General features: G+C 38.5%; 2 protein-coding genes and 1 long non-coding RNA gene across 3 annotated transcripts; all 3 read left to right on the top strand.

Moving 5' to 3' along the window:
• Positions 1 to 6,987: 6,987 nt before the first annotated feature.
• LOC115977508 (endochitinase-like) lies at positions 6,988 to 8,758 on the top strand. The gene is made up of 3 exons (XM_031099390.1): positions 6,988 to 7,462; positions 7,865 to 8,012; positions 8,260 to 8,758. The coding sequence occupies exons 1-3, from the start codon at positions 7,027 to 7,029 to the stop codon at positions 8,627 to 8,629; spliced, it is 954 nt and encodes a 317-aa protein (XP_030955250.1). The 5' UTR covers positions 6,988 to 7,026; the 3' UTR covers positions 8,630 to 8,758.
• A 2,584-nt stretch (positions 8,759 to 11,342) lies between these two features.
• LOC115963395 lies at positions 11,343 to 14,999 on the top strand. The gene is made up of 3 exons (XR_004085815.1): positions 11,343 to 11,653; positions 13,175 to 13,269; positions 14,891 to 14,999. It is a non-coding gene; the product is annotated as an uncharacterized LOC115963395 (long non-coding RNA).
• A 32,023-nt stretch (positions 15,000 to 47,022) lies between these two features.
• LOC115974026 lies at positions 47,023 to 60,689 on the top strand. The gene is made up of 10 exons (XM_031094252.1): positions 47,023 to 47,334; positions 47,415 to 47,565; positions 47,775 to 48,142; positions 51,113 to 51,210; positions 51,307 to 51,802; positions 52,386 to 52,667; positions 52,716 to 53,131; positions 59,265 to 59,610; positions 59,812 to 59,962; positions 60,165 to 60,689. The coding sequence occupies exons 1-10, from the start codon at positions 47,064 to 47,066 to the stop codon at positions 60,532 to 60,534; spliced, it is 2,949 nt and encodes a 982-aa protein (XP_030950112.1). The 5' UTR covers positions 47,023 to 47,063; the 3' UTR covers positions 60,535 to 60,689.
• Positions 60,690 to 60,948: the final 259 nt, after the last annotated feature.

Genomic DNA, 60,948 nt, shown 5'->3' on the forward strand with positions numbered 1-60,948 from the left:
AGTGCAATAAGTAAGCTCATCAAAGCTAAACAAGGTACATAAACTTGTTATGTAAAGATAATATGGCCAATCCTTGATTATAAATCCAAGATGTAAAATACAAAACACAAAAATTTTTTTGGTTTTAAAAAATTTATGACCAAAAACAAAAAAACACATATTATGCTAAATGAATAATGCAAATGCAATGCATGACAGTGCTTAACTAAGATATAGAGGGTACACAAACAAGAAATATCAATTTCTTAATTAACCCTTGAGTACATGTACAAACTAGTACATACTCATATAAAATCAAAAATATACTATCCAAGTTTCTCCACAATGTCAAGCATGTTCTAAATCAAGAGAGAGATATCATAATTCATGTAATCCTCAAGAAAAAAAAACAAGACTCAAAATAAAATATTTTTGTCTTTTTGAAAATTTTTCAATGTTTTTGGATTTTTTTTATTAAAAAAAATTCTTAAAGAAACAAAACAACCAAAAACAGAAACAAGGCATGTCCACACACAATTGAAAGAATTAAATTAGGGACAAGTCAGCAACACTCACCTTGGAGAATCTTTTCTCACCCATCTAGCACGAGTCTTCGGCTTTGTAGGTGAAAATCCATGTGAAGCAGAGTGTTTTTGAGAGATTACACCCATCTTCTGAGAAAGACTGAAATCCTGCAAATTCCTTTCACAAGCCAACAAGCTCAAATTTTTCAAAAGAATATGAAACAATTTATATGGACTTATGGCAGGAGAAATATCATCACAAATCCTAGACTGAAACATAGAATGCTTAAATTTCAGTTTATGACAATTAGGACGAATGTGACCGGAGACACCACAAAAGTGACAAATAGGAACAAATTTAGGAACATCAGTATTCCTAACAACAAGTCTAGTCTCAGATTTTGGTTTTTGCTTCAACAAAGAACAATTTGGTCTAATATGACCAACAACACCACAAAGGTGACAAGTAGGCACAAAAACAAATTTATTATGCTCTCTAACAATAGGTTTAGACTTAGGTTTAGAAACTTCAGCGTCAACATCAGAATTTTTACCTTTGTCTAACCTAGCAAAATAAGCCTTTTCTTTATTATTCCTCTTGAAAGGAGGGATATAAACTTTCTCAGTTTTAGGCTTAAGAGAAATAGAAACAATTCTGTTATCAATAGCAGACTTGGTACAAGTCAAATTTTCAATTTTAACTTTAGATTCAACTAACTCTTGTTCCAAGCTTTTCATCTTCTCATCTTGAGAGGAAATTTGATTTCTCAAAAATTCATTCTTTTTATTAGATTCATCTAATCTAACAACCAATTCCTCTTTTTCAAGATTAGCCAATTTTAACTCTTCCTTGAATTTCTTAGCAATTTTCATAGATTTCAATAATTCCTTACGAAGAGTTTCACAGGCATCAATAAAATAAAAAAGAAGCATGAGCAGAAACATGATCAGAAAGACTCTTCAAATTATCCATGACAACAGGGGTCAAGGATCAGCTCTTAGATCAAAAGATCTAAAACAAAAGAGCAACCCGCTCTGATACCACTTGACAGTTTTTAGACCCCTTAAACAATTGATTAAACCTAGTTAATTAGCCAAGTTGTTACTTAGTCAGATTAACAAGTCTAGGTTATCACAATAATAAAGATCAAATCATGCAAAGCAGCGAAAAATAAATAACACACGATATGATCACCCAGGAAACCAAACCGGTAAAAACCTGGGGAGGATTTGACCTAGCTATCCTCAAGGTAAACTTGAATCCACTATCAGAAAGAATCGAAGTTCATACAAAAGGACTTACAAGCACCCCCGCTCGACTTCCTAATGCTACCAACCAGTAGAACTTACTGACATGACCACGTGCAAGCTCCGAATCCACGGACTCCTTCTTTCTTTGGATTCCACTAGCTACAAGCACCCCCGCTTGTGTATTCTTTAAGTTTTAATAGCAGCAACTGTTTTGATCATCAAGGTTTAGAGAATATCTCCTCCTTGAAAACCCTAAGTTTGTGTAAAGGAAAACTCCTCTAGATCTCACAAGAGATTTACACAAACCGCAATATGAGCTACACTAAAATGTGGCTAGGGTTTGCCTTTTATACTTAGGACAAATAAGAAACCCTAAAAACGTTTTAAACACATAGGGCTGAGTTGGACGAATCTGCAGAAAAGCAATCTGCCCGACGTTCGATCGGTCGAGCCTAAGCTTCGATCGATCGAGCCAGGCCGAAAACCACACTGCTTTTTGCTTTACACTCGATTCCAACTTTACATTGACATACAACTTTGAGCTAGTTTTAAACACTTCTAAACACATTGTTTTGATCATGGTTTGCCAACATTACACATTAGAGTTCTAAAATACATAAAATCCTAAACTTTAGAACCTAACACAAACTATCTTTAACCATGGCTAGTTGTAACACACCATTCGGAGCAGAATTACTAAGTGACACTACCAAAGTCTCCCAACTGTCAGTAAGGAACTCAGAAGCAATAAAGCTTGCAACTCATCATCTATTACTAGCTTTATTATAACCATCTAATTAACCAAGTCTTGGAACTCACTAAGGTGCTCGACAATGGACTTACCCTGTTTAAGCTTCAAATTCACAAGCTTTCTAGCAATAAAAGTTTTATTTTGAGTTGTCTTTCTTTCATAAAGACTTCTTAATTTTTCCCAAAGAGCCTCTACATTTGTTTCCTGAGACACGTGGTGAAAAACACTGACATCGATGCATTGTCTAATACACCCGATAGTTTTTTTATTTAATTTCTCTCAGTCTCTATTTGACATATCACTAGGCTTAACACTATTACCCTCAATAGGGTCATGCAAATCCTTGCAATAAAGGATATCCTCCATCATCGGCTTCCATATCGAATAATTCGATGCTGAGAGTTTAACCATAGTATTCATAGTTATATTCTCCATTTAATCCAACACAAGACAATCAAACCCAAGCAACCAAAAGCTCTGATACCACTTATTGGGGAAAAATCCTAATCCCCTCTATGTTTATGTGTGAATTAAAATATATAACTACCAAACAATAGCAATATTATGGAAACAAAAAAATTCCAGCAAGCACCACATAAACACAATCACACAAGAACACCAAATCTTACGTGGAAAACCCTCTAGTGTAGAGGGAAAAACCTCGGGGCAGCTCCGAAAAATATCCACTATGAAATAGAGATTACAACTATCAAGTTTATGCTAAACTTAAGTCCACAGTAAATTGGATATACAACAAATAAATCTCAAGGAGTAAATACAATCTCACCACAAAGCCAGTAGCAAAATCTTCCTTTGAATACTCTAACTCTCCATGGTTATAGCACTCAAAATCTCCATGAGAACTCCACCAATTTATCTTCCTTGTGTGTAACTTGAGCAAAGAAAAATGTCTCATTTTTCTTTTTCACTCTCTCACACTCTCACTGTGTTTCTCTCTATTTTTCGGATTGCACCTCTCAACTGAAGCTCTCTTTGGAACTTACACAAAAATTGGCCGAATTACTCTTTGTTTCTGCTTCAGCTTCCCACAAGGCTGAATGGCCTTTGCTTCTTTATTTTCTGTTCTTCAGCGTTTCCCACATGCCTTGCAACACTTCTCATTAAGAGAAGTCAGACCTCTCCATGCTTTGGCCATTTCTCAATAAATGAAAAAGCTTGCTTTGAAGACTTTTGGAATGAGCTCATAAATGAGCTTTGACAAGGCAAGTGGGCTGGAAGAAAGGGTGTCACGTGCACCCAACATGAATGTGGCCATGGCTCCGATAATAGGGTGGCTGATAGGATTGGGTTCTATAAAAGGTAGTGTCACATACTGCGAGTAAGCTATGGGAACAACTTAGATTGCTATAATCAAAAGCCTTTTGCCTAAATAGCTTTGGTCCAAGGCAAAAATATGTTTAGCCAACTACGATAAGGAGACAATATAAACATATAAATTGGTGATTTTGTTGTTCCATAAGATATCTCTAAGCTTACAAATAAATAAAGAATGAATTATATAAATATGAGTACTTTCTAAATTATTCACTGCTTTGTTGGCTACTTCTGGTACGATGCTCACAAAGTCAACTGGGTATGATGCTCTCTTAATTAAAAAGAGATTGAATCATATTGGGTACCAATCTGCATAGGAGCCCTAGATGTCTACTTCAAAGTGAAACAAAGTATCACTCAAACAATTTTTGAACACTTTTGAATTATGATTATTTTTAACTATCCAAAATACTTCAATTATCCATGGATGACATTAGCCAAACTCTTCAAGATTTTTACATGCTTTCTTCCTTTGTTCCTACTTATATGGACAATCAATACTGTCATGTGTGATTGACAAGTGCCAACTCAATATGAAATCGGATCTTTAAGAAGCAATCTTACTTGAACTTACATTTTAAAGCTTTAATATCAAAAGTACTCTAATATATTTACTACTAGTGGGTAGTTTTTCACCTTTAAAATACAGACAATATTTTCAGACCAAATCACTGCCAATTCAACATACTAGATGATATTCCGTGTGATGTGTGTATACTTTACAATTTTATTTGAAATAATTTTTATATATATTAAAACATATTATAATACTTATTTTGTTGTATAGTATTTATGTTTGTCCACAATATTATTGAATACTTTGAAAATTTATTTATTTTATTTCATATTTATCAAAAAAAATTCCCTGTGATGTGTGTATACTTTACAATTTTATTTGAAATAATTTTTATATATATTAAAACATATTATAATACTTATTTTGTTGTATAGTATTTATGTTTGTCCACAATATTATTGAATACTTTGAAAATTTATTTATTTTATTTCATATTTATCAAAAAAAAATTGTATAACACTATAAGATTATAACATGTTATAATATTTACAGTTAAAATTAGAATTTATTTTTAAATTGATTAAATGATTTTGAAATATATAAATAAGAATTTAAAACATAAAATACTTTTATATCCTAAAATTACATAAATTTAAGAAACCTCCCAAACATTTCTTCAACCTCTCTATTCTCATAACCAAATATGGAGACTTCAATCTCAAACACTCAATTCATTATCTCAATGAAATTAAGGAAATCATTTGTGATTATGAGTATCAATATAAAGAGAACGTGATTAAACAAAGAAAAATCGGCTATGAGCACATCCATTTATCAAAATTTAATTATTTTTAGTTGGGCTTCTGAATCCTTAAAAAAAAAAAAAGGAAAACACTTTGAAATCATCATTAATTTTTATTTTATCACTATAATAGTAAAAAACCTACAAAAAAACCTACACATTATGAGTTCTAAAAAAAAGCTAATTTCATAAATAATCATTTAGAATGTTTCTTTTTCTTTCTCTTTAGTTCTAAAATAAAATACATTTATGACATTCCCAAACCAAAATCTCAAACACCCAATGATTTAAAGTGAATCACAACCTTCATAAAATCCAACGTCCAACTTCAACATCAAAACCATAAGAAACCATCACTGAATAAAAAAAAGCAAGCCCCTTTCCTTGTTTATAGCCTACTCATACGGGTTAGGATCAAATGGTATAACAATGTTGGAGTTATGTAAGTGTCATTGTAAGGTTGAAGACTTGAAGGTAAATGACACCATTTTTGGTTTGAGTGTATTTAAGATGAGATGACATGGAGAGTTGTGAGCATGTGCATATAAATGAGTAGAACTAAAAATGGTGAATGGAAATGCAAATAGTTTTTTGTGTGAGAGAGAGGAAAAGTCTTGAAATATTGAACCAAATGAAACAAATAGTAGTCTTGAAACATTATTGAATAAAATGTAACAAGAAGTAGTATTGAAATATTAAATAAAAATAAATAAATAAATAAATAAAGAGTCCCTATTTTTAAAGTTGTTCTTATCTCTTATATGGTTTAAGAGTATTTCAATTCTTTTTAGAGTGAACCACATGATAGAAACTCATGCTCTTCTGCATAAGGTCTCTGCTTTATTTATATCTATATATATATAAATTTTTTTTTTTTTTGGGGCTGATTATTGCATAGGCAATTGTATGTCCAGTCATTGGAGTGGAAAGTCAAGGCATTAGTAAATCAATTCATTCAGAAGGTGGTCGTAAATGCCCTATTCCCTCATCCACAAGGTTCATTGAATACGGAAGGAAGACTTTAAAATGCAGACACAAATCCTATTGCTATTGCTAATTGGCAGCACCCAAAGAGCAATTCAATCGGCAGATATAATGGCATTAATGGACCACACCTCAGGATGATGACAATTGGGTCCATTTGGTAATATTGTTCTAGTAATGTTGTTTGTATTTTTTTGAAATATGTGTAGGTGAAAAAGTGTGTGGAAATACGTATAATATTGTTTAAAAACTGAAAACATGTGTTTAAACTAACATTTGTATTTGGCTTTGAACTTAGTCAAGCCACCCTTGTCTTCTCTCAAAAATAAAAAAGCAACCCTTGTCGAGCTTCTTTGACATTTTTGAACAAGAGATCAATAATTACCAAACCAAAAATGAGGAATAAGAAAAAAAAAAGGCTGTCATACTCTCTTTGAATTAATTCGTTCACAATCCAAAACATCTTGAAATCAAACATCTTCATACTATAATTATCCTTATCCAATCCTAAACGTGTCTCTATGAAATATTCAACCGATCCTAGCCATGTTTCTAAACAATTCAAATACCATAAGCATGTTACTAGCATATTATTGAAAGCTAGAAACTAATTAAATAAAAAATCAACCAAAACATTATAAAGCCAGGGCTTCTAGGTGATTTTAGGAACGCATGACCAAAGTTACATATGCAAACTCCTTAATCAAGCCGGCATACGAGTGGGCTTTGAGGCAGAAATTCTACATTCTAACTATTCTAGCCTAAACTAGTTCCTATAGTAAAAGAACCTAAAACTAGAATAGCAGTCAAGATAAACCCATAACACTTTCCTATATATATAGGTACATTCTCACCATTGCTTTGCACAAACACTCAAAAAAAAATGAAGCTCTTTTCTTTGCTACTTTTCTTAGCTTTCTTGCTCGGAGCCTCAGCAGAACAATGTGGATCACAGGCTGGGGGTGCTGTATGTCCAAGTGGGCTATGTTGTAGCCGATTTGGATGGTGTGGCAGTACCTCTGATTACTGTGGAAATGGTTGCCAGAGCCAGTGTACTTCTGGTGGTGGTTCCCCTACAACTCCATCTCCTACACCTAGTGGTGGTGGTGGCGATGTTGGCAGCCTTATCAGTGCGTCTCTTTTTGATCAAATGCTTAAATATAGGAATGATCCAAGATGTAAAAGTAATGGATTCTACACTTACAATGCTTTCATTGCTGCTGCTCGATCTTTCAATGGCTTTGGCACAACTGGTGATGTTACCACACGTAAAAGAGAGCTTGCGGCTTTCTTAGGTCAAACCTCTCATGAGACCACAGGTTAGTTCCACTACTAAAGATAAAATATAAAATTGGTATTGGTGGTAAATCCATATGAAGATGATGTTATTTTAATAAAAATTAATTGACTATGTCAAGTGAAAAATACCTTATCACTATCATTATTATTGAACTGTATATCTTCCATATAATAAATAAGTGTACGTTTATTGTAACTATTTTCACTAAAAAAAAAACTGTATAAAATACAACTATACATAAAAATAAATGTGACTTGAAAAAATTATACCGGGCCTGTAGTTTTTGTGGTGGACTAGCTCTAAAATTACATTCCAATCAGGGTTATAGTATAATGGACTTAGACTTGGGTAACAATCAGGCCCGTAGTTTTTGTTTGTTTGACTTAATTTTAATTGCAAAAGGTGGTTATATTTTGTGTAGGAGGGTGGGCAAGTGCACCAGATGGCCCATATGCATGGGGATATTGCTTTGTTACGGAAAATAACAAGCAAACTTATTGTACCTCAACATCTTGGCCATGTGCTCCTGGAAAACAATATTATGGCCGGGGACCTATCCAACTCACTCAGTAAGTTTTTAAAACCATAAATTTGTTACTAAATTAGGGAAAAAATTTATTTTCACAAATATTGATATGATTTATTATAATTGGTGTATAATAAAGTGGTGTGAGTAATGGACTTAAGTGTTATTGATATGATCCAATCACAACAAATCTTGTTAACGTTGTGAAAAATGTTGTGTTCAATGACTTTTGTGACTTTGTTATCAAAGACTTTTGACCCTAATTTTGATGGTTCGTCAACTTTTATCAGCAACTACAACTATGGGCAAGCTGGTAAAGCCATTGGAGCTGATCTCATAAACAATCCAGATCTTGTAGCCACAGACCCCACCTTATCGTTCAAGACAGCTATATGGTTTTGGATGACCCCTCAAGCAAACAAGCCATCTAGCCACGATGTCATCATTGGAAATTGGAGACCCTCTGCTGCTGACACATCAGCTGGTCGAGTTCCGGGCTATGGTGTAATCACCAACATTATCAATGGTGGCCTTGAATGTGGCCATGGCTCCGATAATAGGGTGGCTGATAGGATTGGGTTCTATAAGAGGTATTGTGACATATTTGGAGTAAGTTATGGGAACAACTTAGATTGCTATAATCAAAAGCCTTTTCAATAAATAGCTTTGGTCCAAGGCAACAATATGTTTAGCCAACTACAATAAATAGACAATATAAACATATAAATTGGTGATTTTGTTGTTCCATAAGAGATCTCTAAGCTTAAAAATAAATAAAGAAGAATTATATAAAATTTGAGTACTGGTAATTAATATTGTAGCTAGCTTTACCAAACTGTACGTCCGATTTTATATTACTTTCGAAATTCTAAACTATTCATTGCTTTGTTGGCTACTTTGGGTAAGATGCTCACAAATTCAATTGGGTATGATGCTCTCTTAATTAAAAAGAGATTGAATCATATTGGGTACCAATCTGCATAGCTGCCCTAGATGTCTACTTCCAAGTGAAACGAAGTATCACCCAAAAAATCGTTATGCTTGAAAAGATACGAGCAAATAAGTGATCAAATTAAGCTTATTTTCCAGCAACACCTTTCAAACAATTTTGAACACTTTTGAAATATGATTATTTTTAACTATCCAAAATACTTCAATTATCCACTGATGACATTAGCCAAACTCTTCAAAATTTACATGCCACTGCCATTCCAACTATGGCTAGTTTGAGGATGCTGCCTTGGGCATGCAAGGGCTAATCTCAATCACGCTGCTCAAGCGCTCATAATCACCCGAGTGGCAGGAGCGGCATATTTCATTGTGGCTGACAAGATCGTTTTGGCAACTGCAAGGAGGAACTCCTTTGAGCAAATCTCTAACAATGAAGCATAATATGGAAAGTTATAAATGTTATTGGGCTTTAATACATATAGTTATATATGGAAATTAATCCATTTGAAGCCACACGATATCAATTCTTTTCTTTTTCTTTTTCCTTTTTTTTGGTGCAGGGCACGTTGCCTCTTTCCTCTTTCCTTTTTCTGGGCTGTGGGGTGGGTGTGATAGTTGTTTTGTTTAACTAGACATGATTTAAAAAAATAAATAAATTAGGTGATTGCTTTTTTTTTTTTTTTTTTGGTCACTTTTTTGTATTAATTGACCATCATTTTTTAACAAAAGTGTATGAGTAAATTTATACAAACTCACTTATTTTATCCTTCCACTTTTCCACTCTCAACTAAACAAAAATGAGAGATTAATTTCTATCCTCCCACTTTTTCACCCCTTCAACCAAACGGATCCTAAAAAGGTGCAGATTGCTATATATGCTAAAAGAAGAGAAAAAGTTAGGCACAAAAGAAGTTGAAGATGAAGCAAATACAAGAGAGAACATGATTTGAGTGATGAGATACATGAAAAAGCTGTACATTAATGGAATTTTGAGGAAAGAAACTCATGCGAGTTAGTGAAACTGATTGTAATAGGGAATGAAAGAAAGATAGGAATATAATTTTTTTTTTTTAAATAATGTTATTTCAATTCAACCATGTAATCATGTTCAACTAGTTTATTTATTTATTTATATTTTGCTGAATAAATACTTTATTTATAAAAAGAAACAAAAGATATACAATCTAGGGAGGACCTGTGACCATCTTTATCTAAAGCCTTAGATAGTCATTGGCCCACTCCAATTCAAAAGAGCAGCCCATTGGGTTAGAAGGTGGATAGTAACGTTGCCATCTCTACACATAAAAGAAAATGATACATTATCAAAAAATTTGACTAGAAACAAAATATCCTCTAGAATTGCTTTAATTCTCCCGTGAGAGACAACTGCTTTGTTCTTCAATGACTCAATGACATTTAGTGCATCTCCTTCAAGGATAATTCTCTTGAATCCTTCATCAGCCGCCTTTTTGATAGCTAACCAAGCTGCTTTGGCTTCTCCTAACAAAGGCTCTGTTTGATCCAACTGCTCTATCCATGCTGCAAGTAAATTTCCTCTTTGGTCTCTTGCTACCATTGCCATTGAAGATTTATCTTCCTTAATTGCTGCATCAAAATTCAGTTTTATGCAATTTAAAGGTGGGGGAATCTAGAATGAGTCTTTTGGAGGTTTTGTTGTTTGATTTCTCCATGCATTCTTGTGCTCTTCATATGATTTATTCACCGGCCTCGCCACCTTTTGCGGGCTTGTTTTGATTTCTTCCAATTTAGCTTTGTTTTTTGTCATCCAAATTTGATCACATAAAATTGCTGCATATAATTGGAAGTCTTTAGTTTCTTCTCCCTCTAAACCCAAGCCATGTTTTGGGTTGATTATCATCTTCACCCAATTTGCTATGCATATGGCTCATATTTAACCCTGCAAATCAAATTTGGGCAACCCAATCACATTGCAGAAAAATATGCTCCAAAGACCCATTGGCATTATTGCATAAATAACAATCTATCGAAGATAGAGAGAACCTGGAATTTAGGACTGAGGTTGTAGGTAGAATCTCCCAAGCCATCTTCCACAGCAAATTTTTGAGCCTGGCATGAATTTTTAGCTTCCACAACTCTTTCCAATCTTTACTTTGCAGCAAAGGGTGAGGTGGATAATTGATAACCCTTAAGGCATTATATGCTGTCCTTACAATGAATTCACCTGCGGGGTTAAGGCACCAAAAAACTTGGTCTTGTTGTGCCAATGAGGTAAGGTGGATGGCTAGAATCTTGGTTAATCTTGATTAATCCTGAATGGTTACTTTAATAAAACAAAAGCAATCCATTCACTTTTTGACCTCTACAAAGTCACTTTATCTGCAACAACTTACCCCCACTATGATCATTTCTCAGCATCTTCCGCAGTGTAATGACCTGAAAAGCAAGTCCACATGATTTTTTTCTCATCTATATCCACTTATTATTATGCTACATTAATGATACCTTCACTCGCTTTTATTTTTCTCACTTTCTTCCAAAAGATTAGCATTTAGCAAACAAGGGTTGCTTTGTTTTATTTTCTTGCCTCTGTGTTTTTATTTTTCTTGTATGTTATTATGACTAGCAGCCAATCAGTCCGTGTATCTAAACTTCTCCTCTGATTTATACCCTAAAAAACTTCTCCTCTGATTTCTAAACAGTTGTTGCCTAATTTGTAGATTTGGCTTTCTTTTTGAGAGAGAGAGAGGACTGGTAAGATCTTTGATGTGATTATGCGAATGAAATTGTAATTACTATTATTATTTGGTTTTAGATATTTATATGATTAGATGTCTGTAAATGTATTTTTTTTTAATCTAAGAAATTTATAATTTTTAGGAGGAACTCTAATACATTTTTAATCTCTGTTTATTTTTTGTCTAAATAATTTATTTATTCAAAAGAAAAGGTGGCCTTTCTTTTATATACTGGGTCATTACTTGATTCCCCAACCTGCTTACAATTTTTTTTTTTTTTAAATAACAGAAAAAAAAAAATTGTTCTTTTTGATGGTTGAACATTTTGACACAAAAAAAAAAAAAAAAAAAAGTAGAACCTTTCCATTTATTTTTGAGATGGAGATGAACCATTTTATAATGAATATATATATATATATATATATATATATTTTATGAATCTATAAGAATATGCGATAGTAAGACATTTAAAATTATTTATTATTCGTTATTTGAAGGAAGAAGATTTAATGTCGACTTATGGTACCTTGAACATCTTTAGATTTAGGAAAAATTAAATTTTTACTGTGAAATGAATCATTTCCATTTGAAAGCAAACAGATAGAACCATTTCTTTCTGAGGCAATTTGTTTCTTTTAAAGCCATCTTTCTCTCTTCTATGTGTCTTTCCTTGTATTGGTACTTTTCTCCCCCTTTCATACATTCTCATCTTGGTATGTAAGTTTTATCTACTTCACATTGCACTTAGAAAGACAGCAATGAGCTTTTTGTGCTCTCATCTCATTGCTATGAGTCCACTTTCTGGTTCTTCTATGATATATCATATCAAAATCGTGAATGACAACAATCAAAATCTGAGACTTGTTTGTTTAATTAGCTTCTTTGCATTATATGATCAACTTGGACACATTTTTTGCAGTCAAAGTGTGTTCTTGACAGTTTAAAAGACATATGTCACTGATGTCTTATGGTTAAGGGTAACTGGTCCTCTTGACTTTTATTTCTCTTTCTGAATTATAAACATTGCCTATGCCATTTAATTTAATGCCCACATATGCCATAGCTCTTAGGCCAGTACCAAGGTTTTGACTGCCATGGAGGTGAATGATGTCTAGAAGAAGATATTTAGGACAATTTGGACATAAAAATCAGATTTACCCAGTTGCAAAACGGACCCAAATTTTGAGTAAAGGACGACAGATATATTATAAACAATATTCAGAAAACTATATGAGAGTTTGGGGGCCAGGAGGGTATTCCTCTAACCACACTTTAGGACCCTCATTGACTAGTGTATGCTTAGCTAATTCTGTAGCTGGGCACTGTCACAAGATTTTGCATTGAAATTAAAAGACATAGAAAAAGGTTACCACTTTTGTTTTCCTAAGATTTTTTTCGCATGGCACAGTTGTGTGACTTGTGTCTTGCTTAGACTCCTTACCTATTATTCAGTTTTTGTAACATTTGACACTTCTGCTTTAGATGTTATTGATTCTTTGACTACAAACTTTGCTTTTCTCACATACACATTTTGCAGGACGGTCCATGGCCTCTTATTATCTCTGCTTCAATTAGTGTGTTTCTCCTTTATTGAATCAGAGTCTATCAAGAAGTGTATGCTTTTCAGACCAGGTATATACTTTTTCCTTTGCAGCTGTTATGTTGTAGTTTCGTTTCTTTCATGGAATAAGATCTACGATTCTCATGTTAAACCAAATGTGTATCAAAAATTTCTGCGTGCTCAATTTCATATCAAAGAATTGGGCCTTCTAACATACTTCTTGGGGATAATAGTCCTTTGATCTTCACATGGTATGTTTTTCTGTTAAAGAAAATACATATTGGAAATTCTTTAGGATGGGGGTATGTTAGCAACCAACTCTCCTCTTTTCTTATGGAGCATAATCTCAAATTGATAAATATTGATGGTCAGCTCCTTGAGGATCTAACACTTTATCACAGACTCGTTGGCTACCTAATGTATTTAGCAATTGCTAGATCTGACATAATTTATGCTATCAATATTCTTAGTCAATTCATGGCTAAGCCTCATAAAGCTCATCTTGATACTGCCAGTGACTGCCACTCGTCTTTGTTACCTCAAAGGTTCCCCAGCTCAAGGCATTTTATTGTGGAAATATCATCTCAATGTGACTCAGGTGGGCTAGTTGTCCTACGAGTCACCATTCTACCACCAGTTATGGCATTTATACTACTATTTCTCATTCTTTCTTTAAATCCAAACATAGAGTCATGCCCATGGCTTGTTGTGAGTTGACTTGATTACATTATCTATTCACTAATCTTGGCTTTCCTCATTGTAAGCCTAAAAAACATTACCGTGCAACAACTCTGCAAATTCAGATTGTAGCCAATCTAGATTTTCATGGAAATAACAATCTTGGCTCAAATGCCATCTTCTTTATGAAAAATACAACAAGGTTACATTGGAACCACCTATATCCCCTCTAAACATTGGCGTGCAGATGTTTTCACAAAGGCATTGGGCATAGATCAATTTTAGTTTTCACTTAAAAAGAGCTCTAACTTGAGGGGAAGTGTCGAGAATATTTCTAGAAACAATTCAAATTAATCTTAATTTAATTACAAAATCAAAGCTGTAATTAAAATGTCACCAATAATTTTGATAACAACTCTAATCAATTTAAATTGTGAACAAACTGCAGCACTTATTTGCTCCCTTATAGGAAATCGTTAGAATTAATCGTATAATATTATTATGGAATCTGTACCATACTTCCCTCCTATCAAATTCTCATAGAATTTGACTCCAATTGGTCAAGAGACAAAAAAAGGGGTAGTGAACTTTGGTGGTACATATGGGAGTATGACTTACAATTCCTGGATTTGTTTGTTGCCTTGTTCAAAATCATTAATTTCTAATTTCTCAGTGTCATGGCTTGTTTCTTCCATCCTTATATTTTTCCATGTCAGTTGTTCTTTTTTTTTTTTTTTTTTTTTTTTTTTTTTTTTTTCGGTTCTAAAATTTTACCTTTAAAGAAATGTAATTATAACCATATTACTTATTTGACTGTTAATTTCTCTGTCAAGAATTAAAGAGCTAATAGTAACTACAAAGCAAAATCTGGAGGTATATATTAACTCCATATCAAAAGTTGGGACTAAAATGGATTCATCCCCTTTTTGTTTGTTTGTTTGTAATTCTTCTTTCTCTTTTCCCCCAACACATGGCCAGTATGCCTGATCTATGTCTTGGGTACATATCATGCAGGGTCTTTCCAATGGATATTGGTAAGATTGTTGGAAACATAATTCCTTTAGTAGGCAAATATTGGAGTTATCACAAAAAGGCTGATCAACACGTGAAGAATCTGAAGAGAAAATGGGAATTATTGGAAAGCCGGAAGGATGACATAAAAAAAAAATTGGATTCAGAACTTCGTCAAGGAAAAAAATCAAAGCAAGAAGTTGAAGTTTGGCTTCGAAATGTAGAAACAATTAAGGGTGAGAGAGACATTGGACAAGAACCTGCCAGATTGATGTTCCTCTCACGTATGCAGACGGGAGAATTTGCTTTTAAGAAGACAAAAGAGGTGGAGGAACTTTATCAAGTGGGTTATTTCATTGATGGTTTATTTCTTGATCTACCTAAACGCATTGGTAAAATGATGCCACCATCGACCTTAGTGGGAGAAAGCACTGCTCAAAGCAAAAAGAAAGAGATTTTAGCATGCTTGTTAGATAATGAGGTTGGAAAGATTGGCGTTTATGGCATGGGCGGCACTGGCAAAACGACTGTCTTGAAAGAAGTAAACAATTTCTTATTAAATGACTCAGAAAAATTTGAGTGTAATTTGGGTGACTGTATCAAAGGAATTTGACCTTCTGAAACTACAAAATGAAATTGCCTGCAAGTTGAAATTAGGACTCCCAAAATTTGAGGGTGAAATAACAAGGGCAGTGGAGTTATACACAGCATTGAAAGATAGGAGGTATGTGCTAATCCTAGATGATTTGTGGGAAACATTTGCTCATGAGAAAGTAGGAAATCCAGAGCCTACTTCAGCAAATGAATGCAAAATAGTATTGACAACTTGAGATCTTAAAGTTTGTCTAAAAATGGGTTGTAAGAATATCAAAATGGAGTTACTTTCGGAAAAGGAGGCACGAGAGTTATTTTTGCATGAAATAAAAAAAGATATTTTTAATATAGATTTGAAAGCAATTGCGGAAGAGGTTCTTCAAATATGTGCTCGGTTGCCTCTTGCAATCGTCACAATAGCTAGAAGTTTCAAATGCTTAAATGAAAATCATGAGTGGAGAGATGCATTGGAACAGTTGAGGACATCATTAAAGGGGTTTGATGATGTAGAGAAGCAGGTGCATGAGGTGCTTAAATTTAGTTATGAACGACTGGAAGATGAGAAACTTAAACAGTGTCTCTTGCATTGTGCACTATACCCCGAAGACTTCAAGATTGACCAAAATGAGTTGATAGAACATTTGATTGATGAGAAAATTATTGAAAGAATAAAGAGTAGGCAAGCAGAGTTAGATAGGAGCTATTCTATGTTGAGTAAACTTGAAAACGCTTGCTTATTAGATGCATGATTTGGTAAGAGACATGGTCCTTGAGGTTGCTAGTCCTCAATTTATGGTAGAGGGTCGCAAGGGATTGGAGGATTTTTCGAATGAAGAAAAATGGAGAGAGGATCTTGTAAAGGCTTCTTTGATGTACAAGGGCATATCAACAATTCCTTCTAATTTATCACCAAGGTTTTCTAACTTGTCAACCTTGTTGCTACAAGGTAATGAACATTTAATAAATGTCCCAGATTCTTTGTTTAAGCATTTGCATGGGCTCAAGGTTCTTGATCTATCAAATATTGGCATTGAATCTTTGCCGAATTCAGTCTTTAGCTTGGAGAATCTTATTACATTAAGGCTTAGATGGTGTATGAATTTAAAGCATGTGTCTTCATTAGCAAAGCTTACAACATTGAGGAAGTTAGACCTTTTGTCAACAAAAATTACAGAAGTACCTGATGGTTTAGAAATGTTGGTCAACTTGACATACCTCAATTTGGAAGCATGGAATATAAAAATCATGCCACTTAGGATTTTACGTAAACTTTCTCATCTCCAGTATCTTAGATTTTCTTTTGAAGTAACAGTGAAAGGAGAGGAGATAGAAAGGTTGAAGAAATTGGAGAATGTTTGCGTCCATTTTTATGACTTGTGTTAGGTTCTAAGTACTTAGGAACTAATATATTAGAACTCTAATTTGTATTGTTGGCAAACCATGATCAACACAGGTTTTATAGTCTTGTTTACACTTGCTCAAAGTGTATGCGTTTTATGTAAAGTTGAATCGAGTTGCTGCAAAAGTTATAGTATGATTCTGCCTGGCTTTATCGATCGAGAATTAGACTCGACCGATCGAAATTCGGACATAACATTTTTCAGTAGAATTTTCCAACTCAGCCCTAAGCTCATATGACATGTAGGGTTTTATGTTTTTCCCTAAGTATAAAAGGGAAAACCCTAGCCATGTTTTAGGTTGCTCCTTTTGTTGTGTGTGTGAATCTTTTGTGAGATCTAGAGGTATTTGTCTTCACACATACTTAGGAATATCGAGAAGGAGAATTCGATTCAAGAACTTGATGATCATTCAGTTGTTGCAATAAAAGCTTAAAGATACATAAGCAGGAGTGCTTATACTTGCTGGAGAATCCAAGAAAGAAGGAGTTCGTGGTCTCGGAGCTATCATGCAGTCGTGGTAATAAGTTTTTTACTGGTGGGTAGCAATAGGATGTTAGTGGTCTAAGTCGCTATGGTAAAACTTCGATTCTTTCATAGTGGATTCAAGTTTGCCTTGAGGATAGCTAGGTTAAATCCTCCCCAAGTTTTTATCGGTTTGGTTTCCTAGGTCATCATATCTTTGTGTTTTTTATTATCCACACTTTACATTGATATGATTATATGATTGTGTGTTAACCTAGATCTGAAATTTGGACTAAGTAATTACTTGGCTAATTAACTAGGTTAATCCAATTGTGTTTTAAGGGGTCTAAAAACAAACAACTTGTACGGGTTCTGTACTTTTATAAGATCCTTAGAGAAAACACGACTTGCATGTTACCAAGATCCTTAGAGAAAACACGACTTGCATGTTACCAAATTCAAGTGGGAAAGTCAATGGAAGCCATGGAGGTGGGGTGGGAGGATATTCAAGACCTAGGAAAAGTTGTAATTTTAGAAGATTGCAATTTAAGAAGAGGAGATTAGTCCCTTGTGCTACCGGAAGACTTGCAGTTCCTAAAAATTAAAAGATGTGAGGATTTAAGAAGTCTCTGCGATGTTCCTCCTTTGAAGCACGCAACTAAATCGAAGGAAATACGAATTGAGGACTACAAAGGAATAAAGCACGTGGTTTCTTCTTCTTCTGTTATCGATTCTCTTCAAACTCTTGAGATTTTACAGCTTTTGGGTTTGGGTAACTTACGCAGGTTGTTTAGGAAAGAGAGAGCTGCAACAACACAGGTCCCACCTAACACCTTTTCCTGTCTCAAAGTGATTAACATAGATCTATGTCCGAATATAAAGAAGTTGCTTCCAGCTGGGTTACTACTACACCTACATAACCTGGAAGAGATTTATATCCGTAGGTGTAACTGATTAGAGGAAATAATAGGAGATGCAAGTGATGAATTTGAAGAAGAAGAGGAGGAAGGAATGGACACTACCAAAATCACTCTCCCCAATTTGAGGGTTTTGCATTTGATGGTCTTTATAGAACTGAAAACCATTTGTAGTAGCAGTAGAGTAATAGTTTGTGATTATCTTGAAAAGATTAAGATATATAGCTGTCCGAAGCTGAAGAAACTCCCTCTCTTTCTACAGCTTCTTAATGGACAACTATCTCCTCCCCTTTCTCTTAAAGAGATTAAAGCATATAAAGAATGGTGGGAGTCGTTGGACTGTCAGGACACTAAGAATGTCCTTCAACCCTTTTTCCGTTTACCTCAATTCTAAGCATGGGTATTTCTCTCTCTTCACTCTCACATCTTTCATTTTTCTTTTATTTTATGGGTTTTTTTTTTACTACCATCTAATATATCTTTTTTTTTTAAATTCCCTTTTGGATTGGACCAACCAACTCTTAATCACATCTTCCCAGTAAGTAAGTCCATGGGCATAGATGTATATACGCTTTATACTTGTAAAAAAAAAAATAAAAAAATTCATGAATGGTTTCTTTTCCTATTTTGTCTAATGTAGGATATGTGGCCAATGGTCTGTCCCAAGTTGAAGCTGTTGATATCAAATGTTCCTGTGGTGTGTGCGAGCAAGGATATACTCACTCTTAAATGTGATTTTATTACTTTTGTTCTTATTTGCTAATTTATTACAAACTCTGTTGTGTTATGATTGTGTGTTCCTTTTTCACTAAGTGCCACAATCTTCTTTAATAATGGATCCTTTGCCTAAGTTGTTTTGATACTCACATTTTGTTTCTGTTTTCCACATCCACTGATATCTTCTTCTTCTTTCTCTGCTAGGCTTTATATATATATATATATATAAAATTCTGTGTACATTTTGTTCCAAATAAATCTTTTGCTGCTAAATTTGGTGAAGATGCCTAGTCCAAACAGTAGGATATCTTGTAAAGTTGCTTTTACAGCAATCATAGCTACAATGATCTAATTTGTGAATTTTTATTGTGGAATGCCAAATCTTGGATTTCTCTATCATTGGAAAATTTTGGTATATACCTTGTGAACAATGTATAAAATTGGAGCACATTTTGTCAATTTCCATTGTAACTATGCTTATCTATATGCTTTATATGTGATTTGATAACTTGTGAACAAGTATGCTTATGATGTAAGCATCTTTTGATGATCAATTATGCATACTTTTTTGTTCATGTTTTTTGCTTTTTATTGAGTTAATCAACATGAGAAGTCATGGGTGATCCACCGACTTTTTAGCTTCATGTTTTCGCTTTTCTGAGGTTGACTTTAGAAGTCTTGGATGATCCATGATCTTCCCCTGGCCTCTAAAATCCCTCTATGTTGATAACCAGTATTGCTTTTGGCTGATTAAATGTCATTGAATTTATATTTATTTTCATTCCTTTTCCTTCTTTCTTGTCCCTTCTTGCTATATTCTCAATTCCTCCCTTGAATACAACTTTGTTCATGAATGATATCAAATTTGGTTTCATCACTAGTTAATAGGTGTAAAATCATTCTCAAAACTACCATTGTAATCTAATACAGATGTTTGGCATTTTACAATGTGGATATTTGATTATTGCCATAAATAAATGTCATATGAATTTAGTTCAAGGTTTAAATGAACAATTCATTACTCAACCCAAGAGACAGAACAAATGGATCTTAAATTAATCAAAACACAACTTGACCAGTCTATAATCTGAATCAATACAAGGCAGAAGATGAAGCCCTGTCTAAGATCAGCCACTAACTTGCATATAACACTCCCTCTTTTATTGTCTTGTAACACTGTTACACTTAATTTATTAAATTTTTTAATTACATATAAACTTAACATATGCATATACACATTTGTATGTATGTATGTATCTATCTAGAGTATGTATAATTTTTAAATGGTTAAAAGTATTAGAAGGATTATAAGTATGTTAGATTTTAGGTTGCTGCAATTTATAAATTCTATTGGGAATCATAGGAATTCTAGTTAAGTATTTGTCTAAGCATACTGAAAAGATTGTCCATTCTTTTTCTTTTTTTTAGGTTATAACTTATGAGAAGAATTGTGTTGTATGTTCATTACATTTGAACTCATGTATTGTACATAGATGCTATTTTTCACTAGAGTCACTCTCACTACTAAAATATTAGATTTTTATACTATCAATTTGGAAATGGTGGAATGGTGGTCTGTTTGGTTTGAAATGAAGGGATATATCAGTGTCACCTCATTTGAGACCTCTAGCACCGTTCATTACAATAACATAAGTTGAACTATTTTAAATAATTTATAAATTTTGTAGAAAAGGTGAAAGGGGAAAGGATTAAAAATTGCCTTTAGGTTAGTAAATTTTGTGCTCTACTTGATGTTGCAAGTGTTTTCAGTCCCCATATATTCAGAATTTATGTGGATAATGGGAAGCTTAGAGAGAAAGCAAATAGTGATTGTCTTGATTTGCATAATTTTAATGCAGAAATTTTGCTCTTTAAGTTGATGAGATCATACAACTTATGTTACTAGAACCCATGCTCCATTGTTGTGCACAAGATGAGGCTTTGAAAAATATTTTTCAATTGACAACCAAAATGTGTTAAGTAGGGATAAAACAATCAAATGAAATATTTTCATCATGAAAAACATACTTTGCAATTAAATTATTTTTCCTATTATACGATGTAAGGCATTTCATTACCTTATAACAATGTGAGTATTGAAGAGAAAGATCCTTGGATTGCTAATTTGTTATTCCTACATATGTTTTTCTATTCATTAGTTTTTTTGAGTGGCGGGCTTTTAAGAAAACCTACTTGAATGTCTATAATCTTTCATTACGTATTGAGTATCCTCTTTAGTTTCCTCTAAGTTCAATATCACTGCATGGTTCACATTTCATATTTTATAAAAATGCTTAATCATTCAGGAGGTTTGTTTCTGATTTGAATCAATAGATGCACCCTGCATACCCTAGTATTGTCCTTCATAAACCTGTAACTCTAGAATGCCTAAAAATTTAGAGAGCTCTTGTATGTTTTTGAATCTATTGTATCATTTCTCAACCTGTAACTCTAAGATGCTTAAAAATTTAAAAACTCATGCGTGCTTGTGAACTTATTATATCATTTCTCAACTTGTAACTCTAAGATACTTAAAAATTTAAAGAACTCATGCATGCTTGCAAACTTACTGTATCATTTCTCAACCTGTAACTCTAGACTACTTAAAATTTTAAGTAAATCTTGTATGTTCGTAAACCTGTCATATCGTATCTCAAAGTCCTGGGTTTTGCTTGTGAATTTGTGCGGTCTTCAAAATGTATTAAATGATCAAATCTTTTACCAGAGTTTCTCCTCCGATGTATTACAATTTTTCTCCTGTATTTGTAGATGGAATCCCAGTTTGAAAAATCTTGTGATACTTGCAACGAATAAAAGGTTGTGGGTCTTGAAGTGGAGATAAAGCCAATTCATAACAAGGTAGGAAAACTGGAGGAAGACCAGCAATTGTAGGAAACTAATTGAGTGACCAAAGATACTTAGAAAAATTATTAGGTTTCTAAATAACCAGCAAATTTGAAGTAAAAACACACCCTACTTCAACATGAATGTGGATCAAAAGCCAAAAGACATGATCAGAGTCTTATTTCCAATGAACTTTTGATGTACAGGGAAGAGTCATTTTATTGTGTGGTTGTGTGGTATGGTTCCTTTTTTAGATTTATCGCATTGTTGAATGTAATATTTTGGGAATCATTTGAAACTTGAAACCTTGTGTAGGTGTGTTTTTTTTTTTTTTTCCTTGGTGCAATAGTCAAAAGGTCCAAGAACAACCAATTAGAACAATCACAAATATAATATATATCATTTTTGTCATACCAAAATGAAAACAATATAATTTTTCTCAAGAATTCAAAAGGTAGCAAAAATATTATTATTTTTAATAAAAATTATTGTAGGGATAAGGGCTCAGGATCATATATTAGGCCTTGAGCTTTGTTTGAGGATGTTGAATGGCCCAAGGAGGAATAAATAATTATCAGGAGTTTCAATTTAAAGTTTCATGAGTAAGGAACAAATGGAAAGTGGTCCGAGGAGGAACTCCTCATCGGATATGATAAAGGCAACTCAAGTATGTACTCCAGCAATTAGAGTGACCCTCCAAAAAGCTCCAGCGATAGGGTTGTGCCTCATGAACATATGAGAAGGAAGGAAACCCAAAAATATTTAAGGGAAAGCTGCTACCACCGCATTAAATGCATTGCAGCTACTTTTCTGGCCACATTTATGTGGAGAAGACCTCTGAACAATGCTGTCTTGGCTACCATAACTTACAAAAAACCAAAGAGGGTGTTTGATGAGATAGGTACTCAAGTAAGGACTCAGATGATCAACAAGTGTAGGATCAAGATGGTCCAAAAGGAGCTATATAATGTGAGAAACCTTCCATGAGAAAAAGATCGGAAAAATAGAGAAAGAACACTGTAACAATCTAAATTGTCTTTGTATCAAATTGTGAACAATTTATACAAGTGTGACCTCCTCAGATTGAAAGTCCATTGATATCAGAACCTCTTATTTGTGTTTGATTGTCATTTAATTCAGTACTAGCCATTGTCCAACTCATTAGGGTTTAGTTCTTTGACCCACTCTCTACAAATTTATTGTACTGGGCTTATTGGTCCAAGATCCCATACATCTTGGGCTTAGGTCATAAATTGTGTCCTTACAATTGGCACCATCTGTGGGAAGAACTTGTGTGATAGTGAGTTCGACGTCTAATTATGATAGGATCAGGTCCTTATTGAGAAGAATCAATGGATTCTAGGCGACAGGATGACTTCCTTAACCTTGAACACAAGCGAGATCAAGAAGGTAGTGCACACACCACACATGCTAGTAAAAGTCATTTTCAGCTTGGGAGTCATGTCTCTCAAGAGCAGAATGAAAGAGCCATGCAAAGAGAGATTGATGATTTAAAGAAGAAGTTGGGCGATGCACAATGGAAACAAACCCCTTCCAGTTTTAACGTCTCCTCCAATGATGAAGAGGATGCTAGTTACAGGTAAAGGTCAAGAACTCCACCAAGTGAGTTTTTCTCCTACGATAAAGAGCACCACCACAAGTGAAGATACAAGAGCCCACCTTGTAGAGGCTTGGGGAACAATGCTATGAGCAAGGCATTGAATCAACTCTCCAAATCACCTTTCATGCGTAAGATAGAGAGGGTAAAAATTCCTCTGTGGTTCCATTAGCCCACGTTCACCATTTACAATGGTCAAACGGACCTTGTAAAACATGTGAGCCAGTTCAACCAGAGGATGGCTGTCCACTTTAAGGATGAGACTTTGATGTGTAAAGTATTTCCCTCCAATTTAGGACTTGTGGCGATGAGATGGTTCGATGGTCTGAGGGCCAATTCCATAGACTCCTTTAAGGAGCTCACCTAGGCCTTTCACTCTCGTTTTATCATGTGTAGTAGGGTACCTCGGCCCTTAGACTTACTACTGTCCTTGTCCATGTCAGAGGGGGAGATCTTGAAAACATACTCGGACAGATACTGGTAGATGTACAATGAGATAGATAGTGACTTTGATGACTTGACTATCAGCACTTTTAAGGTCAGCATCCCGGCCGAGTACGATTTAAGGAAGTCTTTGACTAGCAAACCTGTTACTAGTGTGATTCAACTCATGGACCGAATTGATAAGTACAAGAGGGTGGAGGAAGACCAACAACAAGGGAAAGGTAAAGTGAAGGTTATCCCTCAGGAGAAAAGGGATTTTAGGTCAGACCGATTCAATAATAACCGACCTGAGAGAGATTTCGCTGGACAGTCAAGGTCTGCCAACACCTAGATAGTTAATGCAGTATTCTGAGAACTGGTGCATCAGGTTCTGGAGAAGATTAATAACAAGTCATTCTTTCAATTACCAAGCAAGATGGCTGGAAACCCCATGAGGCATAACCAGAGCCTTTATTACCAATACCATTAGGACTAGGGGCATACTATAGAAGATTGCAGGAATTTATGGGACCATCTGGACCAGCTAGTCTAAGAAAGGAAGTTGAAACAGCTGCTGCACCATTCTAGTAGCCAAGTAGAGCAGATAGGTTCGGATCCTCGGAGAGATGCTTTTTCAAGACTTCCTCTAGGAACGATCAATGTCATCTTTGCTGCTTTTGGTAGGACCGATTATCGTCCCTCCAGAGTGATGTTTGTGGCTCGGCTATCCACCAAGGACAACAATTCGGAGCCAAAAAGAGCCAAAATAAAAGTCCCACAGGTTTTAGGCTTCTCGGACGAAGATAAGATTGAAACCATCTAATCCTATAATGATACTCTGGTGGTCACACTCAAGATAAGGGGGTATGGTGTGAAGAGAGTGTTGGTAGACCAGGGCAGTGCTGTTGAGATAATGTACCCCGACCTGTACAAGGGGCTAAATTTGAAATCCGAGGACCTAACGGTATATGATTTCCTTCTAGTTGGTTTCGAGGGGAATACTGTTACTCCAAGAGGTCAGATTAGACTACCCATACAGATCGGTTCGGGCGTGGTGGAAGTGGATTTCATTGTGGTACACGCTTATTCACCCTACACAGCTATTGTGGCTAAACCTTGGCTTCATGCCATATGAGTTGTCTCTTTTACCCTGCATCAGAAGGTGAAATATCTGTCGGATGGCCAAGTTAAAGAGATTGTGGGGAGTCAGTCCATGGCTAGGCAATGCATGGTGGCTGCCATTTTACATTGGCCTAAAGCTGAGTCCTCGTCCTCTGCTGAAATGGGTTTATAACAATCAAAAACTCTAGTATTGCCTGATAATGGATCAACCGAGGAAGCAAAGTGCGAAGATCTAGAAAAGGTTATTGTTGGCGATGATCCGAAGAAGTTCTTTCAGGTCGGTTCCCAGCTACCTCCCCAAAAGAGGGAAGAGCTAATTGATTTCCTTAGGAAAAATGTGGATGTATTCGCATGGAGTGCTTATGAAGCTCCGGGGGTGGACCCAAACTTCATTTGCCACCATTTGAATGTCAATCTATCTGTTATTCCCAAAAAAAAAACCTCATCAGCGCTCATCTAGAGATCATTCTAATGCTATTAAGGATGAGGTGACGAAATTTAAGCAAGTAGGGGCTATCAAGGAAGTTTTCTATTTTGAGTGGCTGGCCAATACTATGGTAGTGAAGAAGAAGAATAGGAAATGGTGAGTATGTGTGGATTTCACGGATTTAAACAAGGCTTGCCCAAAAGATACCTTCCCTATGCCTCGGATAGACCAGCTGGTAGATGCCACTATAGGCCATCCTCGAATGAGCTTTTTAGATGCCTTTCAAGGATACCATCAGATACCACTAGCCCTAGATGATTAAAAGAAGACATTTTTTGTCACTCCCACAGGAAATTACCATTACAAGGTGATGTCCTTTAGCTTGAAAAATGCCGGATCCACCTATCAAAGGATGATGACTAAGATGTTTGAACCCTAATTAGGCAAGAATATTGAGGTTTATATAGATGACATGGTGGTGAAGAGCAAGGTGGTGCTTGAGCATGTGGTGCTTGAGCATGTGGGAGATCTCGAAAACATTTTTGAAATTCTGAGGAAACACAAGCTATGCCTTAATGCTTCCAAGTACTCTTTTGGTGTGGGATCAGGCAAGTTTCTGGGCTATATGGTGACTCAGCGAGGAATCAAGGTTAATCCCGATCAGATTAAGGCAATAAATAGTCTACAACCACCTCAGAATCCCAAAGAAGTTCAGAAGCTAATCGGAATGACTGTTGCCTTGAACCGGTTTATCTCTCGGTCAGTAGATAGATGCAGACCCTTCTTCCTATTGATGAATAAAGGGAACGGATTTGAGTGGACTGAGGAGTGCACTTTGGCCTTCTAGCAACTTAAAGAATATCTATCTCGGCCACCTATCATGTCCAGTCTTGAGGTAGATGAGGTCTTGTTTGCTTATATCGTTGTGGCCCCTCATGTTGTAAGTTTGGTGTTGATATGAGTTGATAGTGGCATACAACGGCTAGTTTACTATGTGAGCAAATCACTACATGAGGCCAAGGTTCGTTATTTACCATTAGAGAAAGCCATTTTGGTGGTGGTGTATGGTACACGAAAGCTCCCCCATTACTTTCAAGCATATACAGTTGTCGTCCTAACTCAGCTTCCACTTAGGGCTATACTTCGCAGTGCTGATTACATGGGGAGGATTGCTAAATGGGGCACGATCCTAGGGGCTTTTGACATCAAGTACATGCCTCGTACCTCTGTCAAGGGCCAGGTCCTCGCCGACCTAGTGGCCGAGTACGCTGAATCCTCATTAGAAGAAGTGACAAAAGCACAACACATGGATGGAAAATCGGTTGGCACACTCTCCCTACAAAAACCCTCATTCTAGAAGGTATATGTTGATGGAGCTGCAAACCAAAGGGGATCTGGAGTGGGGCTAGTTTTGATCTCACCTAAGAAGCTCACCATTGAGAAATTATTAAGATTGGGCTTCTTGGCCACAAATAATGAGGCTGAATATGAAGCTTTGTTAGAAGGAATGTCCATGGTTCAAAGAATGGGAGGAAAGGCAGTAAGGATGTTTTCGAACTCAAGACTAGTTGTCGGCTAAGTGAAGGGTGAACTAGAAGCAAAAGATGAGAGAATGCAAGGGTACTTAAGTCAAGTTAGGTATTTAGAATCAGGATTTGAGTCCTTCAGCCTACTGCACATCCCTAGAAGTGGAAACACACATGCTAATTCCCTAGCCACGCTTACAACCTCCTCGGCATAAAGCTTACCTTGGGTTATCCTTATAGAAGACTTGTGCAAACCCACAGAGGTAAAGGGAAAGATGGTCCATGTTTACCAAGTCAGAGTAAGGCCTAGCTGGATGGATCCCATAGTACTATTCCTGAGAGAGGACATTTTGTCAGAAGACAAATCAGAAGCTAATAAGGTAAGGAGAAAGGCACCTTGTTTCTGGATGTCCGAGGACCAAAAATTGTACAAGCGCTCTTTTTCTAGGCCATATCTACTCTGCATTCACCCTGAGGCGTCAGAGCTACTCCTTGAGGAGTTACATGAAGGGATTTGTGAAAGTCACACAGGAAGCAAATTTTTGTCTCACAGAGCCATCACTTAGGGCTACTAGTGGCCAAATATGCAGAAAGAAGCGCAAGAATATGTGAAGAAGTGTGATCAATGCCAAAGATTTGCACCAAATATACATCATCCAGGAGGAGTCCTTAACCCCCTATCCAGCCCTTGGCCATTTGCTTAATGGGGCTTAGATATAGTTGGCCCTTTCCCCAAGGTAATAGGGAACAAGAGGTATCTACTGGTCGGTATTGACTATTTTACTAAGTGGGTTGAAGCTGAGCCCTTGGCGAACATTAGAGATGTTGACACCAAGAAGTTTGTCTAAAAAAACATTGTTACTTGGTTTGGGGTCCCTCACACCCTCATCTCGGACAATGGCCTTCAGTTTGATAGTAAGTCCTTCAAGAGATACTGCTGTGAATTGAAAATTATGAATATATATTGTACCCTAGCTTATCCCTAGGGGAATGAACAAGCTAAGACTATTAATAAGATCATAGTGAATGGACTTAAGAAGAGGTTGGATGATGCGAAGGGAAAGTGGGTGGAAGAACTACCACATGTCCTATGGACGTATCGAACCACACCTCGCAGATCAACAAAGGAGACTCCCTTTTCAATGACTTATGGAGCCAAGGTTGTTATTCCTTTAGAAACGGGCTTCCCGACGCTAAAGACCAGCTCATTCAGTCCAAGCAGTAACAATGAGTTGCTAGAAAAAAGTTTAGACTTTATTGAAGAAAGAAGAGAAAGTGCAATGGTCCAATTGGCATACTACCAACACAAACTCAAGCAAGGTTATGATGCCAATGTAAAACTGAGACCATTAGTGCCTGGTGACTTGGTATTGAGGAAAGTTCTGGGCATTGCAAAGAACCCAACATGGGGAAAGTTAAGGCCCAATTGGGAAGGACCATAGCGCATCCTCAGTGGCTAGTATAGGGGTATATTTTCTAGATGACTTAGATGAGCATGTAATATCACGCCCTTGGAATGTAAACAACCTGAAAATGTATTATTATTTATGAAAGTTTCCTTTGTGAATATGTTCATTTGTTATATAAATGCATTATACTTCCCATTGTTCAATCCTTATAAGTGTTAAATAGATCCTAAGTTATGTCAGGTTTGTCGGACCACATGCTTGTGTGAAATTAACACTCAATGACATCTTTATAAGTGTTAAACAGATCCCAAGTTATGTTATGTCTCTCGGATCACATGTTTGGGTGAAATTAATACTCAATGGCATCTTTATAAGCGTTAAACAGATCCTAAAGCATGTCAGGTCTCTCGAACCATATACTTGGATAAAATTAACATTCAATATCTGATCCTCCAGACCACATACTTAAGGGAAATCATTATTTGATGGTATATTGCTAAGTATTAACACTAGGGTACTAATTGGTGAAACAGGTCTAGGATTACACCCAAACTCCTCGAATTGTTACTTTTAAATAGGCTAAAACTCCTCATTTGTTTGTCTAAGGGACCGCATCCAGAATCTCTTGAATATCATCTGGGGGAAGAAGATATTCTCAACTCTTCTCAGCTTGGAGTCTGCAGGGACTTTCACCCAGTCCATTGCTACCCCCAGGACTCGGTGCACTAGTCCCTGCACACTATAGCCACCTCCTCGACTAGCCAAGTCTCCATGTCCTACACCCCACGCTTGTAGGATGCCTTCACCGCAACCTTAACGGCTTCCTTGGCCACTCGAGCTACATCCTTATTTTTCTATAGCTCTGCCTTAAGGTCTAGAAAAATTTGTTTTTTGGTGGCCAGATTTATCTCAATTATGTGCAATTTCTGGCATTGATCCTCGAACTGCCTCTCCATGGTTTTCAAGCCCACCTCGGGGCTTAGGTAAGCCTTTTCTGCCTCCTTCAGCTTTTCGGAAAGCTAGGCATGCTCTTCTTTAAGGGCTCTAAGAGCCTTCTCAACTTCAAAACGGGAGTGGGCCTCAGCTTTAACCTTATCATGAGCATTCCTGACCCACTCCTTAGCCACATAAACTTGTTGAGTGAGCTGCATGATAATAGCAAAGTGATCAAACATATGCACATGAATGAATATGAATCTTGGAGTTAAACTCAGAAGAGTATTGACTAACTTACCATGGCAAGGTCCCTTTTCAATGACATGGAGAGGTTAGGTTGCCTAGTACGCCTGAGGCCCTCCATGTCCCTGGGAGAAGAAGGGGTTGCTCTAGGGCCTCAGCGAGGACGGTGGCGTACCCCCTTTGGGACTCCCAGATTGTGGCATCTCAGGGAATGGGAGCACCCTCCACCTCTAGCCGAGGGGCCCAAGAGCACTGCCTTTGGCGTGCTTCGGCTTCATCCTGACTCTCCACTAATTTGGCTCTTTTATCTTTGGGATCCTTAGCCTTCTTTTGTTGCTTAGCCCTTTTTTGGAGTGCCACTTCGCCTTCCTCAAGATCCTCAACTGGCCTTTTCCTCCTTAAGTTCGGATTGGCCTTCAGTCCGAGGTCAGTAGGGGTAGGGGAGCAGGAATAGGGAGACTGGGAGGAACTTGGGTCTTGGGAACTTCTTTTAAAGTTAACCCCTTGTTCCTATTCGCTAGTAAACCCTTTAAGCCGGTCCTTGGCTTCAGGTCCATGCCTTCTTCCTCGACTTCTGAACTAGTATCGATCTATGCAACAACCAGCTTCGGAGACTGAGTTGTAGAAAGTCTGTCGGACTCGTGTTCTGAATCCAGAGCTTCACAGGCTTTTCTAGCGCTCTTTCTACCTCTTCGAAGTGAAATTGATCGATCTCGGCATCAAGGGAGTGACGAGAAGAAGCTGACTCCTCTCTCAAGGTAGCTACTTGTTGAGGAACTCGTTGAAGAGGCAACTCAACAGGAGGAAGATCTCTCCGAGCCAAAAAACCAGCCTTTGAGACGTCTATCTGAGCTAACTTAGAGTCACTAGCCTTTATTTCTTGACCAGTGTCTTGGTATATGCGTGAGATAGGCTCGTACTCTAATATCAAATTAGCAGCTCGGAGTTGCCCATCTTCGCTTACAAATATTTTAGAGCGCAGCAGTTTGTTGAGGCTCGACGCGTTGACAAAACTGAGCCTAAGAGCGGTATGATTTTTATCTGCAAAAACATCTTAGAAGAAAATGTTGGTTAGATCAGTAAAAGCCACTATTCGAGGAGAGGAACTGCTAAGCATGAGTATAAGGAAAACTTAAAAGACTAAAGTCCCTGCCAAGGGACCTAATCCTATGGTACCCCACCTGGTGTTCTCGTCTGAACTAAGCAGTGAAGACTGTCGTGCCACTCCCCGAAGACGACCAGATAATTATCCTTTAAGCCCTTGTTAGACATAGGAAGACAGGATATCAGTCTAACCACTTCAGATCGGGACTTGAGGTAATATCCTGTGCTAGCAAGGGAATGACACTCGTACATATGAACGACATCGTGCCACGTGAGTCCTAACTTCATCTGGTCGTTCAGAGCATCTACGCTCCCTAATACTCTAAACATATTGGGGGCGCACTGATGGAGGCACAGCCAATGATTAAGCAGGTAGTCTCTGGTTATCCTACCCATGGGGAGTGTCATTCCTCCTTCTATAAAGGTGATCATTGGAATGAAAACTTCACCCTCCTCTCTATTGGTAAGTATCCAGTCTAGGGGATAATATTGTAACCTCACTTCCTGTAGGATATGGTATTTGGCCCTAAAGCCCTCCATGCTGGCTAGAGAGTCAACTAGATGTTTAAACCTACCCATCTAAACAAACTAAGAAGACGCGAAAGAAATTTTTTGGAAAGGAAGAAGGCCGAGGTGTTGGCCGAGGAGAAGAGAAAGAATTTAAAGAAATAGAAACTTACGGGAGTGAGTACTGGTGTTGGTACTTGAAATCTTTAAAAGATTTTTTTCAAAAATCTCTCGAAGAAAAAAGGGAAGTGAAGTTTGGAAGCTTGGAAAGCGTTGTGAGTTTAAGTGTTTGGAACCTCTGAAAGCTTAAAGACTTGTGAAATAAGAAGGAAATGATTTCCCCCAAAACTTTATATAGGGGATGAATATGAGTGGGAGTTATCCTGCTCAAAATTCTAGGAAAAACATCAGCCATTGGATTGGCGCTTCACCGTTGGATGCGGGGAACATAACACCGCCTGGAGCAATTAATGACACCTCATGGGCTACGAAGTGTCAGTAGCAATTATGAGGCATGTAAAACCGCACTCCTACAAGTGAATCAAAAAATCAGTTGGTCTTATCTCTTAAAAATCAAAACCCCACTTTTTCTCCTCGAATGAGAGGGAAAAACCAGAGTTTTGAGGGGCTATTGTAGGGATAAGGGCTCAGGATTATATATTGGGCCTTGGGCTTTATCCGAGGACATTGAATGGTCCGAGGAGGAATAAATAGTTATCAAGAATTCCAATTTAAAGTCTCATGAGTAAGGAACGAATGGAAAGTGGTCCGAAGAGGAACTCCTCCTCGAATATGATAAAGGCAACTCAAGTATGTATTCCAACAATTAGAGCGACCCTCCAAGAAGCTCCAGCAATAGGGATGTGCCTCACGAACATATGAGAATGAAGGAAACCTAAAAATATCTAAGGGAAAGCTGCTATCACCACATTAAATGCATTGTAGCTACTTTTCTGACCGTATTTATGTGGAGAAGACCTCTATATAGTGCTGCCTTGGCTAACGCAACTCACAGAAAGCCAAAGAGGGTGTCCGATGGGACAGATACTCAAGTAAGGACTCAAATGATCAACAAGCATAGGATCAAGATGGTAAAAAATGAGCTATATAATGTGAGAAACCCTCTTTGAGAAGGGGATCGGAAAAATAGAGAGAGAACATTGTAGCAATCTAAATTTCCTTTGTATCCAATTGTGATCAATTTCTACAAGTGTAACCTCCTCAGACTGAAAGTCCATTGATATCAGAACCTCTTATTTGTGTTTGATTATCATTCAATTCAGTACTAGCCGTTGTTTAACTCATTAGGGCCTAGTTCTTTGACCCACTCTCTACAAATTTATTGTATTGGGCTTATTGGACCAAGATCTCATACATCTTGGGCTTGGGCTGTAAATCGTGTCCTTACAATTATTTATAACATTTTGTGTATCATTAAAATTTTTTTAAAATTTGAAAATTAATTTTTTTTAGTTAAAAAAAAAATCAAATCCAATTGTATCTACCGTACAAATCAAAAACACCAAAAAAATGTATCCAAAAAAAAATTAACAAAAACTACAATTCAAAAAAAGAAAGGGAAAAATAAAAGTCACATCAAAGCCAGTCTTCTTCTTTTGAATATGTAAAATATTTCAAACGTGATGTGATCAAGCCAAATATCTAATGCGTAATCAAATTCAAAATTTTCAATAAGATTTTGAAGTGATGCAATAGAAATATATCATTATTCCCAAGAAAAAAAGTGTTGGTTATAACTTTAAATATAATGATTGTAACCAAGAGTACAAAGGAGAAATTTAGAGAAATTGTTTTTGTGGGGCCAAAGAACTTATGATTCGGCCCACGCTTTACTAGGGCCCAGGGCCCGTGCCGAGGAAGGTATTTGCCGAGGACGAATAGGGAAAGGTCGAATAGCCTGGGGGCATAGCCGAGGATGACCCTGTCCTAGGCATTCCAAGACTTCAAAGGGAAGAGCAACATCTCGTTGAAGGCTGCCCCCAAAAAGCCCCCTAAAGAAGAGGCGAGTAGAATGGGACCCACGTGGGGGTATGGTGTGGAGCTACGGTGTGGAGCTGGTTCAAGGTAAATACGTCCCCTCTGCATTAAATGCGCCCGCAAACGTCCTAACCATATTAATGAGAAAAGATGCCTGAACAGGGTGGCTTCTGTGATCGCAACTAATAAAAAGCAAGGGGAGGCAGCCGATGGGACGGATACTTAAGTAGGCATCTGCCTCATCAACAAGTGGAGGGCTAGGATCAACCAAGAAGGGCTATATAATGTGAAGATTGATGCGCCAAAAGAAAGGGGCTGGGAAAAAAGGCCAAGAACTAGAGCCTCCCAGACCGTTTCGAGGAGAAAGACTCCACGAAGCAAACATGGCTTACTTTTGTATGAACACCATGGTTATCCACCGACCAGTGACCAAGGCCTAGCCTTTCAAACCCACGCTCTACAAATGATATTGTTTGGGCCCTCTCTACGTACAAGCCCAATATCATCTTGGGGTTGTCACGAATTGAGTTCTTACAATTGGCGCCGTCTGTGGGAAGGGCTTGTGTGTTGGCACAGGCGGTGGGTTGAGACAATCCCCCCATCATTTCCAACAGCCGGTTGTAGTGTCCTAGCATAAAGTTCCACTAGGGGCTACGTTTCTTCGATAGGGGCTACGCTTCGTAGCGTCAGTAGCGCGGATGGTTCTAGGGGCTTAGCTGAGGAGCTAATCCCCCTAAACCAAGGTCCCACGCCATAGCCGAGGGTTTAATTCCCCCAACTACTTAAAAATCAAGATTTGGACAGAACCAAGGTATTGCATGGTCCTCGGACTCAATTCTATGGGGAAACCAACTACTTAAAAATCAAGATTTGGACAGAACCAAGGTATTGCATGGTCCTCGGACTCAATTCTATGGGGAAACCAACTACTTAAAAAAGCTAAGTTTTGGATAGAACCAAGGTATTGCATGGTTCTCGGACTCAATCCTATGGGGAAACCAACTACTTAAAAAAGCTAAGTTTTGGACAGAACCAAGGTATTGCATGGTCCTTGGACTCAATCCTATGGGGAAACCAACTACTTAAAAAAGCTAAGTTTTGGACAGAACCAAGGTATTGCATGGTCCTCAGACTCAAACCTATGGGGAAACCAACTACTTAAAAATCAAGTTTTGGACTGAATCAAGGTATTGCATGGTTATCGGACTCAAACCTATGGGGAAACCAACTACTTAAAAATTAAGTTTTGGACAGAACCAAGGTATTGCATCGTCCTCTAACTCAAACCTATGGGGAAACCAACTACTTAAAAATTAAGTTTTGGGCAGAACCAAGGTATTGCATGGCCCTCGGACTCAATTATATGGGGAAACCAACTACTTAAAAATCAAATTTTGGACAGAACCAAGGTATTGCATGGTCCTCGGACTCAAACCTATGGGGAAACCAACTACTTAAAAATTAAGTTTTGGACAGAACCAAGGTATTGCATGGTCCTCGGACTCAATCCTATGGGGAAACCAACTACTTAAAAATTAAGTTTTGGACAGAACCAAGGTATTGCATGGTCCTCGGACTCAAACCTATGGGAAAACCAACTACTTAAAAATTAAGTTTTGGACAGAACCAAGGTATTGCATGGTCCTCGGACTCAATCCTATGGGGAAACCAACTACTTAAAAAAGCTAAGTTTTGGACAGAACCAAGGTATTGCATGGTCCTTGGACTCAATCTTATGGGGAAACCAACTACTTAAAAAAGCTAAGTTTTGGACAGAACCAAGGTATTGCATGGTCCTCGGACTCAAACCTATGGGGAAACCAACTACTTAAAAATCAAGTTTTGGACTGAACCAAGGTATTGCATGGTCCTCGGACTCAAACCTATGGGGAAACCAACTACTTAAAAATTAAGTTTAGGACAAAACCAAGGTATTGCATGGTTCTCGGACTCAAACCTATGGGGAAACCAACTACTTAAAAATCAAGTTTTGGACTGAACCAAGGTATTGCATGGTCTTCGGACTCAAACCTATGGGGAAACCAACTACTTAAAAATTAAGTTTTGGGCAGAACCAAGGTATTGCATGGCCCTCGGACTCAATCCTATGGGGAAACCAACTACTTAAAAATCAAATTTTGGACAGAACCAAGGTATTGCATGGTCCTCGGACTCAAACCTATGGGGAAACCAACTACTTAAAAATTAAGTTTTGGACAGAACCAAGGTATTGCATGGTCCTCGGACTCAATCCTATGGGGAAACCAACTACTTAAAAAAGCTAAGTTTTGGACAGAACTAAGGTATTGCATGGTCCTTGGACTCAAACCTATGGGGAAACCAACTACTTAAAAATCAAGTTTTGGACAGAACCAAGGTATTGCATGGTCCTTGGACTCAAACTTATGGGGAAACCAACTACTTAAAAATCAAGTTTTGGACAGAACCAAGGTATTGCATGGTCCTTGGACTCAAACCTATGGGGAAACCAACTACTTAAAGGAAATTTGGACACCGAGTTGGTCCTAACGACACATATGACATTTCAGGTGATGCCTATATCCCCACTGAAATAGGTTTAGACACGAGTTCAATACCCTATGTGTGCGGGTGAGCTAGCATTCCGAAACATGATCCTAAACATGTCATATGCACAACCATTCATACATGTTAAGATAATTAGCTCAAAAATCATCAGCGATAGTAAGCATCGACAAGGGCAAGTAACATGTAATCAAACGGAAAGAGGAAGAAAAGAATTTCATATGCGTGTTAAACAGGTTCAACTACAGGCAAACTATAAAGTTTTCAAAATAAAAGAAAAACTAGTTAATCATTGAACTAAAAATAAATACGGAGGCTGGCTAAGGTTTCTACTTCTTCAGTTTTATGTCGGCCACATCCTGGGAAGGCAGAACAGGACTGGCTTCGACGCCCTGGAGGATAGTCGCTTCTGGGGAAGGCTAAGCGGGATCGGTGTCGGTACTCTTGGGGACCTTAGTAAGGGGAATTGCCTGCAGGGGCTGGGCAAGGATGGCTGGCTCTTCGGCATCAGGGATCTGAGCGCTGACCGTAGGCTCGGCATCTTCTTTGGGCACCTCAAGATCCATACTTTCGGGTGCTTCTATCACATCATGGAGCTCTCCCCCTTTAAGTGACTTGCCAGGAGGGACGCTGACCTGTGCAGCTTCTGACTGAGTGACCCCTCCCTCGTGTTGATCGCTTACAGCCTCGAAGCTGGTGGAGGTGGCCTCACGGATGGCTGTAGGGTAAAATATGCTCTCCGCTTTCCACAAATCAGACGAAGCATCCACCCCAGCTCGCTTTAAGGCCTCTTCCCAAACCTAGGAGCAGTATAGTCTGCACACTCCGGGAATTTGGGCTTTAAAGGAGGCTTGGGTTTCAGCTACCCCCGCGTTGTAACCCTCATCCTCGGCCGTTTCCCTGGCAGCCTCAGCCTCATTTCTGGCAAACTCAGCCTCCTGCTTAGCCCTCATGGCTTCGTCCCGGGCATATTCTGCCACGCCTTTAGCATTCTCTGTTAAGATCAGTCTTTTCTTTAAATCACTGATCTGCTCATTGGCTATTCGCAACTGATCCTCGGCTTCGAGTAGACGTTTTGTCTGTTCCTCGGCCTATTTTTGAGCACCATCTAAACCCGCCGAGGCACTATCCCTTTCTCGGATAGCCTCCCTTAAAGCGTCCTTAGCCTTTGTGAGGTCGTCCTCGGAAGTTTTGAGAGTCCACGAGGCGTCTAGGCGTTTGGAGCGTTCATTCTCGGCGGCCTTACTCTGCTTGTTAACTTCCTCCTCCATTCTATATGTGGCCTGGAGAGCCTGTCAAGTGAGGTAAATACATTGTGAATGACAAACTGGGAGCAAGAGTTAATAAATTTTTAGGTTTCAGGAGCCTTACCATTCCCAAGTACCTCTTCATACTGAGGAAAACCTCCTACATCCTCATTTTCTTCAACTCATCCACGTCATTGGGAAGTAGCATAGTTCTCCCTAATGCGTTGGCCACATAACTGCCTTCGCCATCTCCAAGGTCCCTCATGGACGCGATGTCCAGCAGTGGCCCCCTGTGGAGCATTGGGGCGGGAAGCCAAGCGCTTGGCGAGGATGGGACTTCGATCCCCTTACCCTTGCTTTAGGCGGATTGGGCTTCGATTTCTTTACCCTTGCTTTGGTGCCCGATCTTTAATTGTTTCACACACGGAGCTTCATCCCTCTCCTGAGGAGATTGGGACTCCTCTTTCTCTTTGGGACCGTGGGCTCCGGCCGAGGAGGCAGAACTGATCGAGGGGGAGCAGAAAGTTTGGGGCGGGGAGATTGTGACTGAGACTTAGTGGAGGATGACCTAGTCTGGATGGTCTGGGGCTGAGGTGGTGGAGACGGAGCGCTGGACTGCGGTGTTCCCTATGCACCCTTCCCCGGTTGACCCTCGAGGAGGTCGAGTAAGCTGGTCGGGGGCTTTCTCTTAAGTCCTATCTCGGTTTGGGAAGATGTGCCTACTGATGATAATTCCGCCTCGGACAAGGCCGGGTCACCTATATCACCAGAAGGATCCTCGGATTGGTTGGCTAGGTCAAATACCCCAAATCCCTCATTGGATTGATCTAACTCGCCTTCGTCCTCCGCTGCTTGGTGAGATGAGGAGAGGTCCACCAGTGGAATGCCCTCTGGGACAGATGATCCTTCGGAGATTAAAAATCCAGATTCGACCACGGTAATTTTTGGAAGCCGAGGACGGCTGGCGCTGATCACGTGCCCGGGGTCGGTAAATGACTTCTAAAGGGGAGCGTATCCTAAGATTTTGTGAGCTGCTCGGACTTGACCATCCTCGTCATTTACGAAAATTGCCACTTGAAGAACAGTCTCCAAGTCCACCCGGTTAACTAGGTGAAAGTGTCGGTGAAAAGCGTATGGATTTGCAAGAAAAACACATGCGCATGGTTAGTAACCGAACCACATCAAATTAAAATGGCACAAAGGATCGGCACCCTTCCATTCTCTATACCCCACCTGGTTCTCCCTCTACCGTGGGGCACGGATCGCCATCATGCCATTCACTGGATACAAGAAGGAAATCTTTGTTTAACCCCTTGTTGGAATCAGGGAGGCATTGAATTAGTCGAACCCTCTCATCTCTCGTCTTCATATAATAGGATTTTCCCTTCAAATTTTGGAGATTATAGCACCAATTCACGTTGTGGTGGGTCAATCTTAGCCCCATCTTTTCGTTTAGGGCATCCACACAACCCAGAATCCTAAACATGTTGCCGGTGCACTGGGTGGGGGCTAATCGGAAGTGCCTGAGGTAACCCTTCATTACCGGCCCCATGGGGATTCTCATACCCCCCCTCTACGAAGGCGAGGACATGAATTACCACCTCGCCCGTTCTCCTCAGAAAGTGCCACTCCCCCATCTTACAATGCCTCAAACTCACGCTGGGAGGAATCTTGTAGTCGGCGATGAACTTTTCCATCGCCTCCTCAGTATCAACCAATTTCCTCAGTCTCAATTTAACCATCTCTACGAGTTACTAAAAAAACTCAACCAGTGACGGGAGAAGGAAGGGAACCAGAGAAAAATAAACCCATAAAAGAAAAAGCACGAGTTAATGGAGGCAGGGAACTTACAGAAAAGAGGAAAGGCACCTCAGACAGGCTTTTTATGTTGGAGATAGACTTGAGTTTGGACGAAAGTTCAGATGAACCCAAAGTATATGCGCTAGAACTCTTAAGTGCAAAACTGAAGAGACAAATCCATTCCAAAAATCATTTATGCCTCCTATTGAGAGTAACTGCACGAATTTTCCCTCCCCTAAAGGCAAGGAAATCCCCGCCGTTAGATCTCCATCACGCCATAGAACGTGGGAAACACAGAGCCGCCTGCATTTAATGAGGCCACGTTTCACCTTCCAAAGTCTCCAAGAACGTGTCTCAGGCAGACGAAAAGTCTCGGGAACCGATAGGTGATAAGGATTGACAGGCATTGACAGATGTCTGATGTTATCAAAACCCTCATATCCGTCCGAGGAGCCGGATAGCAGGATTTTGAGGGGCTATTGTGGGGCCAGAGAACTTATGATCTGGCCCACGCTCTACTAGGGCCCAGGGCCCGTGTCGAGGAAGGTATTTACCGAGAACGAATAGGGAAAGGCCGAATAGCTTGGGGGCATAGCCGAGGATGACCCTGTCCTCGGCATTCTAAGACTTCAAAGGGAAGAGCAACATCTCGTTGAAGGTTGCCCCCAAAAAGCCCCCTGAAGAAGAAGCGAGTAGAATGGGACCTACGTGGGGGTACGGTGTGGAGCTAGTTCAAGGTAAATACGTCCCCTCTGCATTAAATGCGCCCGCAAAAATCCTAACCATATTAATGAGAAAAGACGTCTGAACAAGGTGGCTTCGGTCATCGCAACTAACAAAAAGTAAGGGGAGGCAGCCGATGGGACGGGTACTTAAGTAGGCACCTGCCTGATCAACAAGTGGAGGGCTAGGATCAACCAAGAAGGGCTATATAATGTGAAGGTTGATGCGCCAAAAGAAAGGGGCTGGGAAAAAAGGCCAAGAACTAGAGCCTCCCAAACCGTTTCGAGGAGAAAGACTCCACGAAGCGAACATGGCTTACTTTTGTATGAACACCATGGTTATCCACTGACTAGTGACTAAGGTCTAGCCTTTCAAACCCACGCTCTACAAATGATATTGTTTGAGCCCTCTCTACGTACGAGCCCGTATCATCTTGGGGTCGTCACGAATTGAGTCCTTACAATTGGTGCCGTCTGTGGGGAGGGCTTGTGTGTTGGCACAGGCGGTGGGTTGAGACAATCCCCCCATCATTTCCAACAGCCGGTTGTAGTGTCCTAGCATAAAGTTCCATTAGGGGCTACGTTTCTTCGATAGGGGCTACGTTTCGTAGCGTCAGTAATGCGGATGGTTTTAGGGGTTTGGCCGAGGAGTTAATCCCCCTAAACCAAGGTCTCATGCCATAGCCGAGGGGTTAATTCCCCCAACTACTTAAAAATCAAGTTTTTGATAGAACCAAGGTATTACATGGTCCTCGGACTCAAACCTATGGGGAAACCAACTACTTAAAAATCAAGTTTTGGACAGAACCAAGGTATTGCATGGTCTTCGGACTCAAACTTATGGGGAAACCAACTACTTAAAAATCAAGTTTTGGACAGAACTAAGGTATTGCGTGGTCCTCGGGCTCGAACCTATGGGGAAACCAACTACTTAAAAATCAAGTTTTGGACAGAACCAAGGTATTGCATGGTCCTCCGACTCAAACCTATGAGGAAACCAACTACTTAAAAAAGCTAAGTTTTAGACAGAACCAGGTATTGCATGGTCCTCCGACTCAAACCTATGGAAAAATCAGCCATTTAAGGAGAATTCTAAGTTACTCAATCCTCGGACAGAATACCAGAAAAGACTAAGGCTGTGAAGGTCATTTGGATGATGGCGAAACACCTTAGTACTCGGCGACCCGCATGGGCTGTTCATTTTGGGTTACATATCCTCGGATGATTACCTCCTGCACAGCACCGAGCATTCAGCCATCATCTCGTTCAGTTTGGGGTATACAACCCTTTTTCAGGTCGGCCTTATTGTGCAAGACAGCTCTAGTAAGTTGATAATAACATCTTTTATAAGGGTTTCGGCCCTAAGTATCGTTTTCTCAGGTCAGCATTATTATGCCGGACAGCTCTAATAAGTTCATAATAACATCTTTTATAAGGGTTTCGGGCCTAAGTATCGTTTTCTCAGGATGGCATTATTATGCCGGACAGTTCTAATAAGTTCATAATAACATCTTTTATAAGGGTTTCGGCCCTAAGTATCGTTTTCTCAGGTCGGCATTATTGTGCCAGACAGTTCTAATAAGTTCATAATAACATATTTTTTCTTTGTAAGGGTTTCTGCCCTAAGTATCATTTGTTCAAGTCGGCATTATTATGCTGGACAGTTTCAATAAGCGCAGAGTAAGGTCTTTTAATTAACAGGGATTTCGGCCTTAAGCATCGTTCAGAGTATAAAAATGAAAAGAAGTCATACGGTAGTACGTCCATTCATGGAATAACCATTGCAGGAAAGAAAGAATACATAGAATAAAACAATGGCAACTTTTATTAATGTAAAGAAGTAGTACATCGTACAATAAAGGGCTTAAACAAGCCTATATAGGAAACAAATTACAAAAATAAGAATAAAAAAAGAAAACAACAAAACAAACAACAATAAGAAGTCTTTCTAAATTCTGCTCTAGTAGCCACCATATTGGGAGGAGGACCCCTTTTGATGGAAAAGGAGAAGAAGAGGAAGAAGTAAAAGCACCAGGATGGATCTGGTGATGGGAAAGAAGAAGAAGGGGAGGCAAAAGGAGGCACCAGTGAAGGAACAGAGGAAGAAGTAGGGATACTTAGTCCCTGCGTCAGCCCTGACTCCTAACACGCTGGTGCCATATTAGCTATGCCATAGGAGAGCGGCTGGTACTGATAATGGATAACCCCAGCTCAATCGCACCAAAAGCTTGATGCGACCAGCACCTGCTTCGGATTTTGGCTGAAGGAGGGTAGGAAGTATCTTGAGTCTCTGCCAACCCTGCCCTGATCGAGCCATTTTAAGCTTCGGAGGGACATAACGCTCCGGAGAAGGATGTGATCTTTTCATCCCCGCTTCTACCTCAAACGTGTCACACTATAAGTTTTGACTGTGCTGATAAGGAAAACTTTGAGCATAGCTTGAGGTTTAAGGCTTTAGAAAGGATAAAGGGTCTTTACGCGAAGGGAATACCCTCTCGTCTGGCTTCTTATATGGAAGGTAAGTTCAGTGGTATTTAATCCGTACAGATTTCCAATAAGATCTGCAAATGAGGTAGCGTCTGTTTAACTCCCCAATGTCATCTATAACCGACAGATTTGATCGACCTCGTAATGTAAATCTATTAAAGATGCGTCTCGTACACTGAAACGGCAGGAGCGTCTCGTGTGAAAATCTTGACGAATGTCTCGTAACCCGGCGCATTTCCTAAATAGATGAAGGGACACCAACATTAATGAAGGTCAGAGCTAAATGAGCTGTAATAAAGGCTTGGCATCACCAAAACCCTCATCTCCGACTAAGAGGTCGGACAGCAGAATTTTGAGGGGCTATTGTGGGGCCTAAGAATTTGTGGCCCTGGCCCATTTTTACATTGGGGCCCAAGGCCTGAGCCGAGGAGGGGTATAGCCGAGGACGTGTAATGAAAGTCAAAGTAGTCTTGAGACATAGCCGAGGATAATTCTGTCCTCGGCATATCCGAGGTCCCCCTGAAAGAAAGGGTAAGAGCGGTATAGGAACAGTTTTGGGAAAAACCTAAAATATCTATGTTGATAGAGAAGGGGACGCTGGATAGTATAACGACCAAGGACAAAGGGAAAGCTGTCATTACTGCCATTGAATACTCTGCACCTGACAGAGCCATGCTCTTCAGCTTTTACAACCACCCCCAACCACTTTGGGTATGGACTGATGGGACAAGTATCAGTCCTGGAAAGTCGAACCTACACGTGGACGTAGGATAAGGGATACAGGCTAATATAAAAGGGGAAGCAAGCAATCCGGAAAAGGGGTTGGGAAAAAGGCCAAGAACCAGAGCCTCCCAGACCGTTTCGAGGAGAAAGACTCCACGAAGCGAACATGGCTTACTTTTGTATGAACACCATGGTTATCCATCGACCAGTGACCAAGGCCTAGCCTTTCTAACCCACGCTCTACAAATGATATTGTTTGGGCCCTCACTACGTACGAGCCCAGTATCATCTTGGGGTCGTCACGAATTGAGTCCTTACAATTAATAATAGGACAATGGGAGTACGAACCTCATAAAAAATCCAACAAAAAATGAAAAAAAAAAAAAAAAAAAAGAGAGAGAGAGAGAGAGGGCGAGAAATATCATTTTTGTGTGGGAAAAATATGCATAAAATGAAAGAAAGTGACAAATTTATAATAAGAGGATGAGAATAAGAAAAGTCAAAATAATGGAAGATAAAGGGACAAAATTATATGTAAATTTAAAACCGTCTAAGAGGAATATGTATAGACAATAATTACTTATAACATCAAAATTAAAGTAAGTGAATTTGTAAAGCTAGTGTATTTATATATTTAATATTGTCAAAAAAATTAAAGGTAAAATATAAATATGAAAAACAATAATGATGTGGCAATGGCCTGGAGGATGAGGTGCTTAATAAGAGTGTAACAACAATAAATATTGCGCTTCAGTTTTTAGATATATATAGATTATATTATGTAAACATACCATCTGATCTTGATAGACGTATGGACAAACAATACTGTCATGCATGTGTAATTGCCAAGTGCCAACTCTCATGCATGTGTAATTGCCAAGTGCCAACTCAATATGAAATCGGATCTTTAAGAAGCAATCTTACTTGAACTTACATTTTAAAGCTTTGAGTTCAAAAATTACTCTAATATATTTCTACTAGTGGGTAGTTTTTTACCCTTAAAATACAGATGCAATATTTTCAAACCAAATCACTCCCAGTTCAATGATATCCCGTGCGATGCGAAGATATTTTTTAATTTCATTTGGAATAATTTTTATGTATATTAAGACTTAAATATAATATTTATTTTGTTGTATAGCATTTATGTTTGCCCACAATATTGTTGAATACTTTAAAACTTTATTTTTTGAATTCATATTTTATTAAAAAAATTGTATAACACTATAAGACTATAATATATTATAATATTTACTATTAAAATTAGAATTTATTTTTTAAACTGATTAAATGATTTTGAAATAAATAAATAAATAATACTTTTATATCCTAAAATTACATAAATTTAAGAAACCTCACAAACACTCCTTCAACCACTCTATTCTCATAACCAAATATGGAAACCTCAATTTCAAACACTTAACTCATTATCTCAATGAAATTAAGGAAATCATTTGTGATTATGAGTATCAACATAAAGAGAACGTGATTAAACAAATAGAAATTGGATAAAGGCACATCAATATATCAAAATTTAATTATTTTTATTTGGGTTTCTATATCCTTTAAAAAAAAAAAAAAAAAAAAAAAAAAAAGAGGAAAACACTTTGTGATCATCATCGATTTTTTTTTTTTTTTTAATCACTGTGGCTCATACCATACAAAATAGCTGTAAAAAACCTACACATTATGAGATCTAATAAAAAAGAAGAAGAAGAAGCTAATTTCATAAATAATCAATTAGAATGTTTCTTTCTCTTTCTCTTTAATTCTAAAATAAAATACATTTATGACATTCCCAAACCAAAATCTCAAACACCCAAAGATTCAAAGCGAATCACAACATTCATAAAATCCACAACATCTGACATCAATATCAAAACCATAACCTACCGTCACTGAATAAAAAAAGAAAGCCCCTTTCCTTGTTTATAGCCTACTCATATGGGTTAGGATTAAAGGCATGACAATGTTGGAGTTATGTAGGTGTCATTGTAAGGTTAAAGACTTGAAGGTAAATGACATCGTTTTTTGTTTGAGTGTATTTGAGATGAGATGACATGGAAGGCTGTGTGCATGTGTATATAAAGGAGAAGAAGTGAAAATGGTGAATGGAAATGCAGAGTCTTTTGTGTGTGAGAGAGAGGAAAAGTCTTGAAATATTGAACCAAATGAAACAAATAATAGTCTTGAAACATTATTGAATAAAATGTAACAAAATGTAGTCTTGAAATATTAAACAAAAATAAAATAAAATAAAGAGTCCCTATTTTTAAAGTTGTTTTTATTTCTTATATGGCTTAAGAGTGTTTCAATTCTTTTTATAGAGTGTGCAACATGGCAGAAACTCATGCTCTCTTGCATAAGATCTATGCTTATTATATATATTTGGATGATTATTGCATAGGCAATTGTATGTCCAGTCATTGGATCGAGTGGAAAGTTAGGCATTAGTAAACCAATTCATTCACAAGGTGGTGGTAAATGCCGTATTCACTCATCCACTAGGTTCATTGAATACGGAAGGAAGACTTTAAAATGTAGACGCAAATCGTACTGCTATTGCTAATTGGCAGCACCCAAAGAGTAATTCAATTGGCAGGAATAATGGCATTAATAATAGACCACACCTCAGGATGATGACAATTGATTTTCCTATTCTTTGTAAGACAAGTAAACTAACATCTGTATTTGGCTTTGAACTTAGTCAAGCCACCGTTGTCTTCTCTCAAAAATAAAAAACAAAGCCACCCTTGTCGAGCTTCTTTGACATTTTTGAACAAGAGATCGATAATTACCAAACCAAAAATGGGGAAGAAGAAAGAAAAAGCCGTCATACTCTCTTTGAAATAATTCGTTCACAATCCAAAACATCTTGAAATCAAACATCTTATTCATACTATAATTATCCTTATCCAATCCTAAACGTGTCTCTATGAAATATTCAACCGATCCTAGCCATGTTTCTAAACAATTCAAATACCATAAGCATGTTACTAGCATATTACCGAAAGCCAGAAACTGATTAAACAAAAAACCAACGAAAACATTATAAAGTCAGGGCTTCTAGATGATTTTAGGTATGCATGACCAAAGTTACAAATGCATGTGGCGACTCTAGGTTTTTTTCTTAGGGGTTCAACATTGATAGAGAGCAATAAATTTGTCATGGGAGTAAATAAAAATTAAAATGATTTTTTTTTCCTCTACATACTAAAGGAGAAAAAATGAAACCTTTTTTTTTTTTTTTTTTTAATAATATTCAATACACAATACTTTCACAAAAATTTTATAACAAAATCTAATTGGCAATTTATTAATGGTAGGTAAAAAGTGATGTAAATTACAGGTCCAAATAAAAACCAGTTACAACTTGTCATATAAAATTTACTATGAAAATATTGTGAAAGTAACATTAAGATGATCATATTCAAATTTATTTTAGTTGGGTTTAAATAAAATTTAAGGTCAGGGTGTTCAAAATTTTATTTTAAAGAGTCAACAAAAGTTAAAAAAAATTGTATATATATATATATATATAATTGACAAGGCAGGGGGTTCATTTGAACCCCCTGGCTCTAAAATAACGCCGCAATATACGCAAACTCCTTAAGATGCGTATGCTAAGTCAAGCCGGCAGACGTGCGCGTCTTGAGGCAGAAATTCTACATTCTAACTATTCTAGCCTAAACTAGTTTCTTTAGCAAAAGAACCTAAAACTAGAAGGAAATTAAATAACTAAAGCAAGGAAAACAAAAGAAATTGAAAAAAAAAAAGTGCTTACCTTGAAGTGAGAACCAAACTTTGACTTTGATCGTTCTCCTTAGTTGATTTCTGCAGCCGTTCTATGACACAATAACAACAAAGTCATAAGCTTTGAATTAAAGGGCTAGTGACCTAAGAGAGAGGCCATGTTAGTCCAATGGTGTTCTTAAAAAAAAATTAAAATATTTAACTTACAAAAATAAGAATTGGCTTCCAAATTAATATTTGAGTTAGTCTAATGGTACTCTTAAAAAAAAAAAAAAAAAAATTTGCTGATTGGTCTATAGTTATAAAGACAGCGTAATTTTTATTTTATCGAATTTCATTTTTTATTATAAAATTATCTCTTATATCTATTAAATTTTGAATCATTCATTTCTTTAAAAATTTCAATATTTCCATAAATTTTTTTTACTCAATTTGATTAACAATTTTGTAATTTATATTTGAAATTGAAAATTTTAAGAATTTCACTTTGGTCGTTGAAGATGAAGTCAGGCTGAGCCAACCCATTTTGACTAGTAATTGAGCAAATCCCATTGCACTTATCCTCTATATAGTCACATATACCCGCCATTCACTTCCACACACCACTATTGCTGCACTGCATTCACACACTCTCAAAGATAAGAAAAAAAAAAATGAAGCTCTTTTCTCTGATACTGTTTTTCTTAGCTTTCTTCTTGCTTGGAACCTCAGCAGATGATGTTACCAGCGTCATCAGCTCGTCTCTTTTTGACAAAATGCTTAAATATCGAAACGATCCTCGATGTAAAAGCAATGGATTCTACACTTACAATGCTTTCGTTGATGCTGCCAAATCTTTCAATGGCTTTGGCACAACTGGTGATATTACTACACGAAAAAGGGAGATTGCTGCTTTCTTAGGTCAAACCTCTCATGAGACCACGGGTTAGTTACTTACGTTCTGTTCGGTTCGCTATACAATGTTTTACGAAAAATATTTTCAGCATTTTACCATTTTTGTGTAGGAGGGTGGCCAAGTGCACCAGATGGCCCATATGCGTGGGGATATTGCTTTATTACCGAAACAAACAAGCAAACCTATTGCACGCCTTCAAATCAATGGCCATGTGCTCCTGGCAAACAATATTATGGTCGAGGACCTATCCAACTCACTCAGTACGTCTTTCAAATCATCAATTAGTTCTTTACACAACACACACAGAGATCATGGAATTATGATTCCCTTTATTTGAATATGATTTCTTCAATATAGATCAGGAACTTCAGATCAAAAAATACAAATATAAAGTTGTATTCAGTGTTAGGTTTGTAACTTTGTTTATCAAAGACTTCAACTCTGACTTCAATTGTTTCACTATTGTCAGCAACTACAATTATGGGCCTGCAGGTAAAGCTATTGGAGTTAATCTGCTAAGTAATCCAGATCAAGTAGCCACAAACCCCACCATATCATTCAAGACAGCCATATGGTTTTGGATGACCCCACAAGGAAGCAAACCATCTAGCCACAATGTCATCACTGGAAAATGGAAACCCTCCGCTGCTGACACTGCAGCTGGTAGAGTCCCAGGTTATGGTGTAATCACCAACATTATCAATGGTGGCATTGAATGTGGCCATGGCCAGGATAGTAGGGTGGCTGATAGGATTGGGTTCTATAAGAGGTACAGTGACATATTGGGAGTTAGCTATGGGAAGAACCTAGATTGCTATAATCAAAAGCCTTTTGCCTAAACAGCTCAGGTCCAAGGCAAAAAAATGTTTAGCCAAGTACAATAAGGAGATGATATAAATGTATGAATGGGAGATTTTCCTGTTCAATGAGAAATCTATAAAGTTAAATAAAGAGGAATTTAATAAATTTGAGTACTGGTAATGCAGCTAGCTTGACCAAATTGTGCGATTTTTTTTTTATTTTTTTTTATTGCTGCTTATATATAATTCGTTACTTTGTTAGCTAATTGTGTGAGGATGCTCACAAACTCATTCGATTACGATCCTGTAATATGGCGTGTACATATCACACTCTTTAGATCTAAAAAATTAAATCTTAACTGTAAGATGGATTTTGAATGAAATTGAGAAGTTTTTTTTTTTTTTTTTCAAAGGATATTTATGTTTAAACTAGCAAAACAAAACTAAGACCTATATTCATGCATTCAAATTACCTAAATAAGGATCATTCTCATCCATATCAATCCACTAAATGAGAGTATAAAAATGACACATTCATTGCGGGCCTACTCTAGGCTTAGGTCACTTAGGCCATTACCCAAGTCCCCTATTTATAAAAGACCTCAAAATTGTATTTGAATAATCATTTTCAAAATAAAATAAAATAAATTAAATTAAATTATTTAAAAAAAAAACTTATTGTGGGTACCTAAGGCATGCTTGGCAATGTCCTTGGCCGATCTCAGCATTCCTTGCAACGTCCTTGACATGCTTAGCAACGTCTTAGGCATGCTTGGCAATGTCTTTGGCCGACTTTGGCATGCCTTGCAACGTCCTTAGCATGCTTAGCAACGTCCTAAGCATGCTTGGCAATGTCCTTGGCCGACCTTGGCATGCCTTGCAACGTCCTCGGCATGCTTAGCAACGTCCTAAGCATGCTTGGCAATGTCCTTGGCCGACCTTGGCATATTTTGCAACGTCCTAGGCGTCCCACATCGAAGAGAAATCCCCCCACTTTCTACCTTATAAACTAGTCACTATCCCATGCATTGTACCAGATAGTTAGCTAATATATATATATATATATATATATATATATATATATATGTAAGGACTCAATTTGTAACAATCCCAAATTGATATTGAGTTTGAACGTTAAAGGCCCAAACAATAAATTTGTAGAGAATGGGCTAAAAGGCCAGACCTTGGTGAACATACAATCGTTAGTCATGGTATTCATGATGATTGCACAGAGGTGAACTGAGCTTGTCCAAGAAGACTTTTTCCTCGACACGGCCTGAGTGGCTCCGGTCATTGGACCTTGTCCGAGGAGCTTAATGTTCTTATTATTCCTTTTACACTAGGTTACAATGGTCCTAGAGACGATACATAATGCTCTTTATTCCCCCCCCCCCCCTTTTTTGTGGATGAATTCTTACATTATATAGCCCATCTCAGTTGATCCTGACCTTCCATCTGTTGATCAGGCAGGTAACTATTTGAGTGCTTTTCCCATCAGCCTCCTTCCCCCACTTTTTGTTAGTTGTAATAATCGAAGCCATACTGTTCAGGGGTCTTTTCCCATTAATGTGGTCAGGACGTTTGTTGGCGCATTCAATGCAGAGGTGACAGCTTTTCCTTGAACCGCTCCCACATTGTACCCCCGTGCGAGTCCTGCTATACTCGTCCTTTCTTCTAGGAGTGTTTTGGGGGCTGCCTTTGATGGTGTGCCGTTCTTCCCTTCTAGGTTTTGGGATGCCGAGGACAGGATCGTCCTCGGTTGCATTTCTAGGCCATTTGGACTTTCGCTGCATGTTCTCGGCAATGTCTCTCCTCGACGCGGGCCTTGAGCTCTAATGTAAAGTGGGCCGGGGTCACAAATTCTCTGGCCCCACAATAGCCCCTCAAAACCCTGCTGTCTGGCTCCTCGGACGGAGAGGAGAGTTTTGATGACGTCAGGTCTCTATCACAGCTTATCAATCCTTGTCATCTATCAGTACCAGAGACTCTTTGTCTGCTCGAGACACATTCTTGGCACCTTGGTATGTGAAGCGCATCTTCATTAAATGCGGGCGACTCTGTGCTTCCCACGTTCAATGGTGCAATGATAATCTAACGGTGGAGATTTCCTTACCTTTATGGGCGGGAAAATTCGCACAGTTAGTTTTGATGGGAGGTATAAATAATTTTTGGAACTAATTTGTCTCTTCACTTTCGCACTTAAGTGTTCTGGTGCACATATCCTGGGTTCAGTCAAACTTCCATCCAAACTCAAGTCTCTTTCCAGCATAAAAAGCCCGTCCGAGGAACTTTTCCTCCTTTCAATAAGTTTTTTACTCTCACTAACTCGTGCTTTCTCTCTTTTGGGTTTATTTTTTTCTTGTTCCTCTACTTCTCCCGTCATCCCTTGAGTCTGTTTAGCAGCTCCTAGAGATGGGTAAATTAAAAAAGTTGGTTGAGACCGAATAGGTGATGGAAAAGTTCATCTCCAACTATAGGATACCTCCCGATGTGAGTTTAAGGTACTGCAATGAGGGGAAGTGGCATCTTAAGAGAAGAACGGGCGATGTGGTGATTCCCCTTCTCGCCTTTATAGAAGAGGGTGTGAGAATCTCCATGGGGCCGGTAATGAGGGATTACCTTAGGCATTTCCGATTAGCTCCCACCTAGTGCACTGCTAATGTGTTTAGGATCCTAGGTTGTGTGGACGCCTTAAACGAAAAAATGGGGTTAAGACTGACCCATCATGATGTAAACTGGTGCTACAACCTCCAACATTTGAGGGGTAAATCCTATTACATAAAGACGAGAGACGATAGAGTTCAGCTAATCCAGTGCCTCCCCGAGTCCAGCAAAGGAATGAATAAGGACTTTCTTATTGTATCTGGGGAGTGGCATGATGGCCTTCCTTGCCCAACTGTGGAGGGAGAACCAGGTGGGGTGCGGAGAGTAGGAGGGGGCTAATTTTTTGTGCCGTCGTAATTTTTGTGGTTCAGTTACTAACTATGAACATGCTTTCTTTTTGCAGATCCACACACTTTTCACCGGCACTTTCATCTGACCAACCAGGAGGATTTGGAAACCATTCTCAAGGCGGCAATTTTTGTAAACAAAGAGGACAACCAAGTCAGAGCCGCTCACAAAATCTTAGGGTACGATCCTATCTAGAAGTCATTTGCAGCCCCGAAGCATGTGATCAGAGCTAATGATCCTCGGCTTCAGAAAATCACTGTAACCGAGCACGGCTTTTTGATCTCTGAAGGATCTCTTGTCCCGGAGGACATCCCGTTGGCGGGCTCTTCTCCGTCCCACCAAGTAGCAGAGGACGAGGGTGATTTGGGCTTATCCGAAGAGGGGTTCGGTGTATTTGACCAAGTTGATCCATCCAAAGATCCTTTCAGTGACCTGGGTGACCCTAACTTGTCCGAGGCGGAACTGTTGTCAGTGGGAACATTTTCTCGGGCGGAGATGGGTGTTAAGAGAAAGCCCCCGACCAGCTTGTTTGACCTGCTTGAGGGCCAGCCGGGGAAGGGTGTGCAGGGAAGGTCGCAGTCCAGTGCTCCAACTCCCCCACCACAGCCCCAGCCTGTCCAGACTAGGTCTTCTCCTTCCCGATCGCAGTCACAATCCCCCCGACCAAAACTTCCTGCCCCTCCCCAATCTACTCTGCCTTCTCGGCCTGAGCCCACCGACCCAAAGAGGAAGAGGAGTTCCAAAGGTAAGGAGCCAATGGGCGGGGGGAAATCCCACTCCTCTCGAGAGGAGGACAAAGCCCCGCCTGCTAAAAAACAGTTAAAGATTGGGCATCAAGGCCAGGGGAAAGGGATCGATGCCCAATCCACGCTGAATGCTTGGCTTCCTGCCCCAATGCTCCATTGGGAGCCACTGAAGGAAGATGCATCCATGAGGAGCTTTTGAGATGGCGGAGGCGCTTATGTGGCTGACGCGTTAGAGAGGGCCCTGCTGCTTCCCACTGACATGCACGAGTTGAAGAGTATGACGATGCAGGAGGTTTTCCTCAGCATGATGAGGTACCTGGGTATGGTAAGGCTCCTAATACCTATGACTCCGTCGATTTTTACTCCTAGATTTTCGTTCATAATGCGTTTGTTTCAATTGGTAGGCCGTCCAGGCCACCTATAGGCTGGAGGATGAGGCTAAGGGGCAGAGTAAGTCTGTAGAACTTGAGTGTAATAAGCGTATAGAGGCTACGTGAACCCTTAAAAATTTCGAGGCTGACCTCGCGAAGGCCCGAGAGGACTTAAAGGAGATGACCAAGGCTAGGGATACTGCTAAAGCAGGCCTAGACGGCGCCCAGAAACAAGCCGAGGACCAGACGAGGTGCCTGCTTGCTGCCGAGGAGCAATTAGAGATCGCCAAAGAGCATATCGATGATTTAAAGAAGAAACTGACCGAGGCAGAAAGGGCTAAGGGCGTCGCGGAATGGGCCAGGGACGAAGCTGTGAGGGCCAAGACAGAGGCTGAGTTTGCCAAGATGGAGGCCAAGACCTCCAAGGAGAAGGCTTACGATGTGGGGGTGGTCGAAACCCAAGCCACCCTTAAAGCTCAAATCCCTGGTGTATGTAGGCTATACTGCTCCCAGGTTTGGAATGAAGCCCTCAAATGAGTAGGGGTGGAGGTTTCGTTCGACCTGTGGAAGGCGGAGAAGGTGTACTATCCTCTGGCCATCCGTGAGACCGCCTCCGCCAGCTCCGAGACTGTGAGCGCTCCACAGGAGACTGAGGCTGCTCAGCCAAAAGCTGCTCAACTCATTCTCACTCCTGACGAGACGAATAAGGGAGGAGAGCTTCATGGGGCAACAGAAACACCTAGAGGTCTGAATCCTGAGATGCCCCAGGAGGCTGCCAAGTCCATAGTCAGTGCTCAAGTCTCTGATGCCGAGGAGCCGGCCCTCTTGGTTCAGCCCCTTCAGACCATTCCTATTGCTGATGTCTCCGAGGGCCTTAAGGCTAATCCTGCTCGGCCTCCCCAGGAAGGGGATGTCTCTCAGGGTCCCAAGACTAATCCTGCTCAGCCTCCCCAGGAAGTGGCCAAAACAAAATTGAAGAAGTAGAAGCCTTGGCCAACTTTTGTATTTGTTTTTAGTTTAGCTGTTAATTAGTTTCCCTTTTGTTTTGAGGACCTTGGAATTTGCTTGTAATTAAACTCTTTGACCATATGTATGAAATTCCTTTCTTCCTTTTTCCTTTAAATTATACGTTCGTTGCTCTTGCCGATATTTACTATTGCTACGAATCTTACGGTTTTTGAATTAGTTATCTTAACATGTATGAATGGTTGTGCATATGATATATTTGGAATTACATCCCAGAATTTTAACTTACCCGTGCCCATAGGACGTTGAGTTTGCGTCTACACATACCTCTAGGGAGCTAAATGCATCATCCAAGGTTCCGAGCGTGTTCTTAGGCCCTGTCTAGTACTTAGATTTTCTTGGAGTATCTAGTTTCCCCATAGGTTTGAGTCTGAGAACCATGCAAGACCTTGGTACTGTCTAGCACTTTCTTTTTGAAGTAGCCAGTTTCCCCATAGGTTTGAGTCCGAGGACCATGCAAGACCTTAGTTCTGTCCAACACTTAGATTTTCTTGGAGTGTCTAGTTTCCCCATAGGCTTGAGTTCAAGAACCATACAAGACCTTGATTCTGTCTAACACTTATATTTTCTAGTGACTAGTTTCCCCATAGGTTTGAGTCCAAGGACCATGCAAGACCTTGGTTCTGTCTAACACTTATATTTTCTAGTGATTAGTTTCCTCATAGGTTTGAGTCTGAAGACTATGCAAGACCTTGGTTTTGTCTAGCACTTTCTTTTTGAAGTAGCTGGTTTCCCCATAGGTTTGAGTCCGAGGACCATGCAAGACCTTGGTTTTGTCCAACACTTAGATTTTCTTGGAGTGTCTAGTTTCCCCGCAGGCTTGAGTCCGAGGACCATGTAGGACCTTGGTTCTGTCTAGCACTTTCTTTTTGAAGTAGCTGGTTTCCCTATAAGTTTGAGTTCGAGGACCATGCAAGACCTTAGTTCTATCCAACACTTAGATTTTCTTGGAGTGTCTAGTTTCCCAATAGGCTTGAGTCCGAGGGCCATGCAAGACCTTGGTTCTGTCTAGCACTTTCTTTTTGAAGTAGCTGGTTTCCCCATAGGTTTGAGTCCAAGGACCATGCAAGATCTTGGTTCTGTCTAACACTTAGATTTTCTTGGAGTGTCTAGTTTCCCCATAGGCTTGAGTTTGAGGACCATACAAGACCTTGATTCTGTCTAACACTTATATTTTCTAGTGACTAGTTTCCCCATAGGTTTGAGTCCAAGGACCATGCAAGACCTTGGTTCTGTCTAACACTTATATTTTCTAGTGACTAGTTTCCTCATAGGTTTGATTCTGAGGACTATGCAAGACCTTGGTTTTGTCTAGCACTTTCTTTTTGAAGTAGCTGGTTTCCCCATAGGTTTGAGTCCGAGGACCATGCAAGACCTTGGTTTTGTCCAACACTTAGATTTTCTTGGAGTGTCTAGTTTCCCCGCAGGCTTGAGTCCGAGGACCATGTAAGACCTTGGTTCTGTCTAGCACTTTCTTTTTGAAGTAGCTGGTTTCCCCATAGGCTTGAGTCCGAGGACCATACAAGACCTTGGTTCTGTCTAGCACTTTTTTTTTTTAAGTAGCTGGTTTCTCCATAGGTTTGAGTCCGAGGACCATGCAAGACCTTGGTTCTGTCCAACACTTAGATTTTCTTGGAATGTCTAGTTTCCCCATAGGCTTGAGTCCAAGGACCATGCAAGACCTTGGTTCTGTCTAGCACTTTCTTTTTGAAGTAGTTGGTTTCCCCATAGGTTTGAGTCTAATAACCATGCAAGACCTTGGTTCTGTCCAACACTTATGGGAGTTTGGTGAATCGGGCTACTGGACCCGCGAGGATCAGCCCCTTGGCAAATGTGTGGGGCATAGACTTGATGTTAGAAACCCCTAGAATTGCCTGTGCTAGTGGCACTTCGAAGTGTAGCCCTGAGTGGGAACTGAGTCAGGGAAACGACTGTGTGCTGCTGGAAATGATGGAGAGGCTTTCGCATAGCTTGCACCACTGCCAAAACTATTTCTTTCGAGGGACCCTTATTGACAGTAGCTTGATTCCACCATGACTAACCGCTATTTGTGCCAACGCACAAGCCTTCCCCACAGACGACGCCAATTATAAGGACTTAATTTGTAATGATCCCAAATTGATATTGGGTTCGAACGTTAAAGGCCCAAACAATAAATTTGTAGAGAATGGGCTAAAAGGCCAGGCCTTGGTGAACATACAATCGTTAGTCATGGTGTTCATGATGATTGCATAGAGGTGAACTGAGCTTGTCCAAGAAGACTTTTTCCCTGGCACGGCCTGAGTGGCTCCGGTCATTGGACCTCGTTCGAGGAGTTTAATGTTCTTATTATTCCTTTTACACTAGGTTACAATGGTCCTAAAGACGATACATAATGCTCTTTATCCCCCCCCCCCTCTTTTCGTGGATAAATTCTTACATTATATAGCCCATCTCAGTTAATCCTGACCTTCCATCTGTTGATTAAGCGGGTAACTACTCGAGTGCTTGTCCCATCAGCCGCCTTCCCCCACTTTCTGTTAGTTGCAATAACCGAAACCACACTGTTCAGGAGTCTTTTCCCATTAATGTGGCTAGGACGTTTGTTGGCGCATTCAATGCGGAGGTGACAACTTTTCCTTGAACCACTCCCACACTGTACCCCCATCCGAGTTCTACTGTACTCGTCCTTTCTTCTGGGAGCGCTTTGGGGGCTGCCTTTAATGGCGTGCCGTTCTTCCCTTCTAGGTTTTGGCATTTCTAGGTCATTTGGACTTTCGCTGCATGTCCTCAGCAATGTCTCTCCTCGACGCGGGCCTTGGGCCCTAATGTAAAGTGGGCCGAGGTCACAAATTCTCTGGCCCCACAATATATATATATATATATTATTTATATATTTTGTTTGAATGTATAATCAAATTCATGCAATTTATTTAAAAGTAATGATGTTAAAACAAATGAGCAACTGCTGTAAAAACTACATTTGTATATTTATAGGGTTCATGTTTAGAAAAAATTTCACTTAAATTTAGCTAGATCAAAGTAAACCGAAATGCTACATTAATGCGACTCAACAGGAACATAATAATAAATGTTATGTTTAAGATTTTAGATATTACGAGTTTGAGATCTATATTTTTTTTTTTTAATGAATTTGGATTTAGAATAGATGCATTCTACCCAAACTTGTCTTTTTTCCATTATGTAAGTGCACAAAAATGGTCCAAATGCATTGAATGGACCAAAGTGGACCGAACTAGACCGAATAAGACCAAAACAACCAAATCAGACAAAAGTGGACTGAATAAGACCGAAATGGATTGAATAGGAGCAAAGTGGACAGAATAGGCTGAATAGGACTGAAGTTGACTGAATAGGACCAAAGTGGACTGAATTGAGGCAAAGTGGACATAATTGGACCGATGTAGACTGAATAGGATCAGTGTGGACCGGATAGGACTAAAGAAGATCAAATGGATCTAATAGGACCAAATAGAACCTAATGGACCAAAGTGGACCTAATGAACTGAAAAGGACATAAGTGGACTGAGGACCGAATAAGACTAAAGTGGACAAAATGGACTGAATAGGACTAAAGTTGACCAAAGTGGACCAAGTAGACTGAATAGAACAAGTTTAGAGCAAATAGGACCGAATAAGACTGAACTGGACCGAATAAGACCAAAATAGACAGAATGGGCCGAATAGGACCTAATGGTGGACTGAAGTAGACCAAATAGGACCAAAATGGATGAAATAAGACCAAATGGAAATTACAATCCAATCCCAATGTGCATGATCATAATATTTTATACATGAACATGTTAACCATCTCATATCATCAAAATTCATTATTTGTGCAACTAATTATTATAAGAATTAACTAAATCAGAATACTTACCTATATGCACGACCTCTTGCAAATGATATGATGGTGGATCACTCTATAAAATAGGGAATAATTTATTGCCCTTATTTCCTAGGATCAATGCATAGATCTCTCACTTTCATGGTGGAGGAAATTATGCTTCTTGCTGTTGTGTGCTATCAATTTTGTGATATGCAATCTAGTGTCTTCAGATTTTGTGGATTAAGGACTCTTGAAAATGACTACAAAACTTCATCAACATGAGGTTGAGATGATAATTTTTAATGGATGATGTGCTTCAAATTTGATGGGTGAAGCTTTTGGGGTTGAATTTGGAGGTGTTTTCAGGTGTCTAATGATTCTAGCTTTGGTATCTAGGGTTTTCAGAGGGTAATTGGGTTGGCTTGAGTGATGTGAAAATGTTGTTTAGGCGGTGGAGAAGAGATTGCTAATAAAGTTTTGGTTGTGCTCTTTGCAAAGAGTGTCGTTGCATGAAAGCAACCTAATTTTTCTTTGCAAGAATACAAAATTAAATAATGAAATTTTGATGAATGAATTTACTCTTGCAAGAATACCTAATTTACTCTTGTATTTATAAAGGAAAATGAATTTAATTTAAATTTTCCTCCCAATGGTCTTTCTCGGAATTTAGGAACTCATACTTACTCTCTTAGACGTTTAAATTGAAGTTAAGAGTCGAAATGATATACATTGTGGTACTTGTTTTACAAGAAAATTGTTCCTTAATTAGTTGATTTGTGCAGCCATTCTATGACACAAACAACAAAGTCATAAGCTTTGAATTAAACGGCTAGTGACCTAAGAGATAAGACGTTGGCCAAGCAAGAATTTAAACTCAAAAGAAATTTAATCAAAACTCCCTCATTTACTCAAGAATTGCTTTGATAGTAGTTCTATATGTATTTCTAACGATATTTGCTTGAGTTTTGAAAAGGGAGTTAGTCATACTTTTTATACTTGACAATCTAAGTGCAAAACCTTCTCTCAATTGTTGGATCAGTTTAATTTGCACCAGATTTCTGAGAGAAAATTTCCATAAAGAGCTCCCCCAACTCCTACTCGCGTACATATCGACCGACCTCGTGTGCGCATAGCCATGGTTTTTGAAAATGATTGAATTTTTTTTTTTTTTTCTCCTTGCTTGACCTAGGCCTCTCAAAAATAGGTCCGTCATGTATTGTCAAAATTTTAAAAATTTCATATTTAGTTTATGTAATTATTAAAAACTTTAAATATTTAGCTTACAAAGATAGGAGCAAGCTAGCCCCTCAAATATTTGAGTTAGTTCGATGGTGCTCTTAAAAAAAAAATTGCCGATTGTTCTGTACTCTATAGTTATAAAGACAATGTAATTTTTGTTTTCTCGAATTTCATTTTTTATTATAAAAGTTTCTCTTGTATCAATTAAATTTTGAATCATTCATGTCTTTGAACACTTCAACATTTCCACTATGGTTTTTTTTTTTTTTTTTTTTTTTTTTTTTTTTTTTTTTTTTTTTTGTTTAACTTGGTTTGATTGAAAATTTTTTAATTTATATTTGAAAAAAAAAATTTAGAATTTCACTAAGAAGATAGTAAAAGGTAGGGAATTTTATCTATATGAAAGAAAATCATCAAGCACAATTTTTGTAGGAGATACTAAAAGATGGTATAAGTTCTCCTAAAAATTATTTAATAAATATATATATATATATATATATAAAAGTCAAAGTTGATAATTTTATATACAATATATTTATAAATAATGGCTTGCCCTAGTATTAAAATCTCGGTAAAACCAGTTACCCATACCATTTTGCATACAAGCATACACGTCGTTGCTATATATATAGGTGAATATGTCTTTAACTTACGATATCAGTTCAAATTCAATGTGTATACACGTGTGCAAAAATGGTATGTGTAATTAAACCAGCCCTAAAAATATTATATACGTGTGTGGGATTCGTCTCAACTCTTTTTTCCACATGTTTCCGTTGTTAACATATTTCTGCCACGTAGAAGTTGGTCCTAACAAGGCATTTCAATCCGCAAAGGAAGGCATGCAAGATAGCCTTATCTCGACAACACTACACTATTTTCCACAACAAAACCGACTAGGAATTCCGTATATTGCCATTGAAGATTAAGTCAGGCTCAGCCAACCCATTTTGACGAGTAACCGAGCAAAACCCATTGCACCGATCCTATATATAGTCACATGCGTACCCACCATTCACTTCCACAAAGCACTATTGCTGCACAGCATTCACACTCTCAAAGATAAGAAAAATGAAGCTCTTTTCTCTGATTCTGTTTTTCTTGGCTTTCTTCTTGCTTGGAACCTCAGCAGACGATGTTACCAGCGTAATCAACTCGGCTCTTTTTGACAGAATGCTTAAATATCGAAACGATCCACGATGTAAAGGCAATGGATTCTACACTTACAATGCTTTCGTCGATGCTGCCAAATCTTTCAATGGCTTTGGCACAACTGGTGATATTACTATACGTAAAAGGGAGCTTGCGGCTTTCTTGGGTCAAACCTCTCATGAGACCACTGGTTAGTTAATTACTTACGCTCTGTTTAGTTTGCAGTAAAATATTATAAGGGAAATATTTTCAGTATTTTACCATTTTTGTTTCCTTGTAAAACTAGGCCAAATATGTCATTATTAATAAAGTGTTTTTAAGTGTGTGTTTGGTTTAACTTGTTGGATATTAGCTTAATTTTAATCGTAAAAGATAATTATTGTTTGAGTAGGAGGGTGGGCAACTGCACCAGATGGCGCATATGCATGGGGATATTGCTTTATTACCGAAACTAACAAGCAAGCCTATTGCACTCCTTCAAAAGAATGGCCATGTGCTCCTGGCAAACAATATTATGGTCGAGGACCTACCCAACTCACTCAGTAAGTCTTTCAAATCATCAATTAGTTCTTCCCACAACAGACACACTGATCATGGAATTATGATTCCCTTTATTTGAATATGATATATTCAATAATAGTTCAAATCAAATAACAAAAATATAAAGCTGTACTCTGTGTAAGGTTTGTAACTTAGTTTATCAAAGACTTTTAACTTTGACTTTGATTGTTTTACTATTGTCAGCAACTACAATTATGGGCCAGCAGGAAAAGCCATTGGAGTTGATCTTCTAAAAAATCCAAATCTAGTAGCCACAAACCCCACCATATCATTTAAGACAGCCATATGGTTTTGGATGACTCCACAAGGAAGCAAACCATCTAGCCACGATGTCATCATTGGAAAATGGAAATCATCGGCAGCTGACACTGCAGCTGGTCGAGTCCCAGGTTATGGTGTAATCACCAACATTATCAATGGTGGACTCGAATGTGGCCGAGGCCCAGATAGTAGGGTGGCTGATAGGATTGGGTTCTATAAGAGGTACTCTGACATATTGGGAGTTAGCTATGGGGCAAATCTAGATTGCTATAATCAAAAGCCTTTTGCCTAAACAGCTCTGGTCCAAGGCCAAAAAAATGTTTAGCCAAGTACAATAAGGAGATGATATAAATGTATGAATGGGAGATTTCTTTTCCAATGAGAAATCTCTAAGGTTATGGATAAATAAAGAGGAATTTAATAAATTTGAGTACTGGTTATTTATTACTTTGTTGGCTTATATAATTCACACTCTTTAGATCTAAAAAATTAAATTTTAACTGTAATTAATTTTTCAATAAAATTAAGAGGTTTGTTTTCAAAGGAGAAATATTTTTAACTAATAAAACAAAACTAAGACCTATATTCATGCATTCAAATTACCTAAATAAGGATCATACTCATCCGTGTCAATCCAAGATATGAGAGTATAAATGTCACCTTTTTTAATGAGCCTACTCTAGGCTTAGGTCACTTAGGACATTGG

The sequence above is a fragment of the Quercus lobata genome, chromosome 2 (assembly GCF_001633185.2).
Source record: "Quercus lobata isolate SW786 chromosome 2, ValleyOak3.0 Primary Assembly, whole genome shotgun sequence".
Taxonomy (NCBI): domain Eukaryota; kingdom Viridiplantae; phylum Streptophyta; class Magnoliopsida; order Fagales; family Fagaceae; genus Quercus; species Quercus lobata.

Coding starts and splice junctions, on each gene's coding strand:
- LOC115974026 (XM_031094252.1), top strand. CDS start 47,064: ATGAAGCTCTTTTCTCTGATACTGTTTTTCTTAGCTTTCTTCTTGCTT. Junction 52,668..52,715: donor AGCTCAAATCCCTGGTGTAT/GTAGGCTATACT, acceptor TCAAATGAGTAG/GGGTGGAGGTTTCGTTCGAC. Junction 59,611..59,811: donor AACCTCTCATGAGACCACTG/GTTAGTTAATTA, acceptor TTGTTTGAGTAG/GAGGGTGGGCAACTGCACCA.
- LOC115977508 (XM_031099390.1), top strand. CDS start 7,027: ATGAAGCTCTTTTCTTTGCTACTTTTCTTAGCTTTCTTGCTCGGAGCC. Junction 7,463..7,864: donor AACCTCTCATGAGACCACAG/GTTAGTTCCACT, acceptor TATTTTGTGTAG/GAGGGTGGGCAAGTGCACCA. Junction 8,013..8,259: donor GGACCTATCCAACTCACTCA/GTAAGTTTTTAA, acceptor AACTTTTATCAG/CAACTACAACTATGGGCAAG.